Source organism: Ranitomeya variabilis, chromosome 7 (genome assembly GCF_051348905.1).
Source record: "Ranitomeya variabilis isolate aRanVar5 chromosome 7, aRanVar5.hap1, whole genome shotgun sequence".
Taxonomy (NCBI): Eukaryota; Metazoa; Chordata; class Amphibia; order Anura; family Dendrobatidae; genus Ranitomeya; species Ranitomeya variabilis.
Genome location: NC_135238.1, coordinates 146,207,667 through 146,279,755, shown reverse-complemented (window position 1 = coordinate 146,279,755; position 72,089 = coordinate 146,207,667). Strand labels below are relative to the sequence as shown.

Below are 72,089 nucleotides of genomic sequence, written 5' to 3'. Positions count from 1 at the left end.
CCCCATTATCCCATAGAATGGAAGTCCGCAAGGACAAGGTCCTCTCCCCTCTGTACCAGTCTGTCATTGTAAATTTGCTTACTGTAAATGATATCTAACTCTGTACATAACCCCTTTCTCATGTACAGCACCATGGAATTAATGGTGCTCTATAAATAAATAATAATAATAATAATAATATCAGAATAACTCTCAAGGTCCGAGTCCTCTTCCAATTGTGAATCAATATGCCTTGGAGACTTAGTAGGATCAGATAGGGCAGACTGTTTTTTCGGGAATTTGTCCACATCAGCTTGAGTTATAGATTTGGTGATTTTTAAGGATCCCTGTAGGGTCTTAACCCAGATTTCCCAATGGTTAATTTTAAGGGCTTTAGAATATCACTTCTGATTAGCTTCAATAAATCCCCCCTGCCAGCAAGATGAGAAGTCTAGTTAGGCATAGTAGATGTGCTGAGCAAAACAAGTAAAAGTGAAACTGAGTTCTATTGTGTTATATTGGTTGGTTTCTGGTTAGAACTTATTAGTAATATGACTTTATAAATCAGGCCTGGTTTCATCTGGAGCTGTTTAGCCCAATCTTATCAAGTTAACATGAGGACATGAAATCCCAATAAGAGCTGATGATGCTGTTTATACAGCTACTGATTTATTACTATGGCTCAGCAGCTTGCTGTATTCTCTGCTTCACAGGTGGAGCTCAAAGCAGGTCTCAACGTCCCCTCACTTACCACAATGGCTCCCTTCAAATTCGGCTGTGGTGCGCCTCTGGTGTTGTGCAATCAGCTGCGGTCAGCATCAGCTCTGAAATTGAGGCTGTGGCTTCAGGCAGAGAAGCAGGCCCACTCAGCAGCGGGCGCTTCATCAAGGTCTCTTCAGAGGCACTGCTCTGCCCGGGTCGGGCATCACAGGGATAATAGCTCTACTCACCAGGTGTAGCAGGAAGAGATAGCATGGTCCTGGCAGTTCAGTGTTTGTTCGGGTAAGCGCCCAGTCAGTGGATCAGCATTGAAAAGGAAGGGGGCAGGGGGGATACCTGGAAGTACCAGGGAAGAAACTGTGGCAGATCCCTTGAATAGTCCCAGGATGTGTAGGGAGGAAAATACAGCACCTTTGGCTCTTTTTTGAGAGCTCCTCTAGCTCGGGTGTCATAGAAGTTAGGTAGAATGTTGGAGCACGTTTAAGGATGTCCTCTCTGCACCGCCACCATCTTGGCTCTCCCAACGCAAGACAGTCAAACAGGTCAGAGGACAAGCCGAGTCAAATACGAAAGGGTCACAACACTGAGAGCAAGTACTACAACAAGCAAAGTCACAGGGGAACACAGGAACGGAACCTAAGTAAATGGGCAGAGGACAAATGAGGGTATAACGGGTCAGCTGCTCAAGCCAGAGACAGAAACTATAACTGACATTGCTTGCAGGTAACAGTGGACTGAAATAGCCAGACAGATCCCAAAACGAGGCAAGGAAGATTAACCCCTGCATGACCATCCCAGGGAAAGAATAATCAGAAACAAACCACAGACTGGATCATGACATTGTAAAGGCTGATTGATGAATAATGACAGGTTAGAGTGTAAAAGTCGCAGGTATACAGTATATGTCCCCATTATTAGGCTACAGAAATAAATTGCCCAGGCCACTGAAGCCAATGTCTCCTGTAGCACAATTAAAATAATAAACATTAATATACTTCAACTGTCGGCCGAGAATATAGTAATCCATTTGTCCTGTGACCGGTCTAGCTCTGATACATCTAGATGGTAGGCTGCATTGTCACATGATGCCACTATATAGCCTGACATCTAGCAGAGACACTGCGCAGCATGTTCTAGCATTGCTTCGTATCTTGAGGTGAACTCCTATTACCTGACTGAAGTCACAGCAAGCGTGAGAACATGCGTGGTGCTGTCAGAAAGTTCCTGGGAATTCACAGCCGGTGAACTCAGTTTAACTCATTGACGTCAGAACGAGCGTCATGGGAAAAATTGTAGCGCCAATCGCGCTGACATCAGTGAATTAAACTGACTTAATTAGCTGTGAACTCCCCAGGATCTTTCTGAAGTCACGGCGAGCGTGAGACCTTTCACACACTCACTGTGACGTCAGTGAGGTGACAGGTGCTCACCATGAGACACTGAGCTTAGCAAACATGTATATCTCAGTGTATTTGCTGGATAGCAGGCTGTATAGTTGCTTCATGCAACAATGCAGCCTGCATCTAGTTGTAGCAGAGCTAGATGCATTGCGTGACAAATGGATTATTATCTTCTCGGTGGACAGGTGAGGAATATTCTTGTTTATTATTTTAATTCTGTAACAGAGAACATTGGTTTTAGTGGACTAGGTGATGACGTGAGTATAGTTTAATTTAGATTGCATAAAAGAGTCTGTGTCATTCTTTCAATTAACCCCTTCACCCCCGGAGCTTTTTCCGTTTTTTCATTTTCGTTTTTCGCTTCCCACATTCCCAGAGCCATAACTTTTTTATTTTTCCGTCAATTTGGCCATGTGAGGGCTTATTTTTTGCGGGACGAGTTGTACTTTTGAACGTCATCATTGGTTTTACCATGTAATGTACTAGAAAACGGGAAAAAAATTCCAAGTGCGGTGAAATTGCAAAAAAAGTGCAATCCCACACTTGTTTTTTGCTTGGCTTTTTTGCGAGGTTCACTAAATGCTAAAACTGACCTGCCATTATGATTCTCCAGGTCATTACGAGTTCATAGACACCTAACATGACTAGTTTATTTTTTACCTAAGTGGTGAAAAAAAATTCCAAACTTTGCTAAAAAAAAAAAAAAAATTGCGCCATTTTCCGATACTCGTAGCGTCTCCATTTTTCATGATCTGGGGTCGGTTGAGGGCTTATTTTTTGCGTGCCGAGACGGCGTTTTTAATGATACCAATTTGGTGCAGATGCGTTCTTTTGATCGCCCGTTATTGCATTTTAATGCAAATCGCGGCGACCAAAAAAACGTAATTCTGGCATTTCGATTTTTTTTCTCGTTACGCCGTTTAGCGATCAGGTTAATGCTTTTTTTTATTGATAGATCGGGCGATTCTGAACGCGGCGATTAGGGTTGAGCGAAACTGATCGTTCATTTTCATAAGTCGACGACTTTTGGCAAAGTCGGCGTCTCATGAAACCCGACCCGATCCCTGTGTGGGGTCGGCCATGCGGTACGCGATCTTGGCGGCAAAGTCGCGTTTCATATGACGCGTTTAGCGCCATTTTTTAAACCAATGAAGGAGTGTGGGCAGAGTGATGACATAGGGGTTAGGGGCGTGCACGGCTGTCATCATTTTATCGCTTGTGCGTAGTACGGATTTGCAATGTGTAAAAGGAAATTTTCTGTGCTGGGACGGGACGAAGGGGGGGGGAGAGAGAGAGAGCGAGAGAGAGAGAGAGAAAAAATCCCCATTGACGTGCATAGGGTTTCGTGTTCCGGCCGATTCTCGACTTTTCACAGTAATCGGCCGATTTTGCCCGACTCGACTTTTCCAAAAGTCGGGTTTCGCGAAACATGACTCGACCCTAAAAAAGTCAAGGTCGCTCAACCCTAGCGGCGATACCAAATATGTGTAGATTTGATTTTTTTTTTTATTGATTTATTTTGATTGGGGCGAAAGGGGGGTGATTTAAACTTTTATGTTTTTTTTATTTTTTTCACATTTTTTAAAACTTTTTTTTTTTACTTTTGCCATGCTTCAAAAGCCTCCATGGGAGGCTAGAAGCAGGCACAACCCGATCGGCTCTGTTATGTAGCAGCGATCATAAGATCGCTGCTATACAGCAGAAATGCAGGTGTGCTGTGAGCGCCGACCACAAGGGGGCGCTCACAGCACGCCGGCATCAGTAACCATAGAGGTCTCAAGGACCTCTATGGTTACCTTCCTGATGCATTGCCGACCCCCGATCATGTGACGGGGGTCAGCGATGACATCATTTCCGGCCGCATGCGGTGGTTAAATGCCGCTGTCTGCGTTTGACAGCGGCATTTAACTAGTTAATAGGTGCGGGCAGATCGCGATTCTGCCCGCGCATATTGCGGGCACATGTCAGCTGTTCAAAACAGCTGACATGTCCCTGCTTTGATGCGGGCTCACCGCGGAGCCCTGCATCAAAGCGGGGGAGCCGACATCGGACGGTATAGTACGTCCGATGTCGGTAAGGGGTTAAAGGACTATGTTCATGGTGGTTTTCTTTTATGCAATATCACCATGGAGTTAGTAATGGGGGCATCTTATAGACACCTCTCCATTGCTAACATCTGAGCTTGATGTCACCTGACAATACAAAGGTGACATCAACTCCCCAACTATCATCACACTTGCCAGTACACCAGGACAAGTGGGAAGAGCGAAGCTAATTGCCAGAATTGGCGCATCTTATGGATCCGCCTTTTCTGCAGCATCTGACAGCTGATCTTTCTAGTCTAGGATGGGGCCAATATCCATAGCCTTTTCCAAGGCTATTAATAACAGCTGTCTGCTTAGCCTCTGCTGGTTATTACTTATATGAGACCCTACGGTATTTCTCTTTTTATGGCCCTATTTTAATAACCAGTAAAGGCTGGTTCCATGACATGTGGAGCAAATCTTTCCCCGCCTGCCACCACAGCCACCCAGTGCCCATCCCAAAGAAGTAACACCTCTGATCATGCTTGCTCGTCCATGTGTCAGTGGTGAAATGCACCCTGGAAAACATATATGTTTTTCAAGGATTGGATGATGTTGCCTGCGACATGCTAGGGTAATTGTTATGATCCTAGTGGCAAGGATCGCAAGTCTGACTAGCTAAGTAACTAAACCGACGACTAGCTCTGGGGAAGTGGTAACTGGATTGACCGCAACCTGATCCTATCCGCACACAACTATAGGTAGCCATGGAACGTTACCTGAAAATCCTAGACGTCTCTTCACGGCCTGAGAAACTGACTATTCCTAAAGGGAAAGTAAAGTCTTCTCTTGCCTCAGAGAAATGACCCCAAAGATATAGAAAAGCCCCCACAAATATTAACGGTGAGTTAAGGGGAAGGCACAAACGCAGAGATGAAATAGATTTAGCAAATGAGGCCCGCTAACACTAGATAGCAGAAAATAGGAAGGGAACTGTGCGGTCAATAGAAAACCCTATGCAAAATATCCACGCAGAGATTGCTCGAGCCCCCGCACCAACTAACGGTGCGGGGGAAGCAACTCCGTACCCCAGAGCTTACCAGCAGCAAGAAATCACATATTAGCAAGCTGGACTAAACTCATCATACACAGAAATCATATTGCAGACTGATGAGCAAAAAATAATCAAACAGAAACTTAGCTTCTCATGAAGAGACTGAAAATGAAGATAGTCAGGAGTAATCAGAATAGCACTGAATACATCGACAGCTGGCAACAAGTGAAGGTGTAGCAGAGCTAAATAGGAACCTCCCTAGTGAATAATGAGGCAGCTGATCCAGCCACAGACCCGCAGGATAACAAACAAAGCCACCAGGGGGAGCCCAAAAACAAAACTCACACAATACTACCTGTAACCACAAGAGGGAGCCCGAAAACAGAGTTCACAACAGTACCCCCCCTTGAGGAGGGGTCACCGAACCCTCATCAAAACCCCCAGGGCGATCAGGGTGAGCCACATGGAAGGCACGAACCAAATCGGCCGCATGAACATCAGAGGTGACAACCCAAGAATTATCCTCCTGACCTAGCCCTTCCACTTAACCAAATACTGAAGCCTCCGTCTAGAAATACGAGAATCCAAGATCTTCTCCACCATGTAAACCAATTCTCCCTCAACCAGCACAGGGGCAGGAGGCTCAACCAAAGGAACCACAGGCACCACATACCTCCGCAACAACGACCGATGGAACACATTATGAATAGCAAACGATGCTGGGAGGTCCAAACGAAATGACACAGGGTTAAGGACTTCCAAAATCTTATAAGGACCGATAAACCGAGGCTTGAACTTAGGAGAGGAGACCTTCATAGGAACAGAGCGAGAAGACAACCATACCAAGTCCCCAACGCGAAGTCGGGGACCCACACAGCGACGGCGGTTGGCAAAGCGCTGAGCCTTCTCTTGTGACAGCTTCAAATTGTCCACCACATGATTCCAAATCTGATGCAACCTATCCACCACAATATCCACTCCAGGACAGTCAGAAGGCTCCACCTGACCCGAGGAAAAACGAGGATGAAACCCCGAATTACAAAAAAAAAAGGTGAAACCAAAGTAGCAGAACTAGCCCGATTATTAAGGGCAAACTCGGCCAATGGCAAAAAAGTCACCCAGTCGTCCTGATCAGCAGAAACAAAACATCTTAAATAGGTTTCCAAGGTCTGATTAGTTTGCTCGGTTTGGCCATTCGTCTGAGGATGGAAGGCCGACGAAAAAGACAAATCAATGCCCATCTTAGCACAAAAGGTCCGCCACAATCTAGACACAAACTGGGATCCTCTGTCAAACAATATTTTCAGGGATCCCGTGCAAACAAACCACATTTTGAAAAAACAGCGGAACCAACTCGGAGGAGGAAGGCAACTTAGGCAAGGGCACCAAATGGACCATCTTAGAAAAACGATCACAAACCACCCAGATGACAGACATTCTCTGAGAGACAGGGAGATCTGAAATAAAATCCATGGAAATGTGCGTCCAAGGCCTCTTCGGAACAGGCAAAGGTAACAGCAAACCACTGGCATGAGAACAGCAAGGCTTAGCCCGAGCACAAATTCCACAAGACTGCACAAAGGAACGCACATCCCGCGACAAGGAAGGCCACCAAAAAGACCTGGCCACCAAATCTCTGGTACCAAATATTCCAGGATGGCCCGCCAACACCGAAGAATGAACCTCGGAAATAACTCTGCTGGTCCATCTATCAGGGACAAACAGTCTCTCCGGTGGACAACGGTCAGGTCTATCCGCCTGAAATTCTTGCAGCACTCGTCGCAAATCTGGGGAGATGGCAGACAAAATCACCCCCTCTCTGAGGATACCAGCTGGCTCTGAATCTCCAGGAGAGTCAGGCACAAAACTCCTAGAAAGAGCATCAGCCTTCACATTCTTCGAACCAGGCAGGTACGAGACCACGAAATCAAAACGAGAGAAAAACAACGACCAACGAGCCTGTCTAGGATTCAGCCGCTTGGCAGACTCGAGATAAATCAGATTTTTGTGATCAGTCAAGACCACCACACGATGCTTAGCTCCCTCGAGCCAATGTCGCCACTCCTCAAATGCCCACTTCATAGCCAACAACTCCCGATTACCAACATCATAATTCCGCTCGGCAGGCGAAAACTTTCTTGAAAAGAAAGCACATGGCTTCAACACAGAGCCATCAGAGCTTCTCTGCGACAAAACAACCCCCGCTCCAATCTCAGAAGCATCAACCTCGACCTAGAAAGGAAGAGAGACATCTGGCTGACATAAGACCGGAGCCGAAGAAAACCGGCGCTTCAGCTACTGAAAGGCCTCCACAGCCGCAGGAGACAAATTAGTCACATCAGAACCCTTCTTGGTCAAATCCGTCAAAGGCTTAACAACACCAGAAAAATTAGCGATGAAGCAACGGTAAAAATTAGCAAAACCCAAGAACTTCTGAAGACTCTTAACAGATGTAGGCTGAGTCCAGTCATGAATAGCCTGAACCTTGACTGGGTCCATCTCAATAGTAGAAGGAGAAAAAATGAAACCCAAAAAAGAAACCTTCTGGACTCCAAAAAGACATTTTGAGCCCTTCACAAATAAAGCATTGGCACGCAGGACCTGAAACACCATCCTGACCTGCTTAACATGGGACTCCCAATCATCAGAAAAAAACAGAATATCATCCAGATACACAATCATAAATTTATCCAGATATTCGTGGAAGATGTCGTGCATGAAGGACTGAAAGACAGAAGGAGCGTTAGAAAGTCCAAAAGGCATCACCAAGTACTCAAAATGGCCTTCGGGCGTATTAAATGCAGTTTTCCATTCATCACCCTGCTTAATACGCACAAGGTTATACGCACCACGAAGATCTATCTTGGTGAACCAACTAGACCCCCTTATGCGAGCAAACAGATCAGATAACAATGCCAAAGGATACTGAAATTTGACCGTGATTTTATTTAGAAGGCGATAATCAATACAAGGTCTCAGGGAACCATCCTTCTTAGCCACAAAAAAGAACCCCGCACCAAGAGGGGAGGAGGAGGGGCGAATAAGTCCTTTCTCCAAAGACTCCTTTATATAACTCCGCATAGCGGCATGTTCTGGTACTGATAAATTGAAAAGTCATCCCTTAGGAAACTTACTACCAGGAATCAAATTTATAGCACAATCACAATCCCTATGAGGAGGTAGAGAACTGAGTTTGGGCTCATCAAATACATCCTGGTAGTCCGACAAAAACGCAGGGACTTCAGAAGGAGTGGACGAAGCAATTGACACCACAGGAGCGTCGCCATGAATTCCCTGGCAACCCCAACTTGACACAGACATTGCTTTCCAATCCAGGACTGGATTATGAGTCTGCAACCATGGCAGACCCAACACGACAACATCATGCAAATTATGCAGTACAAGAAAGCGAATCACCTCCTGATGAACAGGAGTCATGCACATGGTCACTTGCGTCCAGTACTGAGGTTTATTCATAGCCAATGGTGTAGCATCAATTCCCCTTAGTGGAATAGGGAATTTTAAAGGCTCCAAAACAAAACCACAGCGCCTGGCAAATGACAAATCCATCAGACTCAGGGCAGCACCTGAATCTACAAAAGCCATAACCGGGTAAGATGACAGGGAACAAATCAGGGTAACAGACAAAATGAACTTAGGCTGTAAAGTACCGATGGTGACAGATTTATCAATCTTTTTTGTGCGCTTAGAGCATGCTGAGATAACATGAGCTGAGTCACCACAGTAAAAGCACAACCCATTTTGCCGTCTATAATTTTGCCGTTCACTTCTGGTCAGAATTCTATCACATTGCATAGACTCAGGTGTCTGTTCAGAAGACACCGCCAAATGGTGCGCAGGTTTGCGCTCCCGCAAACGCCGATCAATCTGAATGGCCAGAGTCATTGACTCATTCAGATCTGCAGGCGTAGGGAACCCCATAATGACATTCTTAATGGCTTCAGAAAGACCTTTTCTGAAATTTGCAGCCAGGGCACACTCATTCCATTGAGTAAGCACTGACCATTTCCGAAATTTCTGGCAATACACCTCTGCTTCATCTTGCCCCTGAGAGAGGGCCAGCAAAGCTTTTTCAGCCTGGTTCTCAAGATTAGGTTCCTCATAGAGCAATCCAAGGGCCAGAAAAAACGCATCCACACTGAGCAATGCAGGATCCCCTGGCGCCAGTGCGAAAGCCCAATCTTGAGGGTCGCCACGCAAGAAAGAAATAATAATTTTAAGTTGCTGAGCGGAATCACCCGAGGAACGAGGTTTCAAAGAAAGAAACAATTTACAATTGTTCTTAAAATTCAGGAACCTAGATCTATCTCCAGAAAACAACTCCGGAATAGGTATTCTAGACTCTGACATAGGACTGTGAACAACAAAATCCTGAATACCTTGTACCCTTGCAGCAAGATGATCAACACTGGAAGCCAAACTCTGGATATCCATGTCAGCAGCTGAACTCAGAGCCACACCAAGATTAAGAGGAGGAGAGAAGCTAGACACACAGCAGCTAAACACACGGCAGCAAAAAAAAAAAAAAAATTCTCAAGGCTTCTCTTCTCCTGCTTCTGCCATGCAATTAACACTTTATGGGCCGGCTGTACTGTTATGATCCTAGTGGCAAGGATCGCAAGTCTGACTAGCTAAGTAACTAAACCGACGACTAGCTCTGGGGAAGTGGTAACTGGATTGACCGCAACCTGATCCTATCCGCACACAACTATAGGTAGCCGTGGATCGTTACCTGGAAATCCTAGACGTCTCTTCACGGCCTGAGAAACTGACTATTCCTAAAGGGAAAGTAAAGTCCTCTCTTGCCTCAGAGAAATGACCCCAAAGATATAGAAAAGCCCCCACAAATATTAACGGTGAGTTAAGGGGAAGGCACAAACGCAGAGATGAAATAGATTTAGCAAATGAAGCCCGCTAACACTAGATGGCAGAAAATAGGAAGGGAACTGTGCGGTCAATAGAAAACCCTATGCAAAATATCCACGCAGAGATTGCTCGAGCCCCCGCACCAACTAAAGGTGCGGGGGAAGCAACTCCGTACCCCAGAGCTTACCAGCAGCAAGAAATCACATATTAGCAAGCTGGACTAAACTCATCATACACAGAAATCATATTGCAGACTGATGAGCAAAAAATAATCAAACAAACTTAGCTTCTCATGAAGAGACTGAAAACGAAGATAGTCAGGAGTAATCAGAATAGCACTGAATACATCGACAGCTGGCAACAAGTGAAGGTGTAGCAGAGCTAAATAGGAACCTCCCTAGTGAATAATGAGGCAGCTGATCCAGCCACAGACCCGCAGGATAACAAACAAAGCCACCAGGGGGAGCCCAAAAACAAAACTCACACAATACCACCTGTGACCACAAGAGGGAGCCCGAAAACAGAGTTCACAACAGGTAATGCAGGCACATCTTTCTTAGAAAAGTAATGGCGACTGAGCAACTGGTACTGAGGGACTGCGATGATTATCAGCTTTTGGAAACCATCTGTATACACCAGGCGGCAAGCTAGCATGTCAATAGCCAACAGATTGGAGATATTGAAATTCAAGCTCTTAAATTTAGCATGTGTAGGAGGAAACAATGTTTTATTGAGGGCTGGCTTCTGTGCTGAGAGAGGGTGGAGTAGAGAAACATGACAAACTGCTGGAATGTGAGTGAAGTGCAGGCAGAGATGTTATGGTGAATTGAGAAAGTTGTGATGTGCTCGGTGTCTGACATTGGTCAAGAACAGCAGGCATCTCCACTTCCATAAAAGCTGACTGGCTCTCACTTACCCCAACTGTAATGTGTAAACAAGTAGAGGTTCTGTGGCTGCAGACAACACTTACCATGGTGAAGGAGGAGGAAGATGCAGCAGTTGAGGGTTATGAGATGGCCAGTGGTTGGCAATGCCCGCTAGTCAGCATTTTTGCCCAGTGAGAATCCCAGACTAATGCATGTTGATCACGCATGTGCCGGTTCATGCATGTAGTAGTCAAACTATTGCAATTTTTGGATCTACCGAGTGTTTTTTTTTACACTGTTGGCAGATAACATGAGTTTGGGTCATCCTTTTTTATCTCATGGTTCACCACAGTCAGTTGGGCGGTTGGGGAGTTGTGATGTAGGGGGGAACAAGGGTAATTGGGGTGTCACCTCTAAGGATTGTACTGTGTGTGATGTTTAGGTGGAACAAAAGGAGGAGAGGCCACTCGATGCGGCGCTTGCCATCCACTGGAGTAGATGCTCTTTCTGACCCTGATCTACAAGTTATAGAAGGCCATGCATGATATTTGCAAACCTGGTGGTGACCCTATGCAGGGTCAACCTCACACACGTGCTTTTACATGGCTCACCTCCTCAACCCTGTGATACAGCAATTTCTCCACCACTATCCAGGCCTGGATATGCTGCTGCAGAAAGCACAGTTGCTGTGTTCTCACTTCCACCATTTGCACCCCACAGTTCATCAACTTGCATCGCTACAGAGGTCTTTTGGCCTTCCAGTTAACCGTTTGATTTGCGATGTTCCAATATTGTGGAATTCCACTCATTACATGTTGCAGCGACTGTGGCAGCAGCAGCAATGAGCCCTGGTGCAGTAGTGGAGTGGATGGAGGAACCAACCTTGAGTGTTACCACACCAGCAACACACGATGGACTTGGACCTCAAGTGTCCAACACATGAGTGCCTTCTTGCTGCACTATCTTCAACATGATGGTCATATCCATAGAGTTAGAAATAGTACTGACTATTGGGTTGCCACTCTGTTAGATCTACGGTACAAGAGTAAATTTAGCCAGATGCCTCCCATGATGGAAAGGGACGAGTGCATGTTGGAGTATCGAAACACGCTTGTAGACAATCTTAAGAGTAGCAGTGAGGCATACAGTGTGTATCTCAGTTCTAGATTTCCAACCTTGGGAATGTCAAGGTATCACCGCAAAAAGATTAGCAGCAGCAGTAGCAGCGGTATAAGTGGCATAAGCAATTTCTGTGAGTCATTTCACACATTTTTTAGACCAGCCTGTGCACCAGCAGAACAGATAATGCTTCCAGTCACTTAGCCAGCACCACCACCATAACCATGTCCTCCACATGGTCAATTCTGAGTAGCCATGAGTGTGGACCGGATATTCCTCACACTGATCTTCCTTCCTCCCACCATGCTGAGTGCCTTGAGACAACTGATCCCACACTTGGACACTCCAAAGAGCTGTTCAGTTTTCCCTTTAAAGATTGAAGTGGGGCCAGATGAGATCGCATGTAGCGATGCCCAAAGCTTTGACCAGCCACGTTCACACGAAGGCGATGGTGGGAAAGTGTCACAAGAGGTGGATGATGATGAGACACAATTGCCAGAAAGTCAGGAGGAGCAGGGTGCAGATGTGGAAGACGAGGTGGTGGATGACATAGTGACTGACCCAACCTGGCAGGAGGACATGCAGAGCGAGGACAGCAACTGCACACATGAGGAAGGAGGCATTTCACCCCAACAGGCAGGAAGAAGCAGTGTGGTGTGCACAGATAGAAGGCGTGCATCCATTCCCGTAACACCAACATGACGGAAGATCTTCCCGAGTCTGGTTATTTTTTAAAGACTCTGCTGATGACCACAAACAGGCCATTTGCAGCACCTGCCATGCCTGCATCAGCAAGGGTAGCAAAACTACCAGCCTGACCACCACCAGCATGATCAGGCACATGGCAGTAAAGCACCTGACCTGACTTTGTGGGCCGAACCCCAGGCTCCAGGAACACTGTCTGCAGGTGACACCAACATGCATGTGAAGATGCCTCTGGTCCTGCGCCTGCTGTTGCCCACAGTCAAGCATAATCATCATCAAGCCTGTCCACGTCTTTGTCCCAGCGCAGCCTTCAGTAGTCTATACCCCAGTCATAGGAACACAAGCGGAAATACTCAGCCAACGCCCCACAGGCCACAGTACTAAATTCTAAAATTTCTTGTCTGCTTGTGCTTGAAATGTTGCCTTTTAGGCTCATTGAGATGGAAGCTTTCCGCAACCTGATGGCGGCGGCCATCCCAAGGTACTCCGTCTCCAGTCGCCACTATTTCTCCTGGTGTCCCTTACCGGCATTACACCAGCATGTGTCCCACAACATTAACTGTGCCCTCAACAATGCTGTTACTGGGAAAGTCCACCTAACCACGGACCCATGGACAAGTGCTTGTGGGCAGGGATGGTACATCTCACTGACAGCACACTGGGTTAACATAGTGGAAGCCGGGACCCAGTCAGACCTTGGGATAGAACACATCCTCACCACGGTGAGGATTGCGATCATAATTGAGGCCCAAAGCCTCAAAGAACCTGTCCACAGACATTCTCTCAGGGGCGGTCAGGTATAAAGATATAATTGGGAAAGGGAAAGTTTGCAACCCTTCCTGAACATGCGGAACTTATCCATCTCACCAGAAAATGTATCAGGGAGTTTTACTGAAGGTTCAGGAAAATGCAGAGACATATCAGTCACCTCACCAGACTTACTGACAGAGGGAGTCCCCCGGGCTATCTTAACTGTCACAGCAATCTCCCTTTGCACGCGCTTCTGGGAAGTAAGGCCATGTGCACACGTTCAGGATTGTTAGCGTTTTTTTCGCGTTTTTTCGCTATAAAAACGTGATAAAAACGCGAAAAAAAACGCTTACATAAGCCTCCTATTATTTACAGGGTATTCCGCATTTTTGGTGCAAATGTTGCGATTTTTTCCGCGAAAAAATCGCATAGCGGAAAAAAAAGCAACATGTTCATTAAAAATGCGGAATTGCAGGGATTCCGCACACCTAGGGGTCCATTGATCTGCTTACTTCCCGCACGGGGCTGTGCACACCATGCGGGAAGTAAGCAGATTATATGCGGTTGGTACCCAGGGTGGAGGAGAGGAGACTCTCCTCCACGCACTGGGCACCATATAAGTGGTCAAAAAATAAGAAATAAAATAATAAACAGTCCTATACTCACCCTCGATGTCTTGCCGCCTCCTCGCACGCTGCCGTTCGGTTTCTGTACCTGGTGTGCGCTGAAGGACCTCGCCGAATGACGTCACTGTCCTGTGATTGGTCGTGAGCGGTCATGTGACCGCTCACGTGACCGTGACGTCACGGGAGGTCCTGTGCGCACAGACCAGCTATACGGAACGGACGCCGGTGAGATGTCTGGGTGAGTATAAGCATTTTTTTATTTTTTTTATTATTTTTAAACATTCTATCTTTTACTATAGATGCTGCATAGGCAGCATCTATAGTAAAAAGTTGGTCACACTTGTCAAACGCTATGTTTGACAAGTGTGACCAACCTGTCAGTCAGTTTTCCAAGCGATGCTACAGATCGCAGGGAAAACTTTAGCATTCTGCAAGCTAATTACGCTTGCAGAATGCTAAAAAAACGCGAAAAAAACGGAAAAAAAACGCAAAAAAAAAAATGCGGATTTCTTGCAGAAAATTTCCGGTTTTCTTCAGGAATTTTCTGCAAGAAATCCGCAACGTGTGCACATACCCTTACAAAAGCCCTGTGCTCCACAGATAACTGCTGAATCATCTGAGTAAGGGTAGCCACTTGGTACTAAGTGGATCTATACCAGAGAAAAGAAAAATAAAAGTGCAAAATCCCCTTTAAATGCTTGGGTCAGTGATAATGTAATGCAACTGCAAGGCAGTTGCATGTAACCTCCATCGGGGAGTGCAAATAAGGGGAAAAAGGAAGCATTCACCGTGTAGCACCACAGAGCAAAGCGAGGATCACCACTAGGAGGCGGCAGAGTAGTCAGACAGGCCGGTCAGCAACAAACAGGAAGACAAAGTACCAGAGGTCACAGCAATGTACGTGGTTAGAGACAAGCCAGAAATCGGAACCAGATGGGAGTGCGGGATTCGAACCGTGAGACAGAAGACATAGTTGGGGTACAAGCCAAAGAGTCAAAGCCAGACGGGAAATGCAATAACAGAAATGGAAAGCAGGAGGCAGGGTTCAGAATTCAAGCTGAGTCATACACTGTAGGAAACCACAAACACACACACTAAGTCAGGGATAGGGTCAGGCACAAATACGGGTAATCAGAGGCAGAAGGATCACTAGGGTATAGGGGTCAGCTGCTCAAACCAAGGACTGGAACTTTCAATGACAAATGCTACCAGGAGTGGCACCCATAAATAGCCACCCACGAACCAAAGAGAGGCAGGGAAGGTTTATCCCATCATGTCCAGGCCGGGGAACGAAAAGCAAGAATCAAACCTCGACCTGGATAATGACACATGTTTCCACCAATAGTTGGAGCGGCCCCCAAACGCAGGACGGCGGGGTACTCGGTACCGGGTCTATCGGTTCTGAGGATGTCACGGTGGCCTGACCCGGTCCGTGGTCCTGCTAAGGGGCGCCCAATAAAAGGTGTAGATGGTGGTGTAGGTCGCAGTAAATAATGAGGACACAGGGTTGCAGTCTCTTTACCTCTTTACTGAAGGCTTCGGCATGCGCAATCCAGAGCACTGTTAACTGGGCTGGCTGAGACCGGCCGGTCCGAAGGCCCAGAGTTCCCTTTGCAGGTGGAAATCAGTGCCTACCTACTAGTGCCTGGGTGTTGTAGTACTTCCCTGCTGAGCACCACGGGATAGTCATCACAACTGTCGTGTATGTTTCTGTTCTTTCTCTCTCCGTCACCCAGATGATATGGATGGGACGCACCCGTATGATGGGGTAGGCCTGGAGTTATTTTATAGGGACCCTAGAGATGCCCCTCTCCCACAATTGCCTCCGTTGTCTTCATTAGGTGATTTAGGTGAGACAGCCAACCTATAATTAACTGCCCTGCCGTTGGTTTGAAGTAATGCGTGGAGCCCAATACTTCCTGGGCGTTCCGGCCACCGGCTACGCGCCTCAGTAGGATGTTGCCGATCTCGGGGCACGACTCCTACTGGTTCTTTCGACTTTGTGCTGTGATCTCGTTTCTCACTTCTCCACAATAAACCTCGCTTCTTATCCTTTCTTAAGATACCGCCGCAATGAAGTGCAGGCGCGGTTCCGTAATGTTCTGTCCTTTTCGCTAGGCCTCTGTCAGGATCCCACCCCTGACAGGGACCCCCCTGAATCTTCCCAAGCAACCTCTTCTCTCACTAGGTGTTGCCTGGGCAAAACCCAGTCAGCTTCTCTCTAATTTCCTATCCAGCCCCCAGTTTTACCAGATTGTGAGGAGTGGCCTAATACATAGAACCCTTTGCTCCCCCAGGTGGCCAGAGTGTGAAGTGTAATGTGTGACTGTGATACCTGGTCAGGTGAACTCCTTAAGTGCCATCAGATGTACCATCACTCTCCTTAGTGGCGGAGCGTCAGTACTGCAACGACCAGGACCCTGGGGCGCTGCATATTACTCTATGAAACTGGTGTTTGTGCCACCTGAGTGTGGCTAGGAAAAAAAATTGAGCTGTTGTATGAGGAATCAGTCTCTTAGCAAAGAAGGCATACACATGGGCAGCATGGTGGCTCAGTGGTTAGCACTGCAGCCTTGCAGCGCTGGAGTCCTGGGTTCAAATCCCACCAAGTACAACATCTGCAAGGAGTTTGTATGTTCTCCCCATGTTTGCGTGGGTTTCCTCCGGGTACTCCGGTTTCCTCCCACATTCCAAAGACATACTGATAGGGAATTTAGATTGTGAGCCCCAATGGGGACAGCGATGATAATGTGTTCAACGTGTAAAGCACTGCGAAATATGTTAGCGCTATATAAAAATAAAAAGATAAGATTATTAATCCCTTACCCACCAGGTCTTAATGGAAACTTCAATTCAAAGCTCTAAATGCTGGCCCAGACATTGATACCTCTTGAATAGACCATGGCTGACTGCTTTTGTGCAATTAGAAAATGTTCTACTGTGGGTCAATTGATCAGTTAACTACCTTTGCTACTTTCTTTACGTATTCCTACCAATAGTACTCTATGAAACTAAAGTTTGTGCCACCTAAGTGGGGCTGGTAAATAAAAATGGAGCTGTTGTATGAGGTATCAGGATTCCCAACAAAGAAAGATTTCACTGCTCCCTTACCTACCACATCTTAATTGAAACTTCAATTCAAAGATCTAAATGTTGGCCCGGACCCCGATATCTCATGCATGGCCTATGGGTGACTGCTGCTGTGCCACTAGTAAATTTCTACTGTGAGTCAATCTATGTCTAAGTTTAGCTGTTTGGGAAGCTTTTTGTAACCCCTTAAGGTCTTGTGTATATGTATGGCTTTGCCTCCCATTTAATTCAATGGGGTTGGGTTTGTTCGGCTAAGGAAGTTATGGTGTCGGTGCTTTGTACTGATTTTGAGTCTGAGATTGAGGATGATTAATGTTGTGCGTCATCTAAGGTTCCAGTGGACAAATCATTTGTTCCTCTGAGCCTTTGTATTATGGTCTTTGGAAAAAATCATGATTCTCATTCTTGTCCTTCTAGATGTTTGCAGCCTATTGAGTGTTCCCAGTCAACCTTGGAAAGAAGTTTCTATGGATTTTATAACTGATTTGCTCTCGCCTGCTGGTAATAAGGTAATTTTGGTGATTGTTAATAGGTTTTCTAAAATTACACATTTTATTGCCTTACCGTCTTTACCAAATGCAAAGACTTTAGCTCAGATTTTAATTTGTGAGATTGTTAAACTCCACGGTGTTCCTTCTAATGTAGTTTATGAAAGGGGAACTCAATTTATTGCTAAATTCTGGAGGGCATTTTGTTTTTGGTTAGGCATTAAGCTATCCCATTCTTTGGCGTTCCATCCTTAGCCTAATGGGAAAACGAAACGTGTAAAACAGAATCCGGAGAAGTATTTACATTGTTTAGTATTTGAAAATCAGAAAGAGTGGCCCTCTTTTCTTTCTATTGCTTAATTTGCCATTACTAATCGTCGTCATGAACCTACTGGAGTATCATCCTTTTTCTGTGTTTGTGGTCAGCATCCTCAATTTTGTACGTTGCAGGAAGGGCATTTGTCAGGTGTACCTGGGTATCAGTTTGTCTTGTTATTATCTTCTACATGCGAGAGGGTTCAGAAATATTTGCATGGAATAAGTTCCAAACATAAACGTTCGGCTCATTGTAAACATGTGCTTTATCCCGACCGGACCTGTGTATGGGTGATCTGGTGTGGTTGTCTACCAAGAACATAAAAGTTAAAGTACCTTCATTGAAGTTAGGACCCCGGTTAATTGGTTCATATAAAGGTATGGCGATCATTTAACCTGTTGCTTTCCATCTGGCATTAATTTCATAATTAATTTCAGAATTCATATAATAAATTCATAATGTTTTTCACAGATCTGTGTTTACAAAAATTGTAACAACTTGGGTATTGGAACCACTGTGCTGTGATCCGGGGAGAGCCTGAAGAGGCGTGACTAGGTGCCTCACCAAGTCTGACCTCAGTTGCACGGCAGTTGACAATACCGCAATCCAAGGAGCAACAAATGAGACGGAAACAGGTGCTACACCAGGACTGACCACGGGTAGATGACAGCTGACCCACAAGGGACAGGAGGAAGAAATGGCCAGGAAGTGTGCAACAGTTATGACAACAGATGCAGGCACTGGAGGAACACAGGAGCCATGATACAGATGGGTCAGGTAGACAGATGAGCACTGTCAGGTGCGGACTGGACAGGCTGAAGTACAGTTTTTGGTGTAGCCTTTCCTTTTCCTTTGGTGTCTTTGTTTTGCTTCTTTGCCTCACTAGCTTTACACTGTGTTCCTTAGTGTTTATTTTTGTGTTTTCCTGTCTGTCTTGTCTGTGTTTTCTCATACACTTCTGCCCTATCTACCTGGTATGGAGGAGGGGGGCGGGGAGAAAAAGATTAACATTGATTAGGAGCATAGTGAGGAATGAGAAAAAGGCATCCCCACCATCAGGGGTAATCCTGAGGACAGTGATATCCTAGGGTCCCCTAGCCTGAGGAACAGAGTAGGAGGCCATTGTCCCTTGCTATCCCACAGACTCCAAACAACCATCAAATGTAATGTCAGAAACAAAAGTGCTGTGTCTGTGGAATATTTGAATTTTATTATAGGAACATTTGGCAGCAGCATCCGTAGCTAAAGAATCTTTTAAAATATCAATGAAAGTACAACAAAAAAACATGTGGGAATCCAGTCTCAGATTTCATTGTTATTGTCACTTTACAGCTCTTTTTTTGTAGAACCATTTTATGACACCTATATAGGTTCACGGATTCTCCACTGTATAGTTGTTCAAATCTCAAATAGAAATAAATATTATTGTGCTGTCTTTTTTATTTCCAGCTCTTGTTCAATCCAACAATTTCCAATCTACAGAGAATATGTGTAGACGTAAACATGCATCACCAATTTCTCATTGAAATTTATTATTATTATTTATTGTTATAGCACCATTTATTCCATGATGCTTTACATGTGAGGAGGGGTATACATAATAAAAACAAGTACAATACTCTTAAACAATACAAGTCATAACTGGTACAGGAGGAGAGAGGACCCTGCCCGCGAGGGCTCACAATCTACAAGGGATGGATGAGGATACAGTAGGTGAGGATAGAGCTGGTCATGCAGGAGTTTGGTTGATCGGTGGTTACTGCAGGTTGTAGGCTTGTCAGAAGAGATGGGTCCTCAGGCTCTTTTTGAAGGTTTCGATGGTAGGCGAGAGTCTGATGTGTTGTGGTAGAGGGCTCCAGAGTAGGGGTGATACGTGAGAGAAATCTTGTATACGATTGTGGGAAGAGGAGATAAGAGGGGAGTAGAGAAGGAGATCTTGTGAGGATCGGAGGTTGCGTGTAGGTAAGTACCAGGAGACGAGGTCACAGATGTATGGAGGAGACAGGTTGTGGATGGCTTTGTATGTCATGGTTAGGGTTTTGTACTGGAGTCTCTGGGCAATGGGGAGCCAGTGAAGGGATTGACAGAGGGGAGAGGCCGGGGAATAGCGGGGGGACAGGTGGATTAGTCGGGCAGCAGAGTTTAGAATAGATTGGAGGGGTGTGAGAGTGTTAGAGGGGAGGCCACAGAGCAGGAGGTTGCAGTAGTCAAGGTGAGAGATGATGAGGACATGGACTAGGGTTTTTGCAGATTCTTGGTTGAGGAATGGACGGATTCGTGAAATATTTTTGAGTTGGCAGGAAGTGGAAAGGGCTTGGATATGTGGTTTGAAGGAGAGATCAGCGTCAAGGATTACCCTGAGGCAGCGAGCTTGCGGGACTGGGGAGAGTGGGCAGCCATGCACTGTAATGGATAGGTTCGTTGGGGGGGGTCGCGTGAGATGGGGGAAAGAAGATGAATTCTGTTTTGTCCATGTTAAGTTTCAGAAATCTAGCGGAGAAGAAGGATGAAACCGGTTTTTACGTACCGGTAATAGGATTTTACAGAGTCCACGACAGCACCCACAACGAGAGAGGGGATCCGCCCACCTTCCGGACAGGAACCTACAGATTAAAAAGGGCGGTCTCCCCTCGCCCTCCAGTTTGTGTTCCAGAGTACAAGGGATACCGCCAATGAATCAGTACATGACAATATTATCTTAAACACTACTAAATACCACCACCTCTATAGAGTGATCTATAAAGCACACCTTCCAACAGAGTGCAGGAATAAGTAACTAAATACGGGGGGGAATGTATGGGTGCTGTCGTGGACTCTGTAAAATCCTATTACCGGTACGTAAAAACCGGTTTATCTATCGCCACGACAGCACCCACAACGAGAGACTTTCAAAGACTATTAACTGGGAGGGACCACAGCACTAAGCACTGAGCGGCCAAACTGTAAGCTGGAATTAGCAGATAAATCAAGGCGATAGTGTTTATAAAAGGTGGAAGGTGATGACCAAGTTGCCGCCTTACATATCATTTCAATGGGGACATCTGCCTTCTCCGCCCAGGATGATGCCATGGCCCGAGTGGAGTGCGCCCTGATGCCTTCTGGTGGTGTTACTCCCTTGGCAGAGTAGGCCAGACATATCGCTTCTCTAATCCACCTGGCGATAGAGCTTTTCGTGACACCAGAACCTTTTTTCCGATTCTGGAAAGAAATAAACAGAGCCCTACTCTGCCTCCAGCTTTGTGTCCTATTCAGGTATTCTAATATTACCCTCTTAACATCTAGTGTGTGATATTTTTTCTCCTCATCTGAATCTGGATTTTCATAGAAAGAAGGTAAATAAATCTCCTGACTCCTATGAAATTTAGTTGCCACTTTTGGTAAGTATGCAGGATCAGGTTTTAAGACATTCTTATCTTGTAGAATTATCAAGTAGGGAGGATCTACTGACAAAGCCTGTATATCACTGACCCTCCTGGCAGATGTTAACGCTAAGAGTAGGGCTGTTTTTAATGTTAGATTTTTAATCGAAATAGATTCTAAAGGTTCGAAGGGGGGCTCAGTCAACGCCTCCAGCACCAAGTTGAGGTCCCAAGGAGGTACCCTGGCAATATGGATTGGGTTAGAACGCTGACATGCCTTAATAAATCTAGCAACCCATCTGTTACCGGCTATGTCACTGTTGTATAGAGCTGCTAAGGCTGATATATGAACTCTTAGAGTGTTCACTGCTAGACCCAACTCCCAGCCCTTCTGAAGAAATTCTAAAATGGCTGAGATCGGAGCCTTATCTCCCAATGGTTTCTGGTAAAACATAAGGAATCTTTTCCAAATTTTTGAATAGATTTTTGTTGTAACCTCCTTCCTGCTTTTTAATAGGGTAGTTACTAAAGCCTCGGAGAACCCCCTCTCCCTCAGAAGCTCCCTCTCAAGTTCCACGCTGTTAAGTGAAGAGTCTCCAAATCTGGATGACGAAATGGACCTTGAGAGAGGAGATCCGGCCCCACTGGTAACACCCAGGGATCGGTGACAGACATTGCTTTGAGGAGAGAAAACCAAGGCCTCCTGGGCCAGAAGGGGGCGATTAGAATTACTCTGGCTCCTTCCTCCCGGATCTTCCTGAGAACTATCGGAATTAGACACATAGGAGGGAATGCATACGCTAGTCGGAAGTTCCAACGAACACGAAGGGAGTCTACTATGAGAGGTTGATCTGCCCTGTGTAAGGATGCGAACCTCCTGGTCTTCTTGTTCTCCCTCGTAGCAAACAGATCTATTGTCGGTAATCCCCACAGATTGACTATCTGACTGAATATGCGCTGATCTAGGGACCACTCTCCCTGACGAAGGGAATGGTGACTGAGATAGTCTGCTTCTATATTGAGTTTCCCTTCTATGTGAACTGCTGTCAGAGATTGTAAGTGATTCTCGGCCAGAGACAATATCTGTGCTGCAGTGGTCATTAAGGAGCGTGACCTTGTTCCTCCCTGATGATTGATGTAGGACACCACAGTCATATTGTCTGACTGTATCTGAACATGCGAACTCTTCAGGGAAGGTAGCAGGGAAAGAAGAGCCTGGTTGACTGCAGTCAGCTCTCTTAGATTTGAGGAGTTCTGTGACTCTAGACTTGACCAACGCCCCTGGGTTAGAATGTCTCCCATATGGGCTCCCCAACCGAACGGACTGGCATCTGTCGTGACCACATTGTCCGGGGTGATGGTCCAGAGGACTCCTTTTGACAAATTTACTGGATTGAGCCACCATCTGAGATCGTGAAGAGTGGCAGGCGATATACTGAACTTCCTGCTTAGAGCTCCCTGAAGATCTTTCTCTGCTTGAAGCACCTCGTACTGAAGCATTCGGGTGTGAGATTGAGCCCATCTCACCGCCGATATGCATGCCGTCAAAGAACCTAGAAGAGACATTGCGTCTCTTAGACTTAAGTTTGGAGCTTTCCTTACGGCCTTGATCTTCTGAATGATTCTTTGTTTCTTTTCTTCTGGTAGGAAGGATGACTGATTTTCTGAGTCTAAGAGAACTCCTAAGAATGATTGAAGTCTTGTGGGTTCTAGTCTTGACTTTTTCCAGTTGATTATCCACCTGAGACCCTGTAGGGATGATATTATGGCATTTACCCTAGATGTACACTGAGCGATAGAATTTCCAATTATTAAAAAATCATCTAGATAGGGCACCACCAGGGTTTCTCTTTCCCTGACATGGGCCATTGCTTCTGACACAACCTTTGTAAAAATTCTAGGAGCCATGGATAGGCCAAAGGGCATTGCTAAGAACTGGAAATGCTTAATCTGATGGTTTACCCATACAGCCATCCTGAGGAATTGCCGATGATCTCGGTGAACTGGAAGATGGTAATACGCATCTTTTAGATCCAACACTGACATGTAGCACCTAGGAAACAAAAGCTTAGTTGTTGATCTGATGGATTCCATCTTAAAGGCGCGGTACTGAAGATATTCATTCAATCTGCGTAAATTTATAATAGTCCTAAAGGACCCATCAGGCTTAGAGATTAAGAACAGCGGAGAATAAAAGCCAATCTTCTCCTGATCTCTTGGTACTTCTTCAATGACTCGCTTTGTCAGTAATTGTTGAATCTCTAACTCTAAGGCCTGTTGTTGGGCCGGAGTATCCAGTGATGTTATAATAAAACGATCTGGGGGGGTTTTCAAAAATTCTAATTTTAAGCCTGCCCCGACTACCCCCATTATCCAGGCACTAGATGTTATTTTCTGCCATTCTGCTGAAAAGAACTTTAATCTTCCACCTACTGGAAGACCAGCTTTATCTGCGTCTCCGTCTTGAGAAAGATGAAGGGTTTTTATAGTATCCACCTTTCTTTTTCTGATCCGACGACTCCCAGTCACGATTATATCCCTGCTGGTCTGACTGGAACTTCCTGAAGGGCATGCGTCTCCGGAAGGCGTTCCTAAAAGTGGGATTAAATGCTTTAGGAAATCCCTTCTTTCTATCTTCTGCCTTTGCAAGTATGTCATCCAGCACCGGGCCGAACAGGTACTCACCCCTACACGGAATAGAGCACAACTTGGCTTTTGCCTGGGCATCTCCCTTCCAAGTCTTAAGCCAAAGCGCCCGTCTGGCTGCGTTTGAGAGCCCCGCCGATCTTGCAGCTAATTTCAGGGAGTCAATTGAGGCATCTGCCAGATAAGCCGCTCCTTCTCTGACCTGAGACAGGGAGTTTAGCAACTTATCCCTAGGTGTTTTGGCTTTAAGTTGTTCTTCCAACTGTGTCACCCAGACCATGATTGACCTTGCCGTACAGGTGCCTGCGATTGCAGGCTTAAAGGCTCCCGATGATGCTTCCCACACCTTCTTAAGGAGCATGTCAGCCTTTCTGTCTGAGGGATCCTTAAGGAGTCCCACATCCTCTAATGGTAGTGAGGCAGTTTTTGAAGTAGAGGCTACTGCCGCATCCACTTTCGGGATTTTTACCCACTGAGATAAGGTGTCATCCTCCACTGGTGTGACTCTGGCTCCAGAACAAATACCTATGCAGTTCTCTAAATTCTTCCCTCCTTTAATATGACATTCAACACAGGGCCTATAGCATGGGAAAGGCAAGCTTTTAAGTTATGTGATCTTGAATATAGCACTCCTATGCAAATACATAAAGATCATTAAACTTTTGGATTCTTATATTCTTTAAGGTACAAAGATTTTTTTTATAATCGACTTTATACTAATTAAAAGCTGTCCCAACAGTAATTGGAGCGCCCCCACTGCCGCAGGGCCGAGGGGTACCCGGTACCGGGCCTCTGAGTCTCTGTTCTGGGGTTGTCACGGTGGCTAGACCCGGTCCGTGACCCTGCTGGTCAGTGGGAGACGTCCGGTGAAAGAGTAGTGAGTGATGGTGTAGTTGTGAAGGGCCGGTCACAGTAAATAACGAGGACACCAGGTTGCAGTCTCTTTACCTCTTTATTGAAGATCTCTGGGTCCTCAGTCCGGAACCCGGATAACCAGGCTGCGCAAGTCCGGCCGGTCCAATGGCACCTCCAGAGTTCTCGTTGCAGGTGGAAATCTGTGCCTTCCTGCTAGCGCTATGTGTTGCGGTCCTTCCCTGCTGTGCTTACGGAAAGTTCCCACAACTGTTGTGTCTGTTTCTTAAGTTCCTTCACAACTCGATTAGGTGATGTTCTGCTAATCTTCCGTCCCTCCCTGATGTTACGGTTAGGACGGCACCCGTATGACGGGTAGGCTCGGAGCTCTTCCGGGACCCTAGAGTCGCCCCTCTCCACAGGTTGCCCCCTATGTCTTCGTAGGTGATTTAGGTGAGACAGCCCGCCTATGACTGACTGTCCTGCCGTTGGTTTGAAGTATTGCTTGAAGCTAGATTTACAAATACTTCCTCGGCGCTCCGGCCGCTGGTTGTGCGCCTCAGTAGGATGTTGCCTCGGTCTCACAGCACGACTCCTACTGGTATTCTCCTTGTTGCTTTGATCTCGTTTCTCACTCTGCACAATCTATCTCGCTTCTAGTCCTTCCTTGGGCACCGCCGCTATGCTGAGCAGGCACGGTCCCGTGACGTTCTCTCAAGTTGCCAGGCCTCTGTCAGGATCCCACCCCTGACAGGGACCCTACCGAATCTTCCCCTGCAACACCCTCTGCCACAAGGTGTTGCCTGGTTCCAACCCAGTCAGCTTTCTGTTCTAACTTCCTGCCTGACCCCCAGTTTTACCAGTATGTGAGGAGTGGCCTAGTGAATAGAACCCTTAGCTCCCCCTGGTGGCCCGACTGTGAAATGTATTGGTGTCTGTGATACCTGGTCAGATGAACTCCTTCAGTGCCATCAGACGTACCATAGCTCCCCTTAGTGGCGGAGCCACAGTACTGCAACGACCAGGACTCTGGGGCGCTGCACTCCCCCCCGGTTAAATCCAGTACTCCGGGACTGGGAAGAAAACAACAATACAGGTTAGCAAAAAGACATACAATTTTGCAAATGCAATAACGATAAGTAGGCTTGAACAGAGCTTCCCTTTATGGGAGGTGAGGACACTTGAACGTTACAAACATGGTTAAACAGTATAAATTACAGGCTATAAATAACTCCTGTTACCCAACCGGGTATTCTACTTAGTGCAAACTTTTGGATAATAAATTAACATTGCCTTTAAGGACGTACACTTCCTATCCACTAAAGACTTACTTATAAGAACATTATAAAGCTAATTAACTTTTCGCTTTCATTCCCCTTCGTTAAATCTGCAGGACCGCCTGTCCTAACTGCTCCAGGCCTGCTGCCTCTCCTTTCTTTACAGGACCGCCCCTTTCAGCCCGGGCCTACTGCCTTTTCAACTACTATACACAGTACAGAACATAACATTTACTTTCAGCTTGAAATTACTGAGCCATCTCTATATGGCTCCTAGGAGGACTCACCAACCAACCCCATGCGGGTTCACTTTCTGTCCTCATTCTTCTATCAACATTATCGAACATTCCTCACAATCAACTAGTTGGATACATATAACTTTTACATGTAGACATCATCATCACTTTCTTCTTGTCAAGACATTATTGCTATCTGTCTGTCTTAAAGCAATACCGTTTCTTTAAGTGCAACACGTGAACATCCCCTTTAAGAGGGGACCAAGTCTTTATGAGGTAGCACATCTTCTCAAGCTACCAGTCCGTACTCAGCAAAGACTCCGGTGCGGTATCTTCGCAAAGAGTCTCCCTTTAAGTAAAACCAGTAGGGAGCACCTTTAAGAAGGTGCAACTATTTACAAAGAGTTTGTATCATACACTGTTCATGATTGCGGCAGTTCTTGATAACAGGGGAAAAGGTAGAAAAAGCAAACAAAATAATAGGGATCCCGGGTCAACAAAGGGATCCCTTTAAGAGTTAACCCTAGACGGGTTTAGCAGGAAAGACCAGAAAACAAACAGTTTAAGGAACTATTTACACTTTCGTGGTATCAAGGTTTATCCTCATAGTAGGTTGCAAGACATCAGTTGGTAGTGAACACTTCCTGGCCTGGGAAGATCTGTGTTCAACTTCTCATCCGATGCGGTATCAATGTCACTAGTATGCGGTTTTTCAGGTATAATCTGGGTTCGAATGTCAATTTTTGTAGTAAGTTCAGTGGTAGAGATAATGCACTCTGTAGTAGTAGTGCTGGGACTCGTCGGTTCAGAGGTAGTCTTAGTCAGGGCAGCAGGTAGCGCTGCTGCAAGATCAGTCACTGGAACAGAGTCAGTAGCGGTGGCACTAGCAGTCACTGGAGTGGTGTCAATCGTCAGGGCAGGGTCGTTCTTCCTACCTGCTTCAGATGCGGTTCCTCCGGTGCCGGTCTGCTCCGTCTCCGCTGGGGTCTGGAATGCTGGTTGCAGGGCCTTGCGCTGCGGCATTGTCATCTCCATTTGCAGCATCTCGCTTTCCGGCAGGGCCTTGCCTTCTGGCTTTGGAGCGCCGGAACTTCTTTCTTGCTCCGGTCCAGACGAGGCTGCCAACAGACGTCTGGTGAGGCTCCCGATGATGGTCTTCTTCCACCAGGCCTCAGTGCTCAGCTGCGTCTGCAGGAGTTGGTGGATCAGCCCGTCCACTCCGGCCTGCAGGATGTCAGCATCAACTGTGGAGGTCTGGCTGCGGTGCCTCTCCGGGTAGCTGGGGGAGTCCTCGGCTCCGACCCCACGCTCCGGCTCCGGGCGGCTGGCCATGGCGTCCTCCATGTCGCTGACTTCTTCTTCCTGGTCCTTTTCCCGCTCTCTTCTTGGTGGGCGGTTTCGTTTTCGTTGTCTCTGCCAACCATTGAGGATCAGGAGGCGGATCTCGGCTGCTGACGGACACGTCCTCAAGGGGCCGAGATATTTAGACTGGGCGGCCATTGTCTTTCGCGCTCTTCAGCTTGTCCACGCCCACTTCCACGCCCTTCTTCTCCTGCGCTCTCCTTAGCGCTGTAATGGTGGCGGTTTTGGCGGGAACTTCTGGTGGCAACTGGCAACACACAGTCCTTGTAATAAAGCACAGTCCAAGCACGATAAATCACAGTTCCAAGGCACACATGACCTGATTCTTCAGGCTTAAGTAGATCCTGTTCGTGACGCCAAAATGGAGCGCCCCCACTGCCGCAGGGCCGAGGGGTACCCGGTACCGGGCCTCTGAGTCTCTGTTCTGGGGTTGTCACGGTGGCTACACCCGGTCCGTGACCCTGCTGGTCAGTGGGAGACGTCCGGTGAAAGAGTAGTGAGTGATGGTGTAGTTGTGAAGTGCCGGTCGCAGTAAATAACGAGGACACCAGGTTGCAGTCTCTTTACCTCTTTACTGAAGATCTCTGGGTCCTCAGTCCGGAACCCGGATAACCAGGCTGCGCAAGTCCGGCCGGTCCAATGGCACCTCCAGAGTTCTCGTTGCAGGTGGAAATCTGTGCCTTCCTGCTAGCGCTATGTGTTGCGGTCCTTCCCTGCTGTGCTTACGGAAAGTCCCCACAACTGTTGTGTCTGTTTCTTAAGTTCCCTCACAACTCGATTAGGTGATGTTCTGCTAATCTTCCGTCCCTCCCTGATGTTACGGTTAGGACGGCACCCGTATGACGGGTAGGCTCGGAGCTCTTCCGGGACCCTAGAGTCGCCCCTCTCCACAGGTTGCCCCCTATGTCTTCGTAGGTGATTTAGGTGAGACAGCCCGCCTATGACTGACTGTCCTGCTGTTGGTTTGAAGTATTGCTTGAAGCTAGATTTACAAATACTTCCTCGGCGTTCCGGCCGCCGGTTGTGCGCCTCAGTAGGATGTTGCCTCGGTCTCACAGCACGACTCCTACTGGTATTCTCCTTGTTGCTTTGATCTCGTTTCTCACTCAGCACAATCTATCTCGCTTCTAGTCCTCCCTTGGGCACCGCCGCTATGCTGAGCAGGCACGGTCCCGTGACGTTCTCTCAAGTTGCCAGGCCTCTGTCAGGATCCCACCCCTGACAGGGACCCTACCGAATCTTCCCCTGCAACACCCTCTGCCACAAGGTGTTGCCTGGTTCCAACCCAGTCAGCTTTCTGTTCTAACTTCCTGCCTGACCCCCAGTTTTACCAGTATGTGAGGAGTGGCCTAGTGAATAGAACCCTTAGCTCCCCCTGGTGGCCCGACTGTGAAATGTATTGGTGTCTGTGATACCTGGTCAGATGAACTCCTTCAGTGCCATCAGACGTACCATAGCTCCCCTTAGTGGCGGAGCCACAGTACTGCAACGACCAGGACTCTGGGGCGCTGCATAATGATGCATGAAGAACTTGCTATATCTCTTACAGATTTCTTACATCCTGTTTGATGATATTATCATTTATAGACATGTAAGGGCTTATTCAGATGTCTGTGCACAGACTGGCCGTGGTCTCCCCACCCAAACATGACAGCTTCATAGAAACATAAACATCTGTTACGCTTGGGTCAGAAGAGTCATGACCAGTCCATGCATTAGTGGTCAGTGCATGGACCGAATGGCATGGACATCTGAATGAGCCTTAAGAGGTAATTATGGAGTTATCCTTGAAGAATAGTCAGGACATATACAAATCAATAGTAGTTGTAGCTACATGAGGTCAAGGTTGACAGGCCATGATGATCACAGATTAGCTTCACCTTGCAATATGTAGCAGACCTGCTGCACCTTCACCCTACAGAAGAGGGCTTCTTCTTTAAAATATTGAACTGGTACATATCTAAGTATATACCGGTACGCGCTGGGCAATAGCAGAAAATGAGCAGTGGTGGAAAAGTCCACTTCAAAGGTATAAAGTGCTAAGACTGAAAAAAGGGGGGATCATGAGTCTAATGTCCTCGTATTTCTAATGTCCACCGTAGATAAGTATCCTGTTGTGAATTAGACTTTTTGGCTCCCTCTTGTGGTCACTAGTGGTATGGCACTTGGATTGTCTTTCCCCAGCTTGGTACCCACCTGCTTCGTTAGTCCAGGGGTGTTGCTATTTAAACTTCCTGGATTCTCAGTCTGGTGCCTGGCATCGTTGTAATCAGTTCCTTTCTGTTTGCTCCTGTCTGCTGGTCCTGGTTCTTTGCAAAATAAGCTAAGTCCTGTTTCCTTATTTTTTGGTTATTTGCATTGTTGTTATTTTTGTCCAGCATGTACTAAATGTGATTCCTGATATTGCTGGTAGCTCTAGGGGGCTGATATTCTCCCCCCGTGCCGTTAGACGGTTCGGGGGTTCTTGAATATTCAGCGTGGAAATTTTGATAGGGTTTTTGCTGACCGTATAAGTCATCTTCCTATATTCTGCTATTAGTCAGTGGGCCTCTGTTATGACCCCAATGGCAGGGGGTCTCAGAGATTATAGCAAAGTCTGCAAACATAAAACCCAGCTCATAGGGCAGTGGTAACTGGGCTGACCATATACCTAATCCTAGCACACAAATAGCAGTAGCCGGGGAACGTACCTACGTTGATTCTAGACGTCTCGCGCCAGCCGGAGAACTAACTAACCCTAGCAGGGAAAAGATAGACCTTTCTTGCCTCCAGAGAAAAGACCCCAAAAAGTTGGATACAAGCCCCCAACAAATAATAACGGTGAGGTAAGAAGAAAAGACAAACGCAAGAAATGAACTAGGTTTTAGCAAAGAGAGGCCCACTAACTAATAGCAGAATATAGGAAGATGACTTATATGGTCAGCAAAAACCCTATCAAAATTTCCACGCGGAATATTCAAGAACCCCCGAACCGTCTAACGGCACGGGGGGAGAATATCCGCCCCCTAGAGCTTCCAGCAATATCAGGAATCACATTTAGTATAAGCTGGACAAAAATAACAGCAATACAAATAACCAAAAAATAAGAAAGCAGGACTTAGCTTATTTTGCAAAGAACCAGGACCAGCAGACAGGAGCAAACAGAAAGGATCTGATTACAACGATGCCAGGCACCAGACTGAAAAGCCAGGAAGTTCAAATAGCAACACCCCTGGACTAACGAGGCCAGGTGGGTACCAAGCTGGGGAAGGAAAATCAAAGTGTCATGTCACGAGTGACCACAAGAGGGAGCCAAAAAGTCTAATTCACAACAGGCCTCTCTTTGCTAAAACCTAGTTCATCCTTGTGTTTGTCTTTTCTTCTTACCTCACCGTTATTATTTGTTGGGGGCTTGTATCCAACTTTTGGGGTCTTTTCTCTGGAGGCAAGAGAGGTCTATCTTTTCCCTGATAGGGTTAGTTAGTTCTCCGGCTGGCGCGAGACGTCTAGAATCAACGTAGGTACGTTCCCCGGCTACTGCTATTTGTTGTGCTAGGATCAGGTATACGGTCAGCCTAGTTACCACTGCCCTATGAGCTGGTTTTTTGTGTTTGCAGATTTGGTTATAACCTCTGAGACCCTCTGCCATTGGGGTCATAACAGTATCCCCTGCAATATGTACGGGAAAATAGAAGAGTAGACCAATGTTCCTACCTTCAGTAGAAGTCGTCCCGATTCTAAGAGCGGTCACAATACCGCTATTGTGCTGAAGATGTATCCGGGTGATAAAACGTTATCCAACCAGGTGGCTGCCTCGGCCGGTGGCAGCCCCCCAAAAAAACCTGACCTCCGATAGAGAGCGGGATCCTACGAAACCGGTGCCGCGTGTAGTGTCAGCGGTAAATCCGGATGGTGCGCAGGACCTTCGTGACGTGAAGATCACGTGACCGCTGACGGAGGTGTGTACGGTGTGCAGTGAAGATCAAGAAAATCCAACGCGTCTCCGAAAGGAGGAAGGAGACAGGCGTCTCCGAAACGCGTTGGATTTTCCTGCGCACCATCCGGATTTACCGCTGACACTACACGCGGCACCGGTTTCGTAGGATCCCGCTCTCTATCGGAGGTCAGTTTTTTGGGGGGGGCTGCCACCGGCTGGGGCAGCCACCTGGTTGGATAACGTTTTATCACCCGGTTACATCTTCAGCACAATAGCGGTGTTGTGACCGCTCTTAGAATCGGGACGACTTCTACTGAAGGTAGGAACATTGGTCTACTCTTCTATTTTCCCGTACATATTGCAGGGGATACTTATCTACGGTGGACATTAGAAATACGAGGACATTAGACTCATGATCCCCCCCTTTTTTCAGTCTTAGCGCTTTATACCTTTGAAGTGGACTTTTCCACCACTGCTCATTTTCTGCTATTGCCCAGCGCGTACCGGTATATACTTAGATATGTACCAGTTCAATATTTTATAGATTTTTACAAACAGTGTGTGGGAGTTTGCTGGTGTCGCTGCGGGGCCTAATAGCTTGGTGATACTTGGCGCCACCATATTTGAGACATTATTTAGGGCTTCTACTTTATCTGCACTTTCACTTACAGTAATCCCAGATCTTGTCCCACCACCACCAGTCAGATGGCTCACTTGCTTACAGGACCGGAACACATTAAATCCTCATGGTAGCCTGTCTCTCACAATGTATATGCATTTTGTTCACTTTCAGGACCAAAACAGGTCAACTGTAACCTTATCATAGCTTTCCAGAGAGCTGAAGGTCTCACACAGCCAACACAACTATAAGCGTTGGCTCCACTCATGGACTGAGATCTTGCAGAGCACACACTATTAAGCACTTACAAAATCATGCCATTCTGCATCTTCTCATATTCTTAGTCTCTGTCGGAACATTAGTTGACAGCTTTATTCAGGCACCCAATCAATTTTTTTGGCCTCAAGGCTTTTGACAGTCTCAGATTGGATAAACTGAGATCAAAGAAAGGGATTCCAGGTACTCAATGTAGTCTGGCAAACACTGCCATATAAAGATTCCCTGTGCCCCTTTCCAACAGTGCAGCAGTGCTGAATTTGATCCATTGTGCACCACAACCCACCAGTTCATCAAACCTCAGCACTAACGGGGCCCAGACAGTGCAAGACAAAGCACAAAGTAACCCAAAATGCACATCATAACACAAGGGCATGCAGCACTCGCTACAGACTTCTCTCAGGCTACCTTTTGTCAGGACCCTTTTTTAAAGAGGTTCTCTGGGAATAAGCAATTGATGACATAATCCTAGGATAGGTCAACAATATGTGATTGATATGAGTTTGAAATCTGCTCCATTAGCGACAGGATGCAAGCAATGTATAGAGGGTAACTCAGTAGCCAAGTGCATTTTTTACTGGCCGCTGCCGTCTGTAGTCACTCAATTTCTCGAGTACTCAGTCACTCACAGACGTTGATCTTATATTAGCCTGCCATCACACATTGAGTCTTTGGTGCAGTTTTGATGCTATTTCTGGAACCAAGGAGTGAATCTATAAAAGATCAGACTAATATATTTTCTTCCTGTTGGAATTAATTTTGACATTGGCTTTAAAAACTGTACCAGAAATGGATTAAAAAATTGTATGTTTGATTCAACTCTAACAATGGGTTAAAGATATTGCTGCAGGAAAAACTGCAGCAAAACTGACTTGTTTTTGCTGCAATTTTAGAAAACCATGGCCATTAGAATAAAAAGCACATGTACACGTCACATGTGAAGCCGCCCTTTACTGGAGTTTCTCCTCCTTGTACAATGAATGATTTTGATAATATTATACTAGATGATTCCTCGTAACGCAATGTCCTCATGTAATATTGCATTCCTTCCGATTCAGAGTTTCAGACGTATTTCTCCTTGAAACATGAAAGCATATGTTCTGATCTTTAGTCACATTATTGGTGGTTTAGTGTTCCGTGTACATAATGCCAGTGGACCAAGATGTGTTCTTGATATAATGCAGAATGTGTTAAATAATGAATGGTGTACTTGAGAATAAAGGTGTTTTTTTTCGGCACATCCAGCCAGATCCATTCACTTTTGAATGATTTTCATGGGTCATACCAATGAGATTGTGATTTAAGTAAGAATAGAATCTCCTGTAGATATGGAGGCAAAAATATTATAAACTGTATTCTGCCTTTTCTTACTTACTGTATATCTGTTTCTGGGAAACATGGCGGCGTAAGGTGGCGATTACTGCTCGGACATAATGATAGGCAAAACATTTGCCTCTTAGACAAGAATATACTACGTAAAGGCTGAAAAGCATTTCAATAAATTTAGGGAGGACAACAAGAGATTTAAGGAATTAAGCACACAAACAATAAAAATGATCTAAAATGCAGTAATGCTACTTAGTTACCCAAAACGTGGACATTGGGAAGGGCATCCGGGACAAGTCTTGCAGTCTGGTCCTATATAACTTGGATCGCAGCTACATCTGTTGCATTCACACTTCCCGCGGCCGCTACATATCACTCCATTTTTCATGCAGTTAACTGTAGATTTTTTGCACTGACATCCAGGCCCATCAAAACCATCAAAGCAAGAGCAAATACCACAGTTACAGGTTCCTATAAAATAAAAGGAAACCAGTACAATGTAAACCGATTGTTTTACCTCTAGGCTTTCTTGTCTTATTCGGACTGGGGTGAAAATGTGAATTCTGTAGGCGACATTGTAAGTTTGAGTTGCGTGACCCGAAAGACAGGAGCATCTCTTTCAGATCATTTTTAAGAGATCAATGTTACATTTTATTTATTTTACTCACTTATTTAGCATATAAACTAAAACACCCAACACATGTATTCAATATTTTCATCCAGTAAAGTGCAAAAAATTGAATCTAGTAAGGATATTTCCAGAAAATTGTTTGTTTTTGGTGCATACAGAAGGTGTGCAGGTGTCCTGGTCCTCCTTGTAGTTTCTCAGCATGTAGGAGTTTCTCCTGTGTACTTACAGCAATGTTCGTTTATCTTTGGGGTGTGGGAAGTAACTGGAGTACCTGAAGGAAACCCACACAAACACAGGGAGAACATACAATCTCCCTGCAGATGTTGTCCTTGATGAGATTTGAGTTCAGCACCACATCGTTGCAAAGCAACAGTGCTAACCACTGAGCCACCATGATGTTCATAAAACTGATTATTTTATGTCACCTTGTAATATGGGTCAAGGCTTCTTTGCTATGGGGCTCCGAAGTCTTGGCTCTTGCTACATAGTCTAATTTGCTAAACAAATACAATTTGTTAGAATGCAGGGCATGACCAGAAGTCAGGCGAGCCCCACACATTTGTGTGAGCTCTGGGCCCATCCACTTTAACACCATCAATTCGGAGGAAATAAAGGCCGTCCAGCTCCCAGACTGCCTAACCCCGCTCTGCTCTGCTACCTGAACCCTTCTGAGCCTGTTTCTTCTGCCCTGCGACGCTGCTGACACCGAGGCCTAACTGAAGCCAGAGTCTCTCCTACACAGTACTGGTGGCGTTGTTCTATCCCTCCTCCTCCAGTGCTGGGACAGTTCCGACTGGCGGCCCGAGGCTCCAGAGGTGAGAGATTCCCACGCTTCTCTGCGAGGGGATTTCCCACAACTTTGTTGTCTGGTTGGATGGGCGTTCACACTGACATACATCGAGGCCTGCTCCTGACGAGTCCCCCTCTGTGTGTTGAAACTACTGGGGGGGGGGAACCCACTATTTGAAATGGCTGCCCTCCGGTCGTATTAACAGCCCTGCGGGGCCTCTGACTGCATTACCTCCACAGTGTCTTGTGCTCAGTTAACATGCAATAGGAGACTACTGCAATAAGAGACTACTACAGTGGAGTCCCAACAGCCTACCAATTAAATTTCCCGAGGCTTGAAGACATATATATTTTGGATTTGCTAAGCACAATTCAGCATTGCTAGTGTTAATCCTATATTTGACTCATTTAACCAGTGCTGAGATGTAGTTACTAGATTATCCAACAATTCATAACCGCCCTCATGTTGAAATCATGCAGGACCGCTTCAGCAAATCCTTGGCTCAGGAATCAACCTCTTGCAGATCAATATGTCCTCAGGACCACACTCTCCAGCTGAATCATCTGGTTCCTCTTTACCAGATGGTGTTGACTCGGAAATGATTCCACCGTCTATAACCAGGGTTCTGTAAACTCCTGCCTTGGACCATACTACAGTACTATCACAGTTCCAGTCTGTCCTGCTTTCACGGCTCTGTTCTTGGGTGTCCCAGGACCAGGGGCTTCTTCCCTGTCCCTAACGCTAGGGGCACCCTAGCTCGCCCTGCTCCCCAGATTACTTCTGATGGTGAATATGCTGGTGCCACATACCTTGCCTTAGCTCCTGAATCCACCCTCAATCTGTACCCTGTACACAAGGAAGAGGGGAGTAGTAGTGTATCGTAATACATCGCCCAGACTAACAATGTAATACAAACAGGGATAAAGGAAAATACCAAACATACAAATATACTCACACATATCACAGGGGAATGCACTGAGGAGTGGAGGATGGGGTTAAACCAAAGTAAGAGAGAAAAGGGAATTATCACACACACAAAAACTAGCAATGTTCACAGATAAATCCACCAAACGCCTTCTTCCACAATAACCAACAACAACCTCCAGCCATGCAGCATAAACTATCTCTGACAATATGTGCCAGCCAGGACCAAGATTATATAGGAGGTGGGAGTGGCTAATAGTGCACAGCTGAGAGCCTTAATGCTCAAGGAGTGCTCAACTGAGCAGATTAACTCCTGCACTGCTAAAATAAATTTACAAAATTTAATATGAAGGTGAAGTGTTTCTAATCAGTGCAGGAGTAGGAGCAATCAGACGCTGCGGTTTTCTGGCTCCTCTCTGTCGCGGTAAAACCGTGACACCTGCACTCTGAGCTGTCCAAAATGTAGTTAGATAAACTAACTAAAAAAACTTTCCAAAGAAGTCAGAGAACTAGGATCTCGCACCTCTAATCTTGAAGACAAGATGGATTCTACATGTCATGCACAGTGTGGAAAGAGTAAGTGCAACACGAAAGGATGAGGGGAAGGAAGCCCAGGCACTAGGGAAAGGGTGAATGGAGACCCCCAGGGAGATCTGATAACACTACCTGCCCTACTGTCGCTAAATTGGTTCCTCAACAATCGCCTAGTAGGAAACCCAAGCCCAGTATCTCCCTAGAGCTAGGCCCTGGATAAGAAGAGGACGAGCAATGGTCAATCCCCACTGTAAACTAAAGACAAAAAGGTAGACAGACAAGGGGAATGAACTTAGCTTGAACAGACTCAGAGCGGCAACACCAAACGTCTTCAAACAACTCCAGAGTGGAAGTTAGCCGACTGCTATAGCTTCAAACCTTCACAAGGGAAAAATGTGAATATCACCAGCAACACTCTTCAGCAGACTGGGGATTTTTTTAAACTCCCAGGTCCATGTGTGTCAACTAGAGCTGGAGGGAAGTTACCGCTGGGTCCAAGACACAGAAGGTTTAAGGAGGTGTCTGTAATGCCAAACACAGAGACCTTCTGCAGCCAGATGCAGAGTGACAGTCTGTTGCATCTGACACATCTGTGACATCACCACTACAGACCTCATTACCCTCAACAATAAACTGGAATATTTTAAAAACCGCACTAGCAGAACTAATATTAATATCTGAGGCCTGCCCGAGACAATTACAGTCCTCCAATCTACTGCTACAGCCCTATTTCAGGAACTCCAACCTGGAATCACCATCGAATGACTAGAAATGGACCGCATACACAGAGTTCTGAGTAAACGTAAACCTGATGGTCCACCTCACAACATTATTCTTAAACATTACATTTACAAAACAAAAGAACAACTATTACTAGTGGCATGGAATTTCTCACCTCAGAAGTTCTAAGATCACTCCTACGAACTTCTTCGAGACTTGGCCCTCATCATAGATGAGATGCTCTACAAGTGATTGCAGGTTACTTACCTGTTAAAACTAACGCAGTCCATCCCAACCCCTTTCAAGAACCCCAGTATAGTACTATAAATTTGATTGCATTGTTATTGCACACTGAGCTCAGCCATCTACATTACCTGTCACGGCCCTACTGCCACCCATTTATGTCGCTTCCCTTCGTTCAGATGTTCTACCTAGCCCAAACTTCAACCCTCTTACACTTGCCCGAGAGGACGTATAACAACTTATCGTTCCCAAATTGGACTTCCAATACCTATCATAGAGCTCAGATGGAGCCTTTGTATGCGACCCAAATATCTTCAGCACGATGCCACTAACCATCCTATTACACAATGTGCCAGCCTTAACTCCACGCACAAATGTACTAAAGCTTTCCTCTACTATAGATCTTTACACGCAGATGTGCCTTCAAGAGACACATTTCTCTAAAACATCATACCCAATGTTCATATCCCCCACTCTAACCCACTTTTCTACACCGCCAGTTCTTCTGTGGCACCCCAGGAGTTCGGGTACCACAGTGATGCTGCCTTCCTCTTAGGGAGAGTAGTGTCATGCCTGGAGACAAGTGGGATCCCTTTGGCAGGTAAATCTTACACACAACATATTCTAACTCCAGGCCAGAAGGGGGAGCTCAAAACCCTGTTTTAGGGGAACTTTCCTCATATCCATCCTGGTCTGGAGGAGGAGTTAGTTCAGTCTGGAGCAGACAGTGAAGAGAGAGGAGTGATTAGGAGCTCAAGGAGGCAGCAATTGGGCCTCCTGTGAGCCAGAGCACAGAAACCGGGCACCGGGAGCCCGAGAGTGTGGATAACTGCAAGGTCCACAGTAGAACCAGAGGGCGTAGGACTGTGTGTTGATTGCCTATACCATACCTCAGATACAGCAGCAGATAGAGCCTGAAGTTACCATGTCAGAGACCCCCAAGAGAACAGCTCAAGCTGCCTGCCATGCAGGTACTGTCCCAGGACAGAAGAGAGAAAGGGGTACCCTGCCAGCGAACTACAGGTAGCAAAGGACCAGAAAACCAGCACATAGAGGAAGGCTCCCAACCTGACCTGCCAAGGGAGATTACTACTTGTTTTCAGGCTGCCTGGACTCCTTCTGCACCTGTTGCCGGTACGACGGACTGAGGCCAGCTACCATTGGCAAACCAGGTAAAGACTGCAACTTTGTGTCATCCGTTATTTACAGGCAACCCACCATCCTTGCCATACACATTGGGAGCCCTGGGGATCCAGCTTCACCTGTGGGAAGTGTCACCATCTTGCTGCATAACATTGCCCCAGAGGACCCCTTTGAGCAGCGTCGGTCCCTACTGACCGAAAACCACAGGTGGCGTCATGAACATAGACTTTACCCTTAAAGACTGTCCCCCTTTTATTGAGTGCCCAGGGCCACGGACCGGGTTGCAGCCACTGTGACATCTCCTTTAAGAGGGACCGGACCCGGTACCGAGTATCCCCATTGCCCTGGTGGGCGACTCACTTCAAATAAAGCCAAAGGCGTAGCCATTTGTTTAAAAAAATCTGTCCCCTTTGTCTTTAATTCATTAGTGGCGGACAAAGATGGCTGCTACCTAATGGTGATGGTCACCATTTCAGATGAACTGGTGCGTTCTGTTCCCTACTATGCCTCCAACACTCACCAATCTACCTTTCTCCCCCATCTGCTTGACCTAGTCTCTAAACATGCTCAAAGCACCACATTGCTTTATGGTGACTCAACTCAATCCTAAGCTTGATAAGTCTACAAACCCCCAGCACCAACTCCATTTTCAGCTGATTCAGTCTCCCTCAACAAACACCTTTCCCACTATCAGTGGGTAGCTTTCCTGTACCACGTACCCCAATACGGCTACCCACCGACACAGGCCTTACGTCCAACCCGCAACAGATCCCCCGATTCTTCTAACAGCAGCTTGAACAGATACAGAATCTTTCCGTAACTCTATTTCCCTCCCAGTCCTCGACTCCAACACAATTGATCTCCTATGTCAGGCCATCACCTCTTCAGGAATAGAAACAGCTATTTATCAACTAATACCGAATTACAAACCAGGCCCAGATGGTTTCTCTGCTCTGTACTATTAGAAGCGTGGTTCTGTTCATATTCCTCATCTCACAAATTATATTAACTCTCTAAGGGATGGGAAATGTTGAGAATGTTATAAAACTTGCATGTGAGGCCAATCTTTGACTGCAGCTTTTACAGTGAATGATGGACAGGACTTCATCCCAGCACTGATAGAGACATCCAGACCGGTAGTGCTTGAAATGCATGGCAGTCAAGGGTAATTAATGCTTATTTCTTTATTTCATATTATCCCCTGCTATAGACACGTAAAATGATGCTCACTAAATTATGGTAGTTCAGTTAAATATGATGTATGAAGAAGTTCCCTAACATACCACTAGGTGGCAGTGCTCTGCTTACTAAGCACAGCTACTTTTCAGCAGCTGTTTTCAGGAACTCACCTTCTCCTGAGCACAGCTTATCATTGTTCATTTCACAGCTCCAGTTGTTACACTCACAGTGGGTGCCCTGTATTTGCTTGTCAGGGTCCTCATTTATGTGACAGAAACATTGCCCACATATGCACTCCCCAGCACCGGAGCACAAAGCCGAGCCGTTATCTTTTCTACAGTTCTGTTCCAGTTCTTGGGTTGTAGAACTCCCTGCTGCACACTCACAGTTTTTCCCAAGATGGCCTTCATCACAGCTGTTAATTAGAAAATTGATAAATTTGGACATGTTAGATACACTTCATTATGGCCCATAACACATATTTAAATAACATCTTGGAAAATGTATGCGCTTAGGCTACTTTCACATTAGCGTTTGAATCTGCAGCGTTTAATCCGCAAACGCAAGGACACGAAAAACGCATGAAAACGCGTGTAAACGCAGCGTTTTTAAAACGCTTACGGTTACCGCATGCGTCATTAAAACGCAGCGTTTACATGCTTTTGCTTGCGTTTTCTATGCGTTTGAGTTTTTTGTGCGCATGGCGCAAAATTTCACCAGAGAAAAATTCTAGATGCAAGAACCAGCCAATGGGACTACAGAGGGCGTGTATTATGTGAAATCTATATATAGACCCTAGGACAGCTGAAATCTTCAGATTTTGCTCCTGTGTCCTGTGAGAAGATGGATCTTCACATGGATAGCTATTACTTTAAACTGGATCTGAGCATCAAGATTTTTCTGGCATGTGCGTTTGCTTGGGAGCAACACCGAAACCGGGAAAGACAGAGAAGGACAAGGCGTAGGCGGTTTTGGCAACACCCCATTGTAGAACTGCGGGAGAGCCGTGGTACATATCACACCCTGTATGGCGAGCTCAATGAGAACCCAGAAAAATTCCCAGAATATACCAGGATGTCACAAGACTCTTTCCGGGATTTGCTTGATCGTGTCCAAGGAGCCATCCGGAGACAGGACACACAGCTCCGTAGAGCCATTCCACCAGCGGAACGTCTCCTGGTTACCTTAAGGTACGTAATAATTCTAAACAAAAGCTAACCAAAATTTTTTGCAGGTCTGATGTTTTTTTGCCTATTTTGTAAATTATTTATTCTTACTACAGATTTCTTGCAACTGGAGAGAGCTTGTCATCCCTTCATTTCCAGTACCGCCTTGGGATTTCCACGCTGTCCGGAATTGTTTTTGAAACCTGCCGGGCTTTATGGTCCATTCTCCGTGAGTAATTTATACCCATACCCACGGAGGACATGTGGAAAGAAATTGCTGACAAATTTTGGACTGTTTGTGATTTTCCCAACTGTTTGGGTGCGGTGGATGGGAAGCACATCCGGATTACCAAACCAGCCAGAACGGGATCACAGTTCTTCAACTACAAAAAATATTTTTCTGTAGTTCTTATGGCAATAGCCGATGCGGACTGTCGCTTCATTGCTGTGGACATTGGTGCTTTTGGCCGTGGCAACGATTCACAGACTTTTAAAACCTCTGATATGGGCCGACGTGTTTATGGCAAAAATTTTAATTTCCCACAGCCACGACCACTCCCCTACACTCAAGGCCCACCGCTGCCATTTGTAATGGTTGGGGATGAGGCCTTTCAGATGAGTGAAAATCTCCTGAAGCCCTATTCAAGTCGGGACTTGAACCGCACAAAACGGATCTACAACTACAGACTAACCAGGGCACGCAGAACAGTAGAGTGTGCCTTTGGGATTATGGTGTCCAAATGGCGCATTCTAGCAACTGCAATAAATCTAAAAATGGAGACAGTGGATGAGGTAGTTAAAGCCTGTGTGGTTCTCCACAATTTCATTCTGGCTAAGGAGCGACCCACCATAGAACTTGATGAACCTGTTGCCAACCCTTTGCCTGATTACCGTCATCATCCGCTGCGGTCAACAGTTGAAGTAGGCCACATGCGGGACCAATTTGCAGCGTTTTTTGATTCTGACATTGGACGTGTGCCATGGCAGGACAATATGGTGTAAAATGTACTGCTGGTTTCGGGTCTGCAAATTTATGTTTGGAATGTTAATGTTTTTTCAAATAAAATAATTGTGTTTTACTTTCTTCACCATGTCTCCTATCTATTTCCTTAACAAACCACTTTGGGTTTTTGGGCTTAGGTTGTTGACGTGAGTCCTGTCTTGGTTCACCATTAGCTTTTTGCCGCAGACTGTATAGACGATGTCCGTTATTGTCGCAGTATTTGTCCAGTACTTAACATCAGTATTTGTAAGCCTAAACCAGGAGTGGTAGTTAAATGCTTTAGTGGTGCATATCTGTTTAATGTACTTTTCCTCACATAGTTCCACTCCAGGTTTAGGCTTACAAATAGTGCTGTAAAATACAGAGCGAATACTGACAGTGTGATGGCAGCCTACACCAGAGATCTATAGTCATCAAGTCACGTGTCTGAACTAATGAATTCATGATGCTATTTGCTCTTGAATTCATTTTTCCTGACACTTGTCCGGGTGAGTATAGATATGCCATGTACATTGTTCCTTCACTTTGTGTGAAATATATGTATATGTACCAATAAGATAAAATGGAGGTAATACAATGCATTTCTAAAATCAGCAGGTCAGGGGTCATAAATAATGTTTCGGATAAGAAAGGACCTGTTGAGTATAGTTGTGCTGTGTATTACCACCATTTTGTCTTCTGTGTGCGACCAAAAGTCACGGAGTAAACAGAAAGAACTGTTTTTGGAGAAAATACAAGTGTTATTTTTGGGGGCAACCTCATATCTCTCAACCAAACACACCAAGCTTCAGTGTTCTGCTAAGTAGGTACTGGAGGTTGGAGGTGGCCCCCAAAAATGTGTTTGACGCATAATTTGTTATTGGCGCAGGCTGTGTGGTGACGGTGGCGAAATACACAATTAACCAAACCTTATTGGGGCAAAAAACACAGGTTTATTAAACACACACAAACCAAAAAATTAACTGCGCCTGCTTGGGGTTGAGTGCCGATATTGTGGGGTGTTGAGTAGTGAGGTCTGGCTTATTACTGTAGCCGACATAGGGGTGGCAGGAGAAGGCGCTATGAAACTACTGGGGTCAGGATATTCAGGGATAGGGCTAGACACATGAGAGGGTTGAGACACACTGGAAGGGTGAGACAAACCAGACATTACAGACACATTGGGAGGTGAGGGGGGAGGGATAGCTATGGTTTTTTGTTTTTTTTTGCCTTTCCCCTTTCTTGTTTTGCGCAGGCACGTTGTCGTGGTGGCAGGGAACGCCAGGGCAGGGTCCGTCAACGGCAGTCTGGTGGTGGTGGTGCCAGGAAACGCCAGGGCAGGGTCCGGCAATGGCAGTCTTGTAGTGGTGGTGCCAGGAAACGCCAGGGCAGGGTCCGTCAACGGCAGTCTGGTGGTGGTGGTGCCAGGAAACGCCAGGGCAGGGTCCGGCAATGGCAGTCTGGTAGTGGTGGTGCCAGAGAACGCCAGGGCAGGGTCCGGCAACGGCAGTCTGGTAGTGGTGGTGCCAGAGAACGCCAGGGCAGGGTCCGGCAACGGCAGTCTGGTAGTGGTGGTGCCAGAGAACGCCAGGGCAGGGTCTGGCGGCGGCAGTCTGGTAGTGGTGGTGCCAGGAAACACCAGGGCAGGGTCCGGCGGCGGCAGTCTGGTAGTGGTGGTGCCAGGAAACACCAGGGCAGGGTCCGGCGGCGGCAGCATGCTGGTGGCAGTGGAGGAGGCCCAAGCAGGAGCAGCAGTTGTCATGGTGGTGGCGGTGGGCTGACCCACTGCACTGGGCATGGTGGTGGTGCTATAATACGGTCCGGAAGTGTTTGGAATGGAGGTGGCCGTGCAGTGGTATGCAGCAGATGTCGGCATTGATGTAAAGCGTGACAGTGTGGGCACTGTTGGAAATGCCCCCACTGTCTGCTGAAAATACCGACTCTGCTGCATAGCCTGCACGTAAGCAGCATTGCAGGCCTGCATAATAGTAATCTGGAGCTCAGGACTAAGGTGTTCCGACATGCCCTGTTCTATCTGATTAAAAAAATGATGTGCTGGCCTCTGGAGGTCGGCTTTCACTTGGGCAAGGGCTGTGGTTACCTCCTGGATACATGTGCTCATATGACGAATGGCAGTATCCAGTCGGTCACCCATCGCCTTGAGTCCCTCATGGAAGACCGAGCTCAAGTGCAAAAACTCGGGCATGAGTGACCTGTCCGCGGCCCTCTGCCGCTGCCGGGAGGAGCCCATAAAAAATTGGCTAGAGGCAGAGGACTGGGGAAGGGGAACATCTGATGGACCAGCTTCCTGGTCTCCAGGTTGTGTGGCAGGCCCACTTGCTGCAGCGCTGGAGGATGGCTGGGACGGGTCCGTGGCTGACTGATGAAGGACCGCTCCAGAACCTGGGCCAACAGTGGAGCTCCAAGTGCTGCGGAAAAAAAAAAAAAAAAAATATTACAAAACATTTACAAAAAGATAACTGAACAGTTAGATACACATTCAGATAGGGAAAGGTCACACTACTATTTGTAGTGAATTTTACATCAGAATTTTCAAGCAAGGAGTTCAAAAGTAGGAATAAAAGTTTCATAAAACAACATGCTATACTTCTGCATGCATCGACCAGTCCTTGGGGATTACAAAAACTGATGTAAACTATGAAGAGACGATGGAGGCAATACAAGCCATATCTCTATACAAGGTATTGGTAAGCCAAAACCTGGAGAGGAACTATGTGAGGGAAAGTATTCAAAGAACACGTACCCCACTGCTGCATCTATCAATCAATCAAGGTTTCGGATTACAAATACTGATGGGAAATACGAATTGACGACAGAGGACATACAAGCCACCTGTATACTCACCAGGACAAGTGTCAGGAAAAATGAATTGAGGAGCCATTGGCATCCTGAATTCATTATTTCTGACACCTAACTTGCTGAGTATAGATCTGTTGTGCAGGCTGCCATCACACTCTCAGTATTTGATCAGTATTTCAAATCAGTATTGGTAAGCCAAAACCTGGAGAGGAACTATGTGAGGGAAAGTATTCAAAGAACACGTACCCCACTGCTGCATCTATCAATCAATCAAGGTTTCGGATTACAAATACTGATGGGAAATAATGACCAACAACAAATTGCATTATACACCATTTTTTTTTCTTTTTTAACCAATATACTTACGTTCTTCGTGCAAGGACTGGTCTCAAAAACGCAAGGATGCGGTGGTACTTGTATTTGCGTATCCTTGCTGCAGAACCACTTGGAAGCCGGCTCTCTTGGCGCAGGTCCTTGTTGAAGCGGTCCTTCATCGATCTCCAACGTGTTTTCACTTTTGACACTGTTGGCAAAACAAAACATAATAGTTAGGACAATGGTCTTTTGACCATGGTCACACAACTGTATGTGCTGTGAAAAAGTAATGACTTTCTGACATCATACACAGTTGTGTGAGCATGGCCAAGGTATTGACTACATCACACTGCATTGCGATACTTACCAAATGCAGAACGGACCCGAGCCGGGGCATTGGCCCAGCCATCCCACAACGCTGCGGCCACCTCATTCCAAAGCCTCCGGATCGTCACATTGTTGGCGTGCAGTGGATCCCTGGTGTCCCACAATGCGACTCGCTCGTGAACCAGGGAGATGAGGTGTTCATTCTCAATGAGGTCCTCATCCTCCTCTGGAACCTAACAACAAAAAGGACATTAATATTGGAGGCATTCACATACGGAAGACAGAAAACAGAATCAGAGGAATGGCATGAATATTGAAATAAAAAAAAACACTGGTGCTGAAGCCAAAGGGAAAGAAAGAGAGAAGTAGAAAGAAATGAAGATTCCAGAATTATAAAGTGAGGATACAATACACATTCAGCCAGCTATACTTACACGATGCCGCCGTCTTGCCCGGCCGTGACTACGCTGCTCCTGCCCAGTCTCCTGCTCAGTGTCTTCCGCTGTAGAAGAAGTGGTCTGAAAAAGGGAAAATATACATTGTCATATGTGTAGATGTGACAGTGAATACTTACCAATCTGAGGAGGTGAATACTCACTTCGCTGACATGTTCCCCTTGTGCAGGCCCAGGCGTTTCCTCATCAGAAGCAGAAGACATTCTGATGTGTGCAGAAAGAAAGGAATGACAGAAATTAGGGCACATAGACACAGATTATAGAAAAGAAATGCTTTGGATAGGATATACCCACATAGTTCTGAGGCTTGTTTGCTGATCCAAGGGGCTGTGGGGCGTCTCGTCTGCAAGGCAGTCTGCTGACTAGTGACCTGCAAATGTCCACTTCCTCCCTTTATCACCTTCTATGTGGGGGGTGGCTTATCAGTGTCTAGACATGTTTTTCTCAATTGAGACGCATGCGTCGGCAAACGCAAGCAAACGCATGTACTGGAAAACGCATGCGTTTACATAGACTACAATGCGTTTTTTGGGCGCAAACCTTGCGCAATCAGCCGCATGCGTTTCCAGGCGGCAAATTGACGCCTCTAAAAATTACTACATGTTGCATTTCCGCGCCAAGACGCAGACGGCTAGACGACGCATGCGTCGTCAAACGCGGCAAAACGCGAACATAGAAAAACGCATGCGTCGATAATGTTAAAGATAGGAATACACAACGCATGCAGATATTTGCGGATGAAACGCTGCGGACACAACCGCAAATGTGAAAGCGGCCTTATAGTGAAGATCCACTAGAAATATACTTTAGAACAAAAATTGGAAATTAATATAATACACGTACAGTATATGTTATTTTAATTTCTGAAATTTAATTTGTACAGTGATCCCTGTAACTACAAACTAGTCATGAACATGTGAGCTTATCCAGGACGCACGCAGGCAAGTCTTGGATAGGAAACACAACTCCACTTCAGGAAGATCCCACCAAAAATACACAGAGGAACTAACACATATCATCCCCACTACTAATACTAATACCAGACAGTCCCCAAACATGTGCTTCTACATGTTACCCGAAATACATAAAGGAGATAATCCTGGGAGGCCGAACATCTCTGGAATGGGGACAGTAACTGAGAATATTACTGCATGCAAATATGTCCTTAAAAAAAACCTACCTGGCCATAGGCCCAACTCTGCATAAGGTTTGTGCTCCATCACAACTATTAAGGCACACACCTGTCTATATAAGACCTAACAGCTCACATTGCATTTCAGACCAAATAAGAATCATGAGGCCAAAGGAACTGGCCAAGAAGCTCAGAGACAGAATTGTGGCAAGGCACAGATCTGGCCAAGGTTACAACAGAATTTCTGCAGTACTCAAGGTTCCTAAGAGCACAGTGGCCTCCATAATCCTTAAATGGAAGAAGTTTGGGACCATCAGAAGTCTTCCTAGACCTGGCCATCCAGCCAAACTGAACAATCGTGGGAGAAGAGCCTTGGTGAGAGAGGTAAAGAAGAAACCCAAAATCACTGTAGATGCAGTAGGGAGGTGGGAGAAAGTTCCACAAAGTCAACTAACACCGCAGCCCTCCACCAGTCGGGTCTTTGTGGCAGATTGGCCCGACAGAAGCCTCTTCTCAGTGCAAAACATATGAAAGCCCGCATAGAGTTTGCTAAAAAACACATGAAGGACTCCCAGACTATGAGAAATAAGATTCTCTGGTCTGATGAGACAAAGATAGACCTTTTTGGTGATAATTCTAAGTGGTATGTGTGGAGAAAACCAGGCACCGCTCATCACCTGCCCAACAGTGAAACATGGTGGTGGCAGCATCATGCTATGGGGGTGTTTTTCAGCTGCAGGGACAGGACGACTGGTTGCTGTTGAAGGAAACTAGTGATGAGCGAATATACTCGTTATTTGAGATTTCCGGAGCACGCTCTGGTGACCGCCGAGTATTTTTTAGTGCTCGGAGATTTAGTTTTCCTCACCTCAGCTGAATGATTTACATCTGTTAGCCAGCATAAGTACATGTGGGGGTTGACTGGTTGCTAGGGAATCCCCACATGTAATCAAGCTGGCTAACAGATGTAAATCATTCAGCTGAGGTGAGGAAAACTAAATCTCCGAGCACTAAAAAATACTCGGAAGGATGGTATAAATAACCAATTGGCCCTCGGCAGAAAAAAGGTTCCTCACATCGGCATTAGGTGGTTGTCAGATGAACGATGCTTTAATTGATCATTAGGCTGACAGCCATCTTGGCCGTTTCTTCCATACACAGGAGCACTCATTCAGCCAAGAGCTCCTGTGTTTTCCATGAGAAAGATGCTGACAGACATCTCTGCTGATGGCAGTAATTGGCAGTTCGAAATCAGACATGCCTGATCGACATCTCCCCCGACAAGCAGTCAGCCTGCGCCCCCATACACATTATATTGTCGGATGAACCTGTCAATGCTGGAGGGTGCAGCCCACATTAGTCCAATGTGTATGGGGGCTTAACCAGGAGGAACAACCTTCTGTAGTCCAAGAAAAACCAATGGCTCATTTGCAATTGGGGTAACATCCAGTTGTCACTGCTAGGCACAGAACGGTGGTGCGATAGAGCAGCAGTGCAAGAAGATGGGGAGAGGGTGCAAATTAAGTCAACATCCCAGAATCTGCGGTCGTCTTATTCTGCCACTGCTGTAATATCTCCTGACATGTCATAATTAAGAAATACTTTATTTATAATGAAACAATTTTGCATCATGTTTTTTTTCCTTTATAGAACTCTGTTGGGTTATTTTTTGGTGGTCGTGTACCTAATCAATCTGACACGGGCAGCATTGACGAGGCCAAACTTCCTCACTATGCAGGCACATAACCCCAACTGGTAACACCCAGTTGTCATTTATTGATAAAATTCTAGTAGGGATAACTAAAAGAAATTATAAGAAAATTTTATGAATTTTTTTTTATAGAACTGTGGGAAATTCAAGCATTTTAATTAGATAGCCTCCTTAAAATTTACATTGAATAATTTTTGTATTTACTTTTAATTTCATTAATTGGAATTAAGTATATAGAAAAAAATATTATGAGTTTGCTTTCTTGTTCCTTTGGGGTAGCCATATTGAAGACACAATATTATCTCAATGAGTACAATCCCCAAATCTTTATCCTTATGTATAGTGTGCGTATTGTCTAATCTAGGTCTCCATCACAAACCTCCTTCTACTGATGAAATGATTTATCTCAGTTCTCAGTCTAAACAGTGTCTTATATGTGGATATAGAAGAGAAAACAATATATTACTAAAATGAAAAAAAGTATGTTAAGAAGCAAATTTAATTAAAGGGTACCTTTTCAAATCTCCTATACCTTCCTTGCCAAACCATTAATATGACTGTGTAGCCCCTTAAAAGATAAGCCAGTCGATTCCTTTGTCACCCCAAAGCCCTGCTCCAGACCGCCCCCGGAAGAAGCTGACGCGAAACGCGCGTAGGGGTAACGGTGTGGTCCTCGGTTTGTCGCCAGCATATGGGTAAGATTGTGTGGGGGGTCTTTGGCTACGGTTATGACACCTGTAGAGCCTGTGTACAGGGCTCATGAATGGTCCTTCACATTGTGACTACTCCCCAAAGTCTAATACCTGTTTACAATTGCACTATGCACTTCATGGCGGTATATGGCGTCTGTCTGAGATCCACACATGGAGACGTTTATTCTCAGCGAGGTAGGCAAGCGTAGGACCCGATATACGAGAGATGCCGTAAAGGGGCTATCAGGTACACATAAAATTGGCCATTTTTATGTGCTAAACGCTCTCATTTTTCATATTTCTAGTGCAGTATTGCAGTTCAGTTTTCATGTTTCATGTTTGCATGTTTTAGCGCTACAGTGTGCTGCCTTTTTTGCTTTACTATATACGAGTTGGTGACTCTAGGTTCAGCACCTGTTCACACTTAGTCTATGTATGGATGTGACAGTCAGTTTTTTCAAATATATTATTTTGCCTTCTGACTGAGCACTCCGCCTCCTAGCCCAGGTGTTTTAATCGCAGCGGGTCCAGTACCCCTCCACAGAGAGAGAGAATATGAGTCTAGCAAGAGGTTTTTCACAGGTACCCATTCACATGGAGACGTTTATTCTCAGCGAGGTAGGCAAGCGTAGGACCCGATATACGAGAGATGCCGTAAAGGGGCTATCGGGTACACATAAAATTGGCCATTTTTATGCGCTAAACGCTCTCATTTTTCATATTTCTAGTGCAGTATTGCAGTTCAGTTTTCATGTTTCATGTTTGCATGTTTTAGCGCTACAGTGTGCTGCCTTTTTTGCTTTACTATATACGAGTTGGTGACTCTAGGTTCAGCACCTGTTCACACTTAGTCTATGTATGGATGTGACAGTCAGTTTTTTCAAATATGAGATCCACACTAGTTTTTGTCTGTGCTATCCAGTGCCCTTTCATCTGAATGATCGACAAATGTTTTGATTTATTGTACATTTTTTTGTATTTGGTAACTTTTGTTCTAATAAAATTGTATTTATAATTATGGACATGTACTCCATTTTTTTCTCTTGATATGCATCTAGCTTTTTTGGAGTGTCCTAAGCACCTTGTGTAGGTTCATTTCTCCCCTACTAGCTCTCCCCACAGTGGTGCTGGGCATGGTGGAGAATAGTCAGAGTGTACCCTTCTGTTTGGGCCTTTGTTTCCAGCAGCAAGAAGTCTTCTTTAGAAGCTGTGTCTGGAATGGCTTTGGGGCGCTGCACTTCTAGCTTCTCAGCCTCTCAGTATTCCCTGCCTAGCAACTCCCTCCCCTGGCTGATTGACAGCTCTTTTGCTCTGGAACATGGCCACTGACCTGTCAGCCAGGGGAGGGCACTACTAGGTAGGAAACACAATGTAAGACCGGTTTCACACTTCCTGATATTTCCTGTACCGTAAAAAAACAGTACCGGAGATGTCAGTGTCAGTATGTTTAATACTTGCGAAACACATGTGGCAACCATGTGCAGCCTGTGTGCCACAAGAGTACCACACGGATGGGCGCCAGGGAAGAAGCAATACAGTAAGCGCTGTTTCACGATGCCGGGTGCTGAGGATGGCTCACATCATTCTCCCTTGCTCTACCAGCGTCTTATAGACACCTCTCTATTACTAAGCTGTGGGCTTGATGTCACCTGACAATACAAAGGTGACATCAACCCCACAAATATGAACCTCACTTGCCACCGCTACAAGGCAAGTGGAAAGAGACTGGCATAGCACCAGAATTGGTACATCTAACAGATGCACCTTTTCTAGGCGGTTGCAGGCTGCTATTTTTAAGACTGGGGGTCAATATCCATGGCCCCTTACAAGCCTGAGAATACCAGCCCCCAGCTGTCAGCTTTAGCAAGTCTGGTTGTCAAAAATGGGGGGAACCACATGAGTTTTTTAAATTATTTATTTAAATAATTAAAAAAACAGCGTGGGGACCCCTCTATTCTTGATAACCAGCCTTGCTGAAGCTGACAGTTGAGGGTTGTGAGCCGCTCCTGCTCTCACTGTTATTAACGGCAGCAGGTATAGGTTGATGGGAGTAATAGTCCCATCAGCCATCGCCTGCTGTCATTGTTATCACTTGAATATAGCTCTAATCATTCTCCCCTGCTCGCGCTGATTGCAGGCAGAGAAGGGGAGAATGATGAGAGCCGTCTTCAGCACCCAGCCTGGGGAACAGCGCTTACAGTTCCACTTCTTCCCATTCATGTGTGTCATCCGTGTGCGGGACGCTTTGCAGCCCATGCTGACATAAAAAAAACAGACATGTCAGTGTGTTTTGCCCACAGACACACGGTCCGTGGAAACCCACTGGCATGTGCACAGACGTGTGTAAGTGTCTTCGGTACATGTAAAAACTGTCAGAGACACGGACGTGTGAAAGAGGCCTAAGGCCACATTTCCACCTTCAGTATTTGGTCAGTGTTTTACATCAGTATTTGTAAGTCAAAACCAGGAGTGGAACAATCAGAGGAAAAGTAGAATAGAATCACGTCACCACTTCTGTATTTTTCACCTACTCCTAGTTTTGGCTTTCAAATATTGATGTAATATACTGACCAAGTACTAAAGGTGGGAACGTGGCCTAAGGCTGAGAAGCTAGAAGTGCAGGGTCACGCCCAATGTTCTTCCAGACACAGCTTCAAAATTCAATTTCTCACTGCTGGAGCAATGCTTTGCGCTCATAAAGTGATCAACTTGTTTATCTTTTAAAAGGCTACAGAATCATACAGTGGCATGGAAAATTTTGTGTACCCTTGGTCAAAATCACTGTTATTGCAAGTTGAAGATTTAATGATCTCTGAAAGGCCTAAAGTTAAATTTGACACAATTCCTTTGTACTTAAGGCACAAAAATATATATTGTAATTGTTTGCAAAAAGTTTGGGCACCCTGTATGGTTGGTACCTAGTAGCACCCCCTTTTGCAAGTATCACAGCTTGTAAATGCCTTTTGCAGCCAGACAAGAGTCTTTCAATTCTTGTATGAGGAATTTTCATCCATTCTTCCTTGGAAAATTCTCCCTGTTGTGTAGATTCCTCAGTCATCTTGAATGTACTGCTATTTTGAGGTCTAGTCACAGATTTTCAATGATGTTCAGATCAGGGGATGGTGAGGGCCATTGTAAAACCTTCAGCTTGTGCCTTTTGAGGTAGTCTATTGTGGATTTCCAAGTGTATTTATGATCATTATCCATTTGTGGAAGCCATCATTTTTTCAACTTCAGGTTTTTTACAGATGGTGTTTTATTTGCATCAAGAATTTATTGAAATTTCATTGAATCCATTCTTCCCTCTATTCGTGAAATGTTCCCCATGCCATTGGCTGCAACACAACCCCAAAGCATGATTGATCTACCCCCATGCTTAATGGTTGGCGAAATGTTCTTTTCCTGAAATTCTGTGCCCTTTATTCTCCACACATATCTTTGATCATAGTTCTATTTTAACCTTATCGGTTCACAGGACTTTTTTCCAAAATGCATCAGGCTTGTTTAGATGTTCTTTTGCATACTACTGACATTGTATTTTATGGTGAGGACGCAGGAGAGGTTTAATTTTGATGACTCTACCATTAAGGACATATTTGTGAAGGTGTCTCTGACCAGTAGAACAATGTACGACAACTCCAGAGCCTGCTAAATCTGTCTGATGGTCTTTTGCAGTCAAGCAGGGGTTCTGATTTGCCTCTCTAGCAATCCTACAAGCAGTTCTCCCTGAAATTTTGCTTGGTCTTCCAGAACCTATCTTGACCTCCACTGTTTTAGTTAATTGCCATTTCTTAATTACATTTCGAACTAAGGAAAGGATGCCTTAAACGCTTTATTATCTTCTTATAGCTTTCTGCTGCTTTGTGGTCCTCCACCATTTTCATTTTAGAGTGCTGGGCAGCTGCTTTGAAGAACTCATGGCTGTTGTTTTTTGGCACAAGGTTAGAAGAGGTTGGGCTTTTTATAAAGCTGGGAAATTTGCATCACCTGGCCTTTTTTAACAATGATAGTGAACAAGCCATAACCCTAACAGGCTAGCTAAGGTCTGAAACCTTGGTCAAAGTTATCTGAGCAAACAAATCTCCAAGGGTGGTACAACTTTTGCTTCTGCCTATTTTCCTTTTTGTAATTTTTAAAAAGTAAAAAATGACAATATATTTTTTTTGCCTAAAATACAAAGGAAATGTGTCATCTTTAACTTTAGCCTTTTTAGAGATCATTTCATCTTCAACTTGCTTATGTGTCCACAATAACAGTAATTTTGACCAGGGGTGCACAAACTTTGACATGCCACTGTATATATCACTGTATAAATGATTTGGGCTAGGGGTGTTAAAGTTTGATAGGTTCCCTCTAATATAATTGTCTGATGGTGAATGAAAGTATAATTTATTTTTTTACCTGCAGACTCCACAAACAATCTTTTCTTTAGAGTTGCATGCTTTAGGATCAACGCCATCATCACACTTACAGTCACATGCAGTTCTCACATTCACAATCACAGAGTCTGTAAATCCCAGGGCACGGATTGAAAAACTTTGATTTGGAAGGCATCTTTTTGCAGTTACTTTGACCTTAAATGTTATCTGAAAGACATGGAATTTGTGAGAGACAAAAATCTACAAGTGTTAACATTAAAATCAAACTTGAATTAAAATTGAATTTTAAACTAAGCACAACAGCCTTATTACATGCAGTTTGTGTTGTGAAATGTTCACTGCTGACATCCACATTTCTAATAATTTTTATTTTTTTGTTGGAGAACCAAAATAATTATTGTGTTTTGTTATGGCACATAAGTCTGATTGTTTCATATGATAATATTAACCCCTTCATGACCTTGGGATTTTCAGTTTTTCCGTGTTTGTTTTTCACTCCCCTCCTTCCCAGAGCCATAACTTTTTTATTTTTCCGTCAATTTGGCCATGTGAGGGCTTATTTTTTGCGGGACGAGTTGTACTTTTGAACGACATAATTGGTTTTAGCATGTCACGTACTAGAAAATGTGTAAAAAATTCCAAGTGCAGTGAAATTGCAAAAAAAGTGCAGTCCCACACTTGTTTTTTGTTTGGCTTTTTGCTAGGTTCACTAAATGCTAAAACTGACCTGCCATTATGATTCTCCAGGTCAGTACGAGTTCATAGACACCTAAGATGTCTAGGTTATTTTTTATCTAAGTGGTGAAAAAAAATTCCAAACTTTGCAAAAAAAAAAAATTGCGCCATTTTCTGATACCCATAGCATCTCTATTTTTCACGATCTGGGGTCGGTTGAGAGCTTATTTTTTGCGTGCCGAGCTGACGTTTTTAATGATATCATTTTGGTGCAGATACGTTCTTTTGATCGCCTGTTATTGCATTTTAATGCAATGTCGCGGCGACCAAAAAAACTTAATTCTGGCGTTTTGAATTTTTTTCTCGATACACCGTTTAGCGATCAGGTTAATGCTTTTTTTTAATTGATAGATCGGGCGATTCTGAACGCGGCAATACCAAATATGTGCAGTTCTGATTTTTTTAATTGATTTATTTTGATTGGGGCGAAAGGGGGGTGATTTAAACTTTTATATATTTTTTATTTTTTTCACATGTTTTTTTACTGTTTTTTTACTTTTGCCATGCTTCAATAGCCTCCATGGGAGGCTAGAAGCAGGCACAGCACGGTTGCCTCTGCTACATAGCAGCGATCTGATGTTTCGCTGCTATGTAGCAGAAATGCAGGTGTGCTATGAGCGCCGACCACAGGGTGGCGCTCACAGCTGCCGGGGATCAGTAACCATAGAGGTCTCAAGGACCTCTATGGTTACTATTCTGAAGCATCGCCGACCTCCGATCATGTGACGGGGGTCGGCGATGCGATCATTTCCGGCCGCCCGGCCGGAAGCGGTAGTTAAATGCCACTGTCTGTGTTTGACAGCGGCATTTAACTAGTTAATAGGTGCGGGTGGAGCGCCCCCAGATGCAAGGCCGCGGGGTACTCGGTACCGGGCCTCTCTATCTCGGTCCTGGGGTTGTCACAGTGGCTAGGCTCGGTCCGTGACCCTGCTAAGGGGCGTCCAATGAAAGGTGTGATGGTGGTGCGTGGTGCACGGCGCGATGAATAACGAGGACACAGGGCTGCAGTCTCTTTACCTCTTTACTGAAGACTTCAGGGTCTGCAATCCAGAGTACTGCTAACAGGGCTGGCTACGACCGGCCGGTCCGAAGGCACATCCAGAGTTCCCTTTGCAGGTGAAATCAGTGCCTACCTTCTAGCGCCTGTGTGTTGTAGTACCTCCCTGCTGAGCACCACGGTATAGTCCTCACAACTGTTGTGTCTGTTTCTGATGTTCTTTCTCACAACTTGTATCTGTTCTGATGTTCTTCTCCGTCCCCCAGATGATATGGACAGGACGCACCCATATGACAGGTAGGCCTTGAGTTCTTCTGGGACCCTAGAGTCGCCCCTCTCCCACAATTGCCCCCTATGTCTGCTTACGTGATTTAGGTGAGACAGCCAACCTATAATTAACTGTCCTGCCGCTGTTTGAAGTAATGCTTGGAGCCTAATACTTCCTCGGCGTTCCGGCCACCGGCTACGCGCCTCAGTAGGATGTTGCCACGATCTTAAGGCACGACTCCTACTGGCTTTATCTCCTTTTTGCTGCGATCTCGTTTCTCACTTCTCCACAGTAAACCTCGCTTCGTTTACTTTTTTTAGGATGCCACCGCAATGGGTGCAGGCGCGGCTCCGTAAAGTTCTGTTCTGTTCGCTAGGCCACTGTCAGGATCCCACCTCTGACAGAGACCCCCCTGAATCTTCCCCTGCAACACCCTCTGCCACAGGGTGTTTCCTGGATCCAACCCAGACAGCTTCTGACTAACTTCCTGTCCGGCCCCCAGTTTTACCAGATTGTGAGGAGTGGCTTAATACATAGAACCCTTTGCTCCCCCTGGTGGCGAGAGTGTGACGTGTAATGTGTGACTGTGATACCTGGTCAGGTGAACTCCTTAAGTGCTATCAGACGTACCATCACCCCCCTTAGTGGCAGAGCGTCAGTATTGCAACGACCAGGACTCTGGGGCGCTGCACGGGCAGATCGCGATTCTGCCCGCGCCTATTACGGGCACATGTCAGCTGTTCAAAACAGCTGACATGTCCCGGCTTTGATGCGGGCTCACCGCCAGAGCCCACATCAAAGTGGGGCTTCTGACCTCGGACGTACCATCCTGTCCGAGGTCAGAAAGGGGTTAAAGAAGTTGTCCACTACAATTTTTTTTTTCATTAATCTTGCTATTATGTGCCGCTGAAAACATCCACTGTGTTTATTTTAGCAATATTACCTTTGATCATGCAGTAGCAGCACATCTTCAGTGCTGGATCCAGCTCTCATGGGGTTAATCGACAACCTCCTTTCTCCTGAGTTATTGTGCTCTAATACTACAAGTTCCATGATGCTTTGCACTGCCACTAAGCAGGAACCTACCACACCCACTCCAAAACACACCCCAACCCCTCCCTCCTCTATCTTCAAAAAGATTTGTGATGTCATTTCTGTCCAACCTCCTCTTTTACATTTGTCCAACCCACACTCCATTACACACAGAAAGATAGATAGATAGATAGATAGATAGATAGATAGATAGATAGATATGGGATAGATAGATATGGGATAGATAGATATGGGATAGATAGATAGATAGATAGATAGATAGATAGATAGATAGATAGATATGGGATAGATAGCTAGAGAGATAGATAGATAGATAGATAGATAGATAGATATAGGATGGATAGATAGATACATACAGATATATCTATATATCTATGTCTATTTCCATAGATATGTCTATATCTATGTTTCTAAACCCCTTCACCCCTGGAGCTTTTTTCGTTTATCACTCCCCTTCTTTCCAGAGCCATAATGTTTCGGTCAATATGGCCATGTGAGGGCTTGTCTTTTGCGGGACAAGTTCTACTTTTGAACGACACCATTGGCTTTACCATGTCATGTAACAGAAAATGTGAAAAAAATTCAAAGTGCGATGAAATTGCAAAAAAAGTGCAATCCCACACTTGTTTTTTGCTTGGCTTTTTTGCTAAGTTCACTAAATGCTAAGGCTGTGTGCACACGTTGCGGATTTGATTGCAGATCCGCAGGGTTTTTTGCTGCACATAATTGCATCAAATCCACAGTGTAGTGCACAACCAATGTAAGTCTATGGGAGCCGCAGACTTGTTGTGCACATGCTGCGGAAAAAGCCGCACCGAAACGCAGCTTTTTTTTTTCCGCAGCATGTCACTTCTTTTGTGCCGAACTGCAGCGTTTCTGCACCGTTAGGCCAGGATCACACTACAGTGAGATACGGCTGAGTCTCGCAGGTTAAAACCAAGCTCTGGCACCGGCACTCCAGAGCGGAGCATGCGGCTGCATAGCAATACATGGAGCCGCATGTGCCGCTCTGGAGTGCCGGTGCCAGAGCTTGTTTTTAACCTGCGAGACTCGGCCGTATCTCGCTGTAGTGTGACTCCGGCCTTAGACTTTCATTGAGTTGGGCACATCCGCAGCAAAACCGCAGATGTAAAAAAGATCTGCAGTTTTGCTGCGGATATGGGTCCGAGAAACACTGCAGTTCGGGAGGAGGGAAGTGTGTGGGCGGTGACTGTGCGTGTGTGTGTGTGTGTGTGTGTGCGGGTGAGGTCTGCGGACTGTTCGGGTGTATGCGAGACTGTTCGGGTGTGTGCGGGGCTGTGCAGGGGGTCTTTTGGGGTGTGTGTGCAGGCATCATCCGATGGGACTACAAGTACGCAGCATCCAATCTGCAGCTAATTTGGATGTAAGGCTATTTTCACACTTGCAAACCGTCGGCCCAACGTACCGACGGACGTTGTGCTAAATTTAGCACAACGTGGGCAGTGGACGCAGTTTTACAACGCATCCGCTGCCCATTGTGATGAGCGAGGAGGAAGGGGTGGAGTTCCGGCCACGCATGCGCGGTCGGAAATGGCGGACACGTCGCACAAAAAAAGTTACATTGAACTTTTTTTGTGCGTCGCGTCCGCCAAAACACGACGGATCCGTTGCACGACGGATGCGACGTGTGCCCATCCGTCGTGATCCATCGCTAATACAAGTGTATGGGCAAAAAACGCATCCTGCAAGCACATTTGCAGGATCCGTTTTTTGCACATAACGATGGATTGCGACGGAGCCCAGAAGACAGAAGTGTGAAAGTAGCCTAATCCGGACAGTGGACACGCACCCTACACTATCTATACATCTATCAATAGATATATCTATCCAGATATATCTATAGATAGATATATGAATAGATAGATGTATGCATCTATAGATCTATCTATATGTAGATCTGTCTATCCATATCATCTATCATCTATAGGTCTATCTGTGTGTAATTGAGTGTGGGTTGGACAAATATAAAAGAGGAGGTTGGACAATAATGACATCACAAATCTTTTTTTTTGTTCAATAATCTTTATTTAGCTTTCAAAAATGCATACAAAAATGCACCAAAAACAGCATCAAAACAGCATCAAAAAGACATCAAAACTGCACCAAAAACGGCATCAAAACTGAACCAAAAACTGCATCAAAACCGCACCAAAAACTGCATCAAAACTGCACCAAAAACTGCATCAAAACCACACCAAAACGCATCAAAACTGCATCAAAACTTCACCAAAAACTGCATAAAAAAAGCATAAAAAACCTGAATCAAAACCACGCAAAAAACGCAATGAAAACCGCACCAAGAACTGCATCAAAACCGCACAAAAAAATGGCATCAAAAACCGTGAAAAAAACGTGAAAAAAATGCATCGAAAACGCAGCTGCGTTTTCTGCAAGGAGATGCAGATTTTGTGCAGAAAATTCTGCACCCAAATCTGCAACGTATGCACACAGCATAAAACTGACCCGCCATTATGATTCAACAGGTGATTACGTGTTCATAGACACCAAACACGTCTAGGTTATTTTTTATCTAAGTGGTGAAAAAAATTCCAAACTTTGCTAAAAAGAAATAAAATAATTGCGTCATATTCTGATACCCGTAGTGTCTATATTTTCTGAGATATCGGGTTGGGTGAGGGCTAAATTTTTGCGTGCCGAGCTGGCGTTTTTAATGATACCACTTTTGTGCAGATACGTTCTTTTGATCGCCCGTTATTGTATTTTAATGCAATGTTGCGGCGAACAAAAAAACATAATTTTGGCTTTTGATTTTTTTTCTCGCCGCGCCGTTTAGCGATCATGTTAATTTTTTTGTTGTATTGAAAACAGCTGACATGTTGCGGCTTTGAAGTGGGCTCACCGCTGAAGCCCACCCCAAAGCGGGGGATACTGCCAGCTGACGTACTATTCCGTCAGCTGGCAGAAAGGGGTTAATGAACACTATGTTTCAGTTAAAAAATAAAAATAAAAAAATGGCGTGGGCTCCCGCGCAATTTTGTGCGTCAGAGGGAGAAAGCCGACAGCCGGGGGCCAATATTTGTAGCCTGCTATGAATATCAGCCCGCAGCTGTCTGCGTAGCCTTTACTGGCTATTAAAATAGGGGGACCCCCCAAAAAAAATGATGTGGGGTCCCCCTATATTTTATAGCCAGAAAGGCTACGCAGACAGCTGCAGGCTGATATTCATAGCCTAGAGAGGGGCCATGGATATTACCCCCCGGCTACAAATACCAGTCCGCAGCCGCCCCAGAAATGGCGCATCTGTAAAATGTGCCAATTCCGGCACTTAGCCCCTCTCTTCCCACTCCCCTGTAGCGGTGGGATATTGAGTAATAAGGGGTTAATGTCACCTTGCTATTGTAAGGTGACATTAAGCCGGGTTAATAATGGAGAGGCGTCAATAAGACGCCTATCCATTATTAATCCTATAGTAGTGAAAGAGTTAAAAAAGACAGCCAGAAAAAAGTATTTTAATATTCTTCATTTAACCATACTTACCATACTTCAGGGCCTGCAAAAAACATAAAATAATAAACTGTATACTCCCTGTCCGATGCAGTCCAATTAATAACGAGTGTCCCACGACGATCTCCCCTATAGAACAGTGACATCGGGTAATGTCACTGCTCTATAGGACCTTCAGTGACACACTGACAGGAGACAATGGCTCCTGCAGTGCATCACTGAGAGGTTACTGTAGTTCACTGGTCTCACTTTATGGCAAAAAGCTGCTTGGGAACTTTCTCACACAGCAATGCCAAAAGTGAGACTAGGGACTATTTTCTCACAGGGGCGTAGGAATACATTGTGAGGAATACATTGTGGAAGGATACCTTCATCATTGTATTCCTGGAGCCCCTGGAGAGCGGTCGCATCAGTTGATGCTCCTGCTCTCCATGGGAGATCGTCGAGGGACAGTCGTTTTAGGCTACTTTCACACTAGCATCGTACGACGCGTGACGAATTGCGTCGTTGCGACGTACCGACACAAGCAGTGAAAGCGTCACACAACGGGGGCAGCGGATGCTGTTTTTCAATGCATCCGCTGCCCCATTGTGATGTGCGGGGTGGCGGGGTTACATGCAACGTTTTTTGGTGGCGACGGACCGACGCAACACGACGCAACCGTCGCATGACGGTTGCGACGTGTGGCAATGCGTCGCACTGCGTCGCTAATGCAAGTCTATGGAGAAAAAACGCATCCTGCAAGCACTTTTGTAGGATGCGTTTTTTTCTACAAAACGACGCATAGTGTGAAAGTAGCCTTAATTGGATTTCTGCGGATCAGGTACTATATTGTTTGTTTATTATTTTAATATTTTTTTACAGATGACACTGGCTTCTGGGAACAAAGTGACAAGTGATGGTGAGTATGTACTCTATGTTATATGTACTGTATGTCTATATGTATGTTGTATGTATGTACTGTATGTATGTACTGTATGTGGCATGTTCCATGCTGCATATCATCGCATGTTGCATGTCGCATTGTGCATGTCACATATCATCGCATGTTGCATGTCGTATGTTGCATGTTGCCGCATGTTGCATGACGTTGCATGTTGCATGTCGTCGCATGTTGCATGTCATCGCGTGTTGCATGTCGCCGCATGTCGGCACATGTTGCATGTCGTCGCATGTTGCATGTCGCCGCATGGCGTATGTGGCCGCATGTTGCATGTCGCATGTCGTCGCATGCTGCATGTTGCAGCATGGTGCATGTCGCATGGTGCATGTCGCCGCATGTTGCTGAATGCCACATGTCATCGCATGTTGTCGCATGTTGCATGTCGCCGCATGGCACATGTTGCCACATGGTGCATGTCGTCGCTTGCTGCATGTCGCAGCATGGTGCATGTCGCATGTTGTCGCATTATGCCGCATGTCATCGCATGTTGCATGTCATCGCATGTTGCATGTCGTCGCATGTTGCATGTCGTCGCATGTCATCGCATGTTGCATGTCGTTGCATGTCGTTGAATGGTGCATGTCACATGGTGCTTGTCATCGCATGTTGCATGTCGCATGTCATCGCATGTTGCATGTCGCCGCATGGTGCATGTCGCCGCATGGTGCACGTTGCATGTCGCCGCATGGCGCATGCTGCATGGCACATGTTGCATGTCACCGCATGGTGCATGTCACCGCATGGTGCATGACGTCGCATGGTGCATGTCGCATGGTGCATGTCGCATGTCATTGCATGTTGCATGTCTTCGCATGTTGCATGTCGCCACATGTTGCATGTTGCCGCATGGTTCAAGTCACCACATGGTGCATGTCGCTGCATGATGCATATCGTCGCATTTTGCATGGTGCATGTCGCCGCATGGTGCATGTCGCTGCATGGTGCATGTCGCATGTCGTTGCATGTTGCATGTCATCGCATGCTGCATGTTGTCGCATGTTGCGTGTCGCATGCTGCATGTCATCGCATGTTGCATGTCGTCGCATGGTGCATGTCGTCGCATGTCGCCGCATGGTGCATGTCGTTGCCTGTTGTCATATGTCGCATGTCATTGCATGTCGTATGTTGCATGTCGCATGTTGTCACATGTTGCATGATGTCACATGTTACATGTCACATGGTGTGTGTTGTATGTATGTATGTACTGTATATGTGTGTTTTGTTTTTTTTACATTCAACACATTAGCCGGATGATGGGACTACTACTGTCCCATAATTGGCTAATGTGTCACTCACTGTCACTGTAGCAGGCAGAGCCCGATGGGACTTGCAGTCCTATCGGACGATGCCTGCACACAGACACACACCAATGACCACCCCCCCCCCCCCCCCGCAGCAGACCCACCGCAGACCCCAGCACCACCCGCACATACCGGCGCCGGCCCGCACATACCGGCGCCGGCCAGCAAACACCGGCGCCGGCCCGCACATACCCCCGCCATCTGCACAATCATCCCTGCCTAGCCCCGCCCGCCCCCAGCACAGCCCCGCAGGCAGCCCCCAGCCCCCCCCACAGCCCAGTCACTCTTGATGAGTGACTGCTGACTGTGAGGCTGGGTCACGCCTGCTGCTGATGTCACGTCAATTTCCAGAGTCTGGAAATTGACGTGACATCGGTGGAAATAAGCAGCAGCTGCAGCCTGGGGGTCACGTGACTCGGACTCAGCCGCCGGAATAGCGCCGCTCACAGGCGAAAACAGCAACGGAAGGTATTTGCACAATTCATTAGGGACCCCGGGGGGATGCATCGGGGGGGGTAATTGAAAGTAGTGGACAACCCCTTTAAGTTTTGCTTTGATCTGTTTATGCTCTTGTAGAGGTAAATTGTGCAAAGGTGAAAAAAATGCTTTAATTTTGATTCTTTATATTTTTCAAAGTTAAAACATAACATAAAACTTTGTGCTTATTGATTATACTATACTTTGGGCAATATTTCTCTGTATGAAAAAAATTAGCTAAAGATATGTGTAGATGGCATTTTTTTCAGATGGATTCCGTCTGTAACCCACCTGAAAAAGCACTAAAAAAAGTAATAAAGAATGAACATATGCACAGCAATGTCAAAATGACTTGCTTGAGATATATATTATATATATTTATATACAGTATATACAGTATATATATATATATATATATATATATATATATATACACACACACATACACACGCCACACAGTTGTGTGAAAAAGTGTTTGCCCCCTTCCTGACGTCCTATTTTTTTGCATGTTTGTCAAACTTAAATGTTTCAGATCACCAAACAAATGTTGATATTAGACAACGATAACACAAGTAATCACAGAATGCAGTTTTAAGTGAAGTTCTTTATTATTAAGGGAAAAAGAAATCCAAACCTACAGGGGCCCTGTGTGAAAAAGTGTTTTCTCCCTAATAAGTGGTTGGGCCACCCTTAGCAGCAACAACTGCAATCAAGCATTTGCAATATCTGGTAATGAGTCTTTTACAGTTCTCTGGAGGAATTTTAGCCCACTCATCTTTGCAGAATTGTTGTAATTCAGCCACATTGGAGGTTTATGAGCATTGTTACGTGCACGCCGATAGGTTCAGATAAGTGCGGGAAAGGTCTCATGAATTCTTTGGAACTCTGGGGGAACCGTTATTTAGGGTGACCATGCACTGCAGCTTCCTCAGGCACAAGATGGATCCAATTGCTCACAAAGACACAATTGATAGAGTCCTCATGAACAAATGAACAGTGTAGTTTAATATCACAGCACGTCCAGTACAATTTAAGTCTCTTAAGCACAGGCTTCATAAACAGTATAGCTGCTTCTTAAATGCACATTGACTAACAGTCTATTTTGATAGCACGGTTCAGCACAGATCAAGACACAGCATTCCTTTTAGCACAGTTGAGGGAAATGATTCCTGTGACATAATTCCTTCCAGTCCTTATCTTCCTGCTCCTGACAGACTTTTTCAACTATCAGTACAGGGGTTAGCCTACCAGCTTCACTCTTTAATGGAATCCAGTGTCCCTGTCGTTCACTTGCCTGAACTTTTGTGAGAGACAGATCACACACCACACTGTTGTGAATTCTGCTCTTGGGTTCCCTCCGGTGGTTGTTGGTGGTAAGGCAGTTATCCCTGGGTTGCAATCTTGGTCAGGTGTCTCTGCTGATTGCAGCTCTGACTGGGATATTTAGGTGTGCAGGATTCAGTAGTCCTTGCCAGTTGTCCATCGTTTCTTGGAGGTTTTGCACCTCTGTCTGGTTCCTCCTGCCCTACTGCCAAGTCAGCAAAGATAAGTGTCTGGTTTTTGTTTCTGCAGCACACATGCTGTGTGCTTTACTATTCAGTGCTATTCATTGTTTTTTCTTGTCCAGCTTAGACTGTGTTAGGATTTTTTCTGTCAAGTTGGATTCTCAGGAGATGCAGATATACATTCCATGTCTTTAGTTAGATGGTGGAATTTTTGTATTATCTGCTGTGGATATTTTTAGGGTTTTAATACTGACCGCTTAGTATTCTGTCCTATCCTTTTCTATTTAGCTAGAGTGGTCTCTTTTGCTAAATCCTGCTTTCTGCCTGCGTGTGTCTATCCTCTCCTACTCACAGTCAATATTTGTGGGGGGCTGCCTATCCTTTGGGGTTCTGCTCTGAGGCAAGATAGAATTCCCATTTCCATCTATAGGGGTATTTAGTCCTCCGGCTGTGTCGAGGTGTCTAGGATGTGTTAGGTACACCCCACGGCTACTTCTAGTTGCGGTGTCAGTTTAGGGTTTGCGGTCAGTACAGGTTCCACCCACTCCAGAGAAAGTCTCATGCTGCTCCTAGGTCACCGGATCATAACACCACTCATCCCTTCAGCTGCTGCCAGAATAGAAAACAAGTTCCCCACAATCCCACTGGGGCTCTGCTAACCACTTCCTGCCTCCTGTGACTGTGTTGACCCCTCTAGTTGCTGGATGCTTTCGAAGCAACAACACTCAGCACTACTTCTGCATGTCACAGCATGAAATGCCTTTTGAAGGTCTTGCCACAGCATCGCAATCTGATTTAGGTCAGGACTTTGACTAGGCCACTCCAAAGTCTTAATTTTTGTATGTTTGGCCACTGATAGATTAGATGCTCCTAATCAACTCGTTACCTGCATTAAAGACAGCTGTCTTACATTGTCACCTTTATAAAAGACTCCTGTCCACAGACTCAATTAATCACTCAGACTCTAACCTCTACAAGATGGGCAAGACTAAAGAGCTTTCTAAGGATGTCAGGGACAAGATCATAGACCTGCACAAAGCTGAATTGGGCTACAAAACCATACGTAAGACACTGGGTGAAAAGGAGACAACTTTTGGTTCTTATCATGATTCCCAATGGCAGGGGAACCTCAGGACACAAAATAATGAACTAGCTCTCGGGTGATGGAACCTGGAGCTGACCGTGATCTAAACCTACACACAACACTAGAAGTAGCCAGGGGACGTGCCTGCGTTTCCTAGACGTCTCGCGCCAGCCGGAGGTCTAACTACCCCTAGTAGAGGAAAAAACAAGCCTGTCTTACCTCCAGAGAAATACCCCAAAGATGATAGCAGCCCCCCACATGTAATGACGGTGAGTCAAGAGGAAAAGACATACGCAGTATGAAAGTAGGTTTAGCAAAGCGAGGTCCACTTACTAGATAGCGAGAAAATACAAAAGGGAGCTTCACGGTCAGCTAGAAAACCCTTTAAAACACCATCCTGAAATTACTTTAAAACTCATGTGTCAACTCATGACACAGGAGTGGTAATTTCAGCCCACAAGAGCATTCCAACTGCAGAGAATCACATAACTGCAAGCTGGACAAAAGATACAAAAATATATTTAGGAAAAATCCAACTTAGCTGATGAGCAGACAAGGAGCAGGTAACATGCAACAGAATGGTTCTGGTCACATTGGTGGCCGGCATGGGAATAACTGGAAAGCCAGGTTAAATAGGATACTCCCCTCCACTGATGGCCACAGGTGAACAGAGATGACCAAAGAACACAAGTCACCAGTACCACCAGCAACCACCGGGGGAGCCCACAAACAGAATTCACAACAGTACCCCCCCCCTTAAGGAGGGGGCACCGAACCCTCATGAGAACCACCAGGGCGATCTGGATGAGCCCTGTGAAATGCACGGACCAAATCAGAAGCATGAACATCAGATGCTGTCACCCAAGAATTATCTTCCTGACCGTAGCCCTTCCACTTAACCAGATATTGAAGTTTCCGTCTGGAAACACGGGAGTCCAAGATCTTTGCCACAACATACTCCAATTCACCCTCAACCAGCACAGGGGCATGAGGCTCAACGGAAGGAACAACCGGTACCTCATACTTCCGCAATAACGACCGATGGAAGACATTATGGATAGTAAATGATGCTGGGAGGTCCAAACGAAAGGACACAGGATTAAGAACCTCCAAAATCCTATAAGGACCGATGAACCGAGGCTTAAACTTAGGAGAAGAGACCTTCATAGGGACAAAACGGGAAGACAACCACACCAAGTCCCCAACACGAAGACGAGGACCAGCACGCCGACGGCGATTAGCAAACTGCTGAGTCCTCTCCTGGGACAACTTCAAATTGTCCACCACCTGTCCCCAAATCCGATGCAATCTATCCACCACCGCATCCACTCCAGGACAATCCGAAGACTCCACCCAACCGAATGAAAATCGGGGGTGAAACCCCGAATTGCAAAAGAAAGGAGAGACCAGAGTGGCGGAACTAGCCCGATTATTAAGGGCAAACTCTGCCAACGGCAAAAAGGCAACCCAATCATCTTGATCGGCGGACACAAAACACCTTAAATAAGTCTCCAAGGTCTGATTAGTGCGCTCCGTCTGGCCATTAGTCTGAGGATGGAATGCAGACGAAAAAGACAAATCAATGCCCATTCTGGCACAGAACGACCGCCAAAATCTAGACACAAACTGGGATCCCCTATCAGATACTATGTTTTCAGGAATACCATGCAAACGCACCACATTCTGAAAAAATAGGGGAACCAACTCGGATGAGGAAGGCAATTTGGGCAAAGGTACCAAATGAACCATTTTAGAAAAACGGTCACACACCACCCAGATGACAGACATCTTTTGAGAAACAGGGAGATCAGAAATAAAGTCCATAGAGATGTGCGTCCAAGGCCTCTTCGGAATGGGCAAGGGCAACAACAAACCACTAGCCCAAGAACAGCAAGACTTGGCCCGAGCACAAACATCACAAGACTGTACAAAAGTACGCACATCCCGGGACAAGGAAGGCCACCAAAAGGACCTAGACACCAAATCCCTGGTACCAAAAATTCCAGGATGACCTGCCAACGCAGAAGAATGGACCTCCGAGATGACTCTACTGGTCCAATCACCAGGAACATACAGTCTACCAGGAGGACAGCGATCAGGCCTATCCGCCTGAAACTCCTGCAAGGCACGTCGCAGGTCTGGGGAGACAGCAGACAATATCACCCCATCCTTAAGGATACCAGTAGGTTCGGAATCACCAGGGGAGTCAGGCTCGAAACTCCTGGAGAGAGCATCTGCCTTCACATTTTTAGAGCCCGGTAGATATGAAACCACAAAATTAAACCGGGAGAAAAACAACGACCAGCGCGCCTGTCTAGGATTCAGACGCCTGGCCGACTCAAGATAAATCAGATTCTTGTGATCAGTCAAGACCACCACCTGATGTCTAGCACCCTCGAGCCAATGACGCCACTCCTCAAATGCCCACTTCATAGCCAAGAGCTCCCGATTACCAACATCATAGTTTCGTTCGGCGGGCGAAAATTTTCGAGAAAAGAACGCACATGGTCTCATCACTGAGCAATCCGAACTTTTCTGCGACAAAACAGCCCCCGCTCCGATCTCGGAAGCATCAACCTCAACCTGAAAAGGGAGAGAAACATCAGGCTGGCGCAACACAGGGGCAGAAGAAAAGCGGCGCTTAAGCTCCCGAAAGGCCTCCACAGCCGCAGAGGACCAATTGGAAACATCAGCACCCTTCCTAGTCATATCAGTCAAAGGCTTAGCAATACCAGAAAAGCCAGCAATGAATCGACGATAAAAATTAGCAAATCCCAAGAATTTCTGAAGGCTCTTAAGAGAAACAGGTTGCGTCCAGTCACAAATAGCCTGAACCTTAACAGGATCCATCTCAATAGAAGAAGGGGAAAAAATGTACCCCAAAAAAGAAATCTTCTGAACCCCAAAAATACACTTTGAGCCCTTTACACACAAAGAATTGGCCCGCAAAACCTGAAAAACCTTCCTGACCTGTTGGACATGAGACTCCCAGTCATCCGAAAAAATCAAAATATCATCCAAATACACAATCATAAATTTATCCAGATATTCACGGAAAATATCATGCATAAAGGACTGAAAAACTGAAGGCGCATTAGAGAGACCGAAAGGCATTACCAAGTACTCAAAATGACCTTCGGGCATATTAAATGCGGTTTTCCACTCGTCCCCCTGTTTAATTCGCAACAGATTATACGCACTACGAAGATCAATCTTAGAGAACCACTTAGCCCCCCTAATGCGAGCAAATAAATCAGTCAGTAATGGCAAAGGATACTGATATTTAACAGTAATCTTATTCAAAAGTCGATAATCAATACAAGGCCTCAGAGAGCCATCTTTCTTGCCCACAAAAAAAAACCTGCCCCTAAAGGGGATGAAGAAGGACGAATATGTCCCTTTTCCAAGGACTCCTTAATATACTCCCACATAGCAGCATGTTCAGGCACAGACAGATTGAATAGACGACCTTTAGGAAATTTGCTGCCAGGGATCAAATCTATGGCACAATCACACTCTCGGTGAGGAGGAAGCGAATTCAATTTCGGTTCCTCAAAAACATCACGATAATCAGACAAAAATGCCGGAACCTCAGAGGGAACAGATGAAGCAATAGAAACCACAGGTGTATCCCCATGAGATCCCCGACACCCCCAGCTTAACACAGACATTGTTTTCCAGTCCAAGACTGGGTTATGAATTTGTAACCATGGTAATCCAAGCACTAGGACGTCATGTAGGTTATACAACACAAGGAAGCGAATCACCTCCTGATGGTCTGGAGTCATGCACATAGTCACTTGTGTCCAGTATTGTGGTTTATTACTAGCCAATGGTGTAGAGTCAATACCCTTCAAAGGTATAGGGACTTCCAGAGGCTCTAAATTAAACCCACAACGCTTGGCAAAGGACCAATCCATAAGACTCAGAGCGGCGCCAGAATCCACATAGGCATCCACAGCAATAGATGATAATGAACAAATCAAAGTCACAGACAGGATAAACTTAGACTGTAAAGTACCAATAGCAAAAGATTTATCAACCTTTTTTGTGCGTTTAGAGCATGCTGATATAACATGAGCTGGATCACCACAATAGAAGCACAACCCATTTTTACGCCTATAATTCTGTCGTTCGCCTCTAGACAGAATTCTATCACATTGCATATTCTCTGGTGCCTTCTCAGAGGACACCGCCAAATGGTGCACCGATCTTTGCTCAGAAGGCACCACCAAATGGTGCACAGGTTTGCGCTCCCGCAAACGCCGATCAATCTGAATGGCCATTGTCATGGACTCATTCAGACCTGTAGGCGCAGGGAACCCCACCATGACATCTTTAATGGCGTCAGAGAGACCCTCTCTGAAATTCGCCGCCAGGGCGCACTCATTCCACTGAGTAAGCACAGACCATTTTCGAAATTTTTGGCAATATATTTCAGCTTCATCTTGCCCTTGAGAGAGGGCTATCAACGTCTTTTCAGCCTGAATCTCTAAATTAGGTTCCTCATAAAGCAACCCCAAAGCCAGAAAAAACGCATCCACATTAAGCAACGCAGGATCCCCTGGCGCTAATGCAAATGCCCAATTTTGAGGGTCCCCCCGCTATAAAGAAATTACAATCTTAACCTGCTGAGCAGGATCTCCAGCGGAGTGAGATCTCAGAGAAAGAAATAATTTACAATTATATTTGAAATTCAGAAAACGAGATCTATCTCCGGAAAAAAACTCTGGTACGGGAATTTTAGGTTCAGACATAGGAGCATGTATAACAAAATCTTGTAAATTTTGAACCTTAGTAGCGAGGTTATTCAAACCTGCAGCCAGACTCTGGGGATCCATAATTAAACAGGTGAGATCAGAGCCATTCAGAGATTAAGAGGAGAGAAAGCTGCAGACTGCAACCAAAGCTGAAATGCAAGTGGTCCAACTAAGCAACCCAAGCACAGTGGGAGTGAGAGGAAAAAAAAAATTTCACAGTCTTCTTTTCACTCCTGCTTTTGTGGAGAGATTTTAACATGGGCCGGCCATACTATCATGATTCCCAATGGCAGGGGAACCTCAGGACACAAAATAATGAACTAGCTCTCGGGTGATGGAACCTGGAGCTGACCGTGATCTAAACCTACACACAACACTAGAAGTAGCCAGGGGACGTGCCTGCGTTTCCTAGACATCTCGCGCCAGCCGGAGGTCTAACTACCCCTAGTAGAGGAAAAAACAAGCCTGTCTTACCTCCAGAGAAATACCCCAAAGATGATAGCAGCCCCCCACATGTAATGACGGTGAGTCAAGAGGAAAAGACATACGCAGTATGAAAGTAGGTTTAGCAAAGCGAGGTCCACTTACTAGATAGCGAGAAAATACAAAAGGGAGCTTCACGGTCAGCTAGAAAACCCTTTAAAACACCATCCTGAAATTACTTTAAAACTCATGTGTCAACTCATGACACAGGAGTGGTAATTTCAGCCCACAAGAGCATTCCAACTGCAGAGAATCACATAACTGCAAGCTGGACAAAAGATACAAAAATATATTTGGGAAAAATCCAACTTAGCTGATGAGCAGACTAGGAGCAGGTAACATGCAACAGAATGGTTCTGGTCACATTGGTGGCCGGCATGGGAATAACTGGAAAGCCAGGTTAAATAGGATACTCCCCTCCACTGATGGCCACAGGTGAACAGAGATGACCAAAGAACACAAGTCACCAGTACCACCAGCAACCACCGGGGGAGCCCACAAACAGAATTCACAACAGGTTCTATAGTAAGAAAATGGAAGAAATACAAAATAACTGTCAATCTACATTGATCTGGGGCACCATGCAAAATCTCACCTCATGGCGTATCCTTGATCATGAGGAAGGTGAGAGATCAGCCTAAAACTACACAGGAGAAACTTCTTAATGATCTCAAGGCACCAAGAAAACCATTGGTATCACATTAGGCCGTAAAGGTTTACAGTCCTGCAATGCCCACAAGGTCCCCCTACTCAAGATCGCACATGTGCAGGGCCACCTGAAGTTTGCCAATGAACACCTGGATGATTCTGTGAGTGATTGGGAGAAGGTGCTGTGGTCAGATTACACAAAATGAGGTCTTTGGCATTAACTCAAATCACTGTGTTTGGAGAAAGAGAAATGCTGCCAATGACCCAAAGAACACTCTCCCCACTGTCAAGCATGGAGGTGGAAACAATGTTT

The 72,089-nt window shown here is 45.7% G+C and overlaps 1 protein-coding gene and 1 long non-coding RNA gene across 2 annotated transcripts; both read right to left on the bottom strand.

Moving 5' to 3' along the window:
* Positions 1–40,568: 40,568 nt before the first annotated feature.
* On the bottom strand, positions 40,569–45,823 carry LOC143785098 (uncharacterized). The gene is made up of 3 exons (XM_077273771.1): positions 45,392–45,823; positions 43,784–44,634; positions 40,569–40,573 (listed from the first exon to the last, which is right to left on the bottom strand). The coding sequence occupies exons 1-3, from the start codon at positions 45,517–45,519 to the stop codon at positions 40,569–40,571; spliced, it is 984 nt and encodes a 327-aa protein (XP_077129886.1). The 5' UTR covers positions 45,520–45,823.
* Positions 45,824–46,134: 311 nt separating this feature from the next.
* LOC143784132 (uncharacterized) lies at positions 46,135–46,448 on the bottom strand. Its single transcript, XR_013217717.1, has 3 exons — positions 46,417–46,448; positions 46,266–46,326; positions 46,135–46,185 (listed from the first exon to the last, which is right to left on the bottom strand). It is a non-coding gene; the product is annotated as an uncharacterized LOC143784132 (long non-coding RNA).
* Between the last annotated feature and the right edge of the window lie 25,641 nt (positions 46,449–72,089).

Excerpts from the sequence above, each read along its gene's own strand:
- LOC143785098 (XM_077273771.1), bottom strand. The coding sequence starts at position 45,519 with ATGAAGGACCGCTTCAACAAGGACCTGCGCCAAGAGAGCCGGCTTCCA. Across the intron at positions 44,635-45,391 it reads CCAGTCCTTGCACGAAGAAC|CACTTGGAGCTCCACTGTTG; the intron begins GTAAGTATATTG and ends TTTTTTCCGCAG.